This window comes from Lynx canadensis, chromosome X (assembly GCF_007474595.2).
Source record: "Lynx canadensis isolate LIC74 chromosome X, mLynCan4.pri.v2, whole genome shotgun sequence".
Taxonomy (NCBI): domain Eukaryota; kingdom Metazoa; phylum Chordata; class Mammalia; order Carnivora; family Felidae; genus Lynx; species Lynx canadensis.
In genome coordinates this window covers 79,621,065-79,693,153 of record NC_044321.2, presented here as the reverse complement: position 1 = coordinate 79,693,153, position 72,089 = coordinate 79,621,065, and the positions used below count along the sequence as shown (strand labels likewise).

Genomic DNA, 72,089 nt, shown 5'->3' with positions numbered 1-72,089 from the left:
GTTTGAAGTCCTTTTTTCCCACCTTTTCTTCACTTGAGGATGTTTTCTATTGGGAGCAAAAAAGCATTTGAATTCAACTTTCCAGGAATAAGCAGTTCATGGATAGATTTTTCTCAACGCCCACTATGCTTTTATTGCTGGGATAAATCCTTTGTGATCATATTTCTTTTTTTTAAGCAAAACAATTTTTTAAATTTAAATTCAAGGAAGTTAACATACCATGTAGTATTGGTGTCAGGAGTAGATCCCAGTGAATCATCATTTAACATATAACAGCCAGGGCTCATCCCCAAAAGTGGTCTCCTTAGTGCCCATCACCCATTTAGCCTATCCCCTCATCCACCTCCCCTCCAGCAACCCTGTTTGTTCTCTGTATTTGAGAATCTCTTCTGGTTTACCTCCCTTTCTGTTTTTATCTTATTTTATTTTTCCTTCCCTTTCTCTATGTTAATCTGCTTTTTTTTTCCTTTTTGTGCAATGTTTTTTATTTTTTTTATTTTTTTGCAATATATGAAATTTATTGTCAAATTGGTTTCCATACAACACCCAGTGCTCATCCCAAAAGGTGCCCTCCTCAATACCCATCACCCACCCTCCCCTCCCTCCCACCCCCCATCAACCCTCAGTTTGTTCTCAGTTTTTAACAGTCTCTTATGCTTTGGCTCTCTCCCACTCTAACCTCTTTTTTTTTTTTATCTGCTTTGTTTTTTAAATTCTACATATGAGTGAAATCATATGGTATGTCTTTCTCTGACTGACTTATTGCACTTAGCATATTACTCTCTAGCTCCATCCATATTGTTGCAAATGGCAAGGTTTTATTCTTTTGATGGCCAAGTAATAGTCTAGTGTGTGTGTGTGTGTGTGTGTGTGTGTGTATACACACATACATGCCACATCTTCTTTATCCATTCAGTTGATAGACATTTGGGCTCGAGAAACAAATTTCGGTTGCTAAACCACCTAGTGTGTGGCATTTTTGTTATGTCCACCTGACAGTCTAAAATAAGCATTATGAACAGGTTGCAGAGTTTTGCAAGTTATAAAGCAGGCACAATAGCCTGTCATAGAAAGGATGAAAATAAAGTGATGATCAAAACTATCAATGACCTGTGAAACCAAGAGAAACATGGTTTATTTGTATTAGTGTCAGGCAAAACAGAGATCAAGCATTATTTGAAATAAAGAAGGCTACTATATAATCATAAAAAGAAAATTTATTGGGGTGTCTGGGTGGCTCAGTCAGCTATGCGTCCAACTTCAGCTCAGGTCATCATCTCATGATTTGTGAGTTTGGGGCCTGCATAGGGCTCTATGCTGACAGCTCAGAGTCTGGAACCTGCTTCACATTCTGTGTCTCTCTCTCTGCCCCTCCTGCGCTTGTGCAATCTCTCTCTCTCTCTCTCTCTCTCTCTCTCGCTCTCTCTCTCTCTCTCTCCCTCTCTCTCAAAAAAAAAAAAAAGAATTAGTGAATGGGTAGTTACAAAGCACTAAAGCTCTCACTCATGCAGCATAAATTTTGGAAGAATCTCAAAGACATCCAGTGTGGACAAGCTTAAATCTCATTTTCTTTCTCAAGTTTTTAGCAGGGCCTTTTCTTCACTATTGTACTTAGATATTATTGTGTCAGGATAGTTTTACTATAAGGGAATGAATTCTTCATCTTTATTGTTTTATCAAGTTTTACCATTCTGTAAACATATAACACAAATTTCATAAAGATATAAAAGACAGGAACAAAGAACATTGTTACCATTCATAGTCATCAACAAATTTCTTTAAAGGGCATTATTAGGGGCGCCTGGGTGGCCCAGTTGGTTAACCATCCAACTCTTGATTTCAGCTTAAGTCATGATTTCACAGTTTGTGGGATCTCTCTCTCCTCTCTCTGCCCCTTCCCCAATCACACTGTCTCTCTCTCTCTCAAAATAAATAAATAAATAAATAAATAAACTTAAAAAAAGCATCATTGAATTTTAATATGGAATATCTTTAAAAGCTCTGGGCTTTTAGAAGAAAGTCAGCCTCATATAAATGTACTAAAATCAAACAATATCTTCCACTAGCACATGTACTTGTAAATACTAACACACCTCAAACATTGCAGGATTGCTTCCAGAACACAATAAAGTGAATATCTCAATAAAGTGAGTCAAATGAATTTTTTGGTTTCACAATGGATATAAAAGGTATGTTTATACTAAACTAAAGTCTAGTAAGTGTGCAATAGCATTATGTAAAAAAAATTTGCACATCTTCATTTAAAAGTACTTCATTGCTGGGGCACCTGGGTGGCTCAGTCAGTTAAGCGTCCTAGTCTTGATTTTGGCTCAGGTCATGATCTCACGATTGTAAGATCAATTCCCACATCAGGCTTTACTCTGGGCATGGAGCCTGCTTGAGATTCTCTCTCCCTCTCCCTCTGCCCCTCCCCCACTTGCGGTCTCCCTCTCTCTCAAAAAAAAATTAAAAATAATTTATTGCTAAAAAATGTTAACCACCATCTGAGCACTGAGTCATAATCACTGATCACAAATCACCATAATAAAATAATACTGAAAAAGTTATAACATTGTGAGAATTATCATAATGGAACACAGAGTCCTGAAGTGAGAAAGTAATGTTGGAAAACTGCCAAAATGTGACACAAGTTGCCACAAATATTCAATTTGTAAAAATCACAGTGTATGTGAAGCACAATAAAGCAAAATGCAATAAAACGAGGTATGCCTGTAGGTTAATAGGAATATTTGTCTTAAACACAAAATATGCATGTAAAAGAAAATTTAAAATAAGATAACAATCCAATCTGAAAATATACAGATATGAAAACCAAACACCAAGAGATAAAAATGTAAACTTTTAATAAACATGCTTTATATCATTTAGATAAATTGTGTGGTGTATTTTGTTTGTGTTTTTTTGCTCACATTTTGTCTCAGGCTGCATCTACACAGTCAAACTAGTTTAATCATGTTTACTCTTTAGTTTGTTCTTTGTTATAGTTCTTTGAGATGTAGAGTTAGGTTGCTTAGTTAAGATCTTTTTTTTAATGTAGACATTTTCACTATAAATTTTCCTGTAGTACTGCTTTTGCTATATTCTATAAGTTTTAATATGTTGTGATTTTGTTTTCATTTTTTTCAGATACTTTTATATTTCATTTTTAATGTTTTCTTTGGCTAATTGGTTGTGCAAAACTGTGTTGTTTAATTTCTACCTATTTATGAATTTTGTAATTTTCTTTGTGCTATTTTTTATTTTTATTTTTTAATTAAGAAAATTTTCATTATGTACACTTTGAGCATTTCTGCAATTGATTTCTAGTTTCATTACATTGTGGTCAGAAAAGATAATTGGTATGATTTCAGTGTTCTTAAATTCATTAAGACTTGCTTTGTAACCTAACATGTGATCTATTCTGGATAATGTTCCATGGATGCTTGAGAAGACTGTAAAATCTGTTGTTGAGTTAAAAATTCTGGGTATGTCTCCAGATGGCCAACCGACACATGAAAAAATGCTTAACATCACTCATCATCAGGGAAATACAAATCAAAACCACAATGAGATACCACCTTACACCTGTCAGAATGGCTAACATTAACAACTCAGGCAACAGATGTTGGTGAGGATGTGGCGAAAGAGGATCTCTTTTGCATTGTTGGTAGGAATGCAAGCTGGTGCAGCCACTCTGGAAAACAGTATGGAGTTTTCTCAAAAAACTAAAAATAGAACTACCTTACGACCCAGCAATTGCACTACAAGGCATTTATCCACAGGATACAGGTATGCTATTTCAAAGGGACACATGCACCCCCATGTTTATAGCAGCACTATCAACAATAACCAAAGTATGGAAAGAGCCAAAATGTCCATCAATGGATGAACGGATAAAGAAGATGTGGTATATATATACAATGGAGTATTACTCTGCAATCAAAAAGAATGAAATTCTGCCATTTGCAACTACGTGGATGGAACTGGAGGGTATTATGCTAAGTGAAATTAGTCAGAGAAAGACAAAAATCATATGACTTCACTCATATGAGGACTTTAAGAGACAAAACAGATGAACATAAGGGAAAGGAAGCAAAAATAATATAAAAACAGGGAGGGGAACAAACCAGAAAAGACTCATAAATATGGAGAACAAACTGAGGGTTACTGGAGGGGTTGTTGGAGGGGAGAGGGGCTAAATGGGTAAGGGGCATTAAGGAATCTACTCCTGAAATCATTGCTTCACTATATGCTAACTAACTTGGACGTAAATTTTAAAAAATAAAACGTAAAGTTAAAAAAAAATTCTGTGTATGTCTGTTTGTCCATGGTGTTATTCAAATCTACTACTTTTTAAAAATTCTCTGTTTGATCTATCCAGTATTAAAAGTTGGGTATTGAAGTCTCCTACTATGAGTGTTTTGCTCTCAATTTATCCTTTCTGCCAAGGTCTGTTTTATATATTTAAGTGCTCTGGTGTGGTATGCATATATAATTGTTATATCTTCCTGGTGAATTGATCCTTTTATCATTATATAATATTCTTTTTTCCTGATGGCTATTGACTGACTTAAAATCTATTTTGTCTGATATAATTATAGCCATTTTGCTCTCTTTTCATTACCATTTGCATGGAATATTATTTTCCGTGCCTTTACTTCCACCTATGTGGGTCCTTAAATCTAAAGTGAGTCCCTTACTATTAAATACAAAGAACAATCTGAAGGTTGATGGGGTGGTGGGGAAGAGGGGAAAATGGGTGATGGGCATTGAAGAGGGCACTTGTTGGGATGAGCACTGGGTGTTGTATGTAAGCAATGAACCACGGGAATCTACCCCAAAAAACAAGAGCACACTTTACACATTGTATGTTAGGCAATTTGACAATAAATTATATTAAAAAATTAATAAAGTGAGTCACTTATAGACAGAATATAGTTGGATCTTGTAATTTATTCATTCAACGACTTTATGTCTTTTCAGTTTAATTCATTTATATTTAAAGTAATTATTTATAGGGAAGGATTTACTATTGCCATTTGAAAAACTGTTTTGTTTGTCTTATAGTTCTTTTATCCTTATTTTTCTCTTTTGCTATCTTTCTTTGTGTTAAAAACTTGAGTAAACATTTCTCCTAAGAAAACACAAATGGCCAACAGGTATCTGAAAAGATGCTCAATGTCACTAATCATCAGAGAAATGCAAATTAAAACCACAATGAGATCACACCAAATATATTATAATGGCTATGATCAAAAAAAAACAAAAAACAAAAGACAAATGCTAATGAGTATGTGAAAAGACTGGAACCCTTGTACACTGTTGCGGGGAATGCAAAATAATTCAGTCTCTATGGCAAACAGTATGGAGGTTGCTCAAAAATTAAAAACAAGACAACCATCAAAGGAATCTACCCCAAAAACCAAAAGCACCCTTTACACACTGTATGTTAGCCAATTTGACAATAAATTATATATATAATAAATATGTAATAAATATATATGTATATTATATATGTATATATATAATACATTACATATACACATATATAATGTACATATATATAATCAGTCCAATGTATTGTATATAATATGATCAATATAAGAAAAATGCAATCTGTTTAAATTACAATCAAGGTAAATAAATTTTTAATGGGAAAAAACTTTTAAATATAAAAAAAGGACAACCATGTGATACAGAGATCTCACTTCTGAATATTTATTGAAAATAATTAAAATCAGGATCTTGAAGAGATATTAGCAGTCCATGTTCATTGCAGTATTATTCGCAATAGCCAAGATGTGGAAACAACCAAAAGGTGCATAGAAAGATAAATGAATAAAGAAATGTGATATATACAAACAATGGAATATTATGAAACTTTAGGGAAGAAGAAAATCCTGCCATATGCAACAACATGGAGGAAACCTGAGGACATTTTGATAAGTGAGATAAACCAGTCACAGAAAGATAAATATTGCATGATGACCCTTATATGTGGCATCTAAAATAATCAATCTCATATATTCAAAGAAGAGAATGGTGGTTATCAGGGGCTAGGGAAGAGGAGGGAGAAATGGGGAGTTACTGCTAATCAACATGTATAAATTTCAATTATGTGAGATGAATAAACTCTAGAGAGCTGATGTACAACATTGTGCCTCCAGATAACCATATTGTGTTGGTACATGATCTGTTCAGAAGATAGATCTCATGTTAAGTGTTATTTCCAAAATAAATAAATAAAAATAATCATGTTGGTTGTTTCGTTTGTTACTGATCTCATGATTGACTAAGCCAACTGAGAAACCTGGCCAACCAGTCATTTTATACAGTCAACATACTTTTTGATGTTTTTAATAAAAGAAATGGCAGCTGGGAAGATGGCAGCGTAGAAGGACGCTGGGCTCACCTCGTGTCCTGCTGATCACTTAGATTCCACCCACACCTGCCTAAATAACCCAGAAAACCGCCAGAAGACTAGCAGAATGGAGTCTCCAGAGCCAAGCGCAGACAAGAGGCCCATGGAAGAGGGTAGGAAGGGCGGTGAGGCGGTGCATGCTACACGGACTGACGGGAGGGAGCCAGGGTGGAGGGGCAGCCCGCCGGCCAAGTAGAGCCCCCGAGTCTGGCTTGCAAAAATGGAGGGGCTGGACAGAGTGTATTCTGACAGCAAGCAAGACTTGGCATCTGGAAGGTTATAAGCTAACAGCTCTGCTTGGAGAACGGGAGGGCTGGAGGACAATGGGAGGGAGAGTTGTTGAGACCCTTGGCGGGAACAAAGGTGCTCGCCAGCGCCATCTCCTTCACACATCCCCCAGCCAAAGTCCCAAAGGGAACCCGTTCCTGCCAGGGAACTTGATTGCACCGCACAAACACCCAACTCTGTGCTTCTGAAGATCCATCCCTCCGGCGGGTCTGACTCCCTCCCGGAGCAACAGGGCCCCTCCAAAGCGGATCTCCGAAGGAAAAGCGAGCTGAGCCTGCCCCTCCTGCCCCTGTGCACCTTGCTGATCCACCCCAGCTAATACACCAGATCCTCAGCACCAAAAGCCTGGCAGTGTGCAAGTAGCCCAGACGGGCGACACCACCCCACAGTGAATCCTGCCCCTAGGAGAGGGAAAGAGAAGGCACACACCAGTCTTACTGTGGCCCCAGTGGTGGGCTGGGGGCAGACATCAGGTCTGACTGTGACCCTGCCCACCAACGTAAGTTATTCAAGACAGCAGAGGGGAACTGCCCTGCAGTTCCGCACCACTCCAGGGACTATCCAAAATGACCGAACGGAACAATTCCCCTCAAAAAAAATCCAGGAAATAACAACAGCTAACGAACTGATCAAAAAATGATTTAAACAATATAACAGAAAGTGAATTTAGAATAATAGTCATAAAATTAATCGCTGGGCTGGAAAACAGTATAAAGGACAGCAGAGAATCTATTGCTACAGAGATCAAGGGACAAAGGAACAGTCAGGAGGAGCTAAAAATGCTATAAATGAACTGCAAAATAAAATGGAGACGACCACAGCTCGGACTGAAGAGGCAGAGGAGAGAATAGGTGAACTAGAAGATAAAATTATGGATAAAGAATAAGCTGAGAAAAAGAGAGATAAAAAAATCCAGGAGAATGAGGAGAATATTAGAGAACTAAGTGATGCACTAAAGAGAAATAATATACACATAATTCATATTCCAGAGGAGGAAGAAAGAGGGAAAGGTGCTGAAGGGGTACTTGAAGAAATAATAGCTGAGAACTTCTCTGATCTGGGGAAGGAAAAAGGCATTGAAATCCAAGAGGCACAGAAAACTCCCTTCAGACGTAACTTGAATCAATCTTCTGCATGACATATCATAGTGAAACTGGCAAAATACAAGGATAAAGAGAAAATTCTGAAAGCAGCTAGGGATAAATATGCTCTAACATATAAAGGGAGACCTATAAGACTTGTGACTGATCTCTCTTTTGAAACTTGGCAGGCCAGAAAGAATTGGCACGAGATCTTCAATGTGTTGAACAGAAAAAATATGCAGCCGAGAATCCTTTATCCAGCAAATCTGTCATTTAGAATAGAAGGAGAGATAAAGGTCTTCCCAAACAAACAAAAACTGAAGGAATTTGTCACCACTAAACCAGCCCTACAAGAGATCCTAAGGGGGATCCTGTGAGACAAAGTACCAGAGACATCACTACAAGCATGAAACCTATGGACATCACAATGACTCTAAACCCATATCTTTCTATAACACTGAATGTAAATGGAATAAATGCACCAACCAAAAGACATAGGGTATCAGAATGGATAAAAAAACAAGACCCATCTATTTCCTGTATACAAGAGACTCATTTTAGACCTGAGGACACCTTCAGATTGAGAGTGAGGGGATGGAGAACTATTTATCATGCCACTGGAAGTCAAAAGAAACCTGGAGTAGCCATACTTATATCAGAAAACTAGACTTTAATTTAAAAGCTGTAACAAGAGATGAAGAAGGGCATTATATAATAATCACAGGGTCTATCCATCAGGAAGAGCTAACAATTATAAATGTCTATGTGCCAAATACAGAAGCCCCCAAATATATAAAACAATTACTCATAAACAGAAGCAACCTTATTGATAAGAATGTGGTAACTGCAGGAGACTTTAACACCCTACTTACAGAAATGGATAGATCATCTAGACACAGATTCAATAAAGAAACAAGGACCCTGAATGATACATTGGATCAGATGGACGTAACACATATATTTAGAACTCTGCATCCCAAGGCAACAGAATATACTTTCTTCTCGAGTGCACATGGAACATCATCCAAGATAGATCACATACTGGGTCACAAAACAGCCCTTCATAAGTTTACAAGAATTGAAATTACACCAGGCATACTTTCAGACCACAATGCTATGAAGCTTGAAATCAACCACAGGAAAAAGTCTGGAAAACTTCCAAAAGCATGGTGGTTAAAGAACACCCTACTAAAAAATGAATGGGTCAACCAGGCAATTAGAGAAGAAATTAAAAAATATATGGAAACAAACGAAAATGAAAATACAACAATTCAAACGCTTTGGGACGCAGCGAAGGCAGTCCTGAGAGGAAAATACATTGCAATCCAGGCCTATCTCAAGAAACAAGAAAAATCCCAAATACAAAATCTCACAGCACACCTAAAGGAACTAGAAGCAGAACAGCAAAGGCAGCCTAAACCCAGCAGAAGAAGAGAAATAATAAAGATCAGAGCAGAAATAAACAATATAGAATCTAAAAAAACTGTAGAGCAGATCAACGAAACCAAGAGTTGGTATTTTGAAAAAATAAACAAAATTGACAAACCTCTAGCCAGGCTTCTCAAAAAGAAAAGGGAGAGGACCCAAATAGATAAAATCATGAATGAAAATGGAATTATGACAACGAATCCCTCAGAGATACAAACCATTATCAGGGAATACTATGAAAAATTATATGCCAACAAACTGGACAACCTGGAAGAAATGGACAAATTCCTGAACACACACAGTCTTCCAAAACTCAATCAGGAGGAAATAGAAAGCTTGAACAGACCCATAACCAGCGAAGAAATTGAATCAGTCATCAAAAATCTCCCAACAAATAAGAGTCCAGGACCAGATGGCTTCCCAGGGGAGTTCTACCAGACGTTTAAAGCAGAGATAATACCTATCCTTCTCAAGCTGTTCCAAAAAATAGAAAGGGAAGGAAACTTCCAGGCTCATTCTATGAAGCCAGTGTTACTTTGATTCCTAAACCAGACAGAGACCCAGTAAAAAAAAAGAGAACTACAGACCAATATCCCTGATGAATATGGATGCAAAAATTCTCAATAAGATACTAGCAAATCGAATTCAACGGCATATAAAAAGAATTATTCACCATGACCAAGTGGGATTCATTCCTGGGATGCAGGGCTGGTTCAACATTCGCAAATCAATCAACGTGATACATTACATTAACAAAAAAAAGAGAAGAACCATATGATCCTGTCAATCGATGCAGAAAAGGCCTTTGACAAAATCCAGCACCCTTTCTTAATAAAAACCCTTGAGAACGTCGGGAGAGAAGGAACATACTTAAAGATCATAAAAGCCATTTATGAAAAGCCCACAGCTAACATCATCCTCAACGGGGAAAAACTGAGAGCTTTTTCCCTGAGATCAGGAACACGACAGGGATGTCCACTCTCACTGCTGTTGTTTAATATAGTGCTGGAAGTTCTAGCATCAGCAATCAGACAACAAAAGGAAATCAAAGGCATCAAAATGGGCAAAGATGAAGTCAAGCTTTCGCTTTTTGCAGATGACATGATATTATCCATGGAAAATCCGATAGACTCCACCAAAAGTCTGCTAGAACTGATACATGAATTCAGCAAAGTTGCAGGATACAAAATCACTGTACAGAAATCAGTTGCATTCTTATACACTAACAATGAAGCAACAGAAAGACAAATAAAGAAACTGATCCCATTCACAATTGCACCAAGAAGCATAAAATACCTAGGAATAAATCTAACCAAAGATGTAAAAGATCTGTATGCTGAAAACTATAGAAAGCTTATGAAGGAAATTGAAGAAGATATAAAGAAATGGAAACACATTCCATGCTCCTGGATTGGAAGAATAAATATTGTCAAAATGTCAATACTACCCAAAGCTATCTACACATTCAATGCAATCCCAATCAAAATTGCACCAGCATTCTTCTCGAAACTAGAACAAGCAATCCTAAAATTCATATGGAACCACAAAAGGCCCCGAATAGCCAAAGGAATTTTGAAGAAGACCAAAGCAGGAGGCATCACAATCCCAGACTTTAGCCTCTACTACAAAGCTGTCATCATCAAGACAGAATGGTATTGGCACAAAAACAGACTCATAGACCAATAGAATAGAACAGAAACCCCAGAACCAGACCCACAAACGTATGTCCAACTCATCTTTGACAAAGCAGGAAAGAACATCCAATGGAAAAAAGACAGCCTCTTTAACAAATGGTGCTGGGAGAACTGGACAGCAACATGCAGAAGGTTGAAACTAGACCACTTTCTCACACCACTCACAAAAATAAACTCAAAATGGATAAAGGACCTGAATGTGAGACAGGAAACCATCAAAACCCTAGAGAAGAAAGCAGAAAAAGACCTCTCTGACCTCAGCCATAGCAATTTCTTACTTGACACATCCCCAAAGGCAAGGGAATTAAAAGCAAAAATGAACTACTGGGACCTTATGAAGATAAAAAGCTTCTGCACAGCAAAGGAAACAACCAACAAAACTAAAAGGCAACCAACGGAATGGAAAAAGATATTTGCAAATGACATATCAGACAAAGGGCTAGTATCCAAAATCTATAAAGAACTCACCAAACTCCACACCCAAAAAATAAATAACCCAGTGAAGAAATGGGCAGAAAACATGAATAGACACTTCTCTAAAGAAGACATCCAGATGGTCAACAGGGATGAAAAGATGCTCAACGTCGCTCCTCATCAGGGAAATACAAATCAAAACCACACTCAGATATCACTTCACACCAGTCAGAGTGGCCAAAATGAACAAATCAGGAGACTATAGATGCTGGCAAGGATGTGGAGAAACGGGAACCCTCTTGCACTGTTGGTGGGAATGCAAATTGGTGCAGCCGCTCTGGAAAACCGTGTGGCACTTCCTTAAAAAATTAAAAATAGACCTACCCTATGACCCAGCAATAGCACTGCTAGGAATTTATCCAAGGGATACAGGAGTACTGATGCATAGGGGCACTTGTACCCCAATGTTTATAGCAGCGCTCTCAACAATAGCCAAATTATGGAAAGAGCCTAAATGTCCATCAACTGATGAATGGATAAAGAAATTGTGGTTTATATACACAATGGAGTACTACGTGGCAATGAGAAAGAATGTAATATGGCCTTTTGTAGCAACATGGATGGAACTGGAGAGTGTAATGCTAAGTGAAATGAGCCATACAGAGAAAGACAGATACCATATGGTTTCACTCTTATGTGGATCCTGAGAAACTTAACAGGAACCCATGGGGGAGGGGAAGGAACAAAAAAAAAGAGGTTAGAGTGGGAGAGAGCTAAAGCATAAGAGACTGTTAAAAACTGAGAACAAACTGAGGGTTGATGGGGGGTGGGAGGGAGGGGAGGGTGGGTGATGGGTATTGAGGAGGGCACCTTTTGGGATGAGCACTGGGTGTTGTATGGAAACCAATTTGACAATAAACTTCATATATTGAAAAAAAAAGAAGTTTTAATTGTGGGTGTAATTTTTTCTATTTGTGTTTTCAATGTATATATAATTTTTTCTATTTCCATGCTGTGGAAGTCCTCAGGAATAAGCTCATTATCTGTAGCTTTTGAATTATACATTAATGTTGGGGGAGGGGAGCATATTGAGCACTTTGACACTGAGCATTATCTACAACTGGTTCTCTTCTTTCCCATTGCTTGACACTGACAGTAAAGTTAGTTCAAGTTAAATAATAAATTTCTTAAAGGAACAAAGAAAACATGTTTTGATATCAATTTCTATAAAGATATTTCCACATCTCTTTAATTCCCTTGCATAATGTTATCAGGTAGTCAATTTTACTTTCTGAAATTAAATTCACATGGGACTTCTAGTTCATTTTTACCTATTTGTTTTGAACCAAAAGCATTTGAGTATTTATGTTTAATTTAACTGATCACAACTCTTATTCCCCTTTCCCATCTTTCTGTGTTAGGTAAAGCCACTCCTCCAAAAGCCACTAGCACTAACCTCCAAAATGTTCACCACAAAACAGAAATATAAAAGAAGTAAGAGTTGTTCCCAGTAAATCTTGCCAAATAATGTTCAAAAAGAATAGTTTATCAATCTGCTTCACCTAAATAAATTCAGCACCTGATAAATGCAGTGCATAAACTGCCTAGCACATGTAAGCTGTGTTCATATAGATGTTTATCCACAGGCTTAGCCCCCTCCCCAGTGTATATTTTAGAGAGTGCTGACAGGCACCCATTGATGTAACTAATTTTTTTAATCCTAAAAATTCCTGGTAGTAATTTCAGAGAAAAAAATAAATGATATGGCTATCAGGTCTGACAGGAGAAAATCTGATTCTTCTGAGGAAAAGCTATAATTAGAACTATAGTGTTTGTCTTTGGAAGACAACTGATCTGAACAACTTTCATTGAAAGGTGAAAGAAGCTGATCTCAATCACCATCAACATGTGTAATTCTCATTTGAGCATAAATAGGCTAGATTTAATTCTTCTGTGTCTTAGACTGTGATTCATCTATCTATAGATAATTATAGAAACTAAGGTTGGGACAAGCATCAGGTCTTGATGTCAGATTCCATCCTGTGACTGTATATAGATGCTTCCTATATCCAATTTGAAGTGTTATAATAGGTTCTATTGTAAATACATGGCTCCATTTTCATAACCTGCATTTACATGTGTCCCATAAATAATTTTTCAAAATTATCTACAGTGCACCAATTTGCACAAGTATAGTCACTCAAAAAAATCACAACTTCCTTCAGTAATCTTAGAACTACAAACACACAGTCTGTTGTCCTTTCTAAAATATTCAAATTTACCCATGCTGCAAAATTTGGTCTGTTAAATTTTCTTCAGTTTATTTATGTAACTATGCTACATTACAAGGACCCAGCAAAATAATTCCATTGCTTTCAGAGCATTAAGTTTGCCTAATTCAGCAAACTGGAAAGATCACATTAAATTGTGGATATACATACAAAGCTTCAGTTTTACACAAATCAGCAAAAATGGTATTCATAAAACTGCAAAAAAAACTACATTGTATATTCTTCTTCCCCTCTGTCTGTTCTTTCTCGGAAAGCTAAAAGTATAAATGCAGTAATACCTAATTCAGATTCCACTCATTGTTAATTTTTGTAATTCAGGCAAGAGCCAGGCATGATTTTTAAACTCTGCAATATTTCTCTTTTGGGTTTTATTTAAAAGATGTTTTCAACTAGCATGTATCATTTTATACCACCTATTATATAAACAAATATTTCATATATTAATACATTTTTATTTCTGTATTAAAATAAATCTAAAGGTCTTAATTAGCTTCAACTTTCTTTGATTAGTTCTAGTAACTGGTAGTACTTGAAATTATTTCAATGGAATTTCCTCCATTATCTCGACTTTTGACAAACTGTGGATGGCTTTCCAGATAGTCTGAATAAGGAAGATTGAATTAATATTAACTTTCTTTTGAGAATCTGGTGGGTGATCAGAATACAAACTCTGGATGGAGAGTTCCTGGGAGCAATCCGTGTCTTGACACATATAAATTCTGATTTTTTTTAATGTTTATCTATTTTTGAAAGAGAGAGAGCGCACACCAACAGGGAAGGGGCAGAGAGAGAGGGGGAGACACAATATCTGAAGCAGGCTCCAGGCTCTGAGCTATCATCACAAAGCCTGACATGGGGCTTGAACTCATGAATTGGGAGAGCATGACCTGAGCCGAAATCGGATGCTTAACTGACTGAGCCAGCTAGGTGCCCCTAAATTCTGATTTCTTAAGCAAGTGACTTAACACATCTGTGCTTCAACTTCCTCATCAATGAAAACTGGAATAATATAGTACCTACTCCATAGAATTACCACTATTAAATGAGTTAACATTTAAGTCCTTGACATATAGTAATTATTATGCCTTTTTATCAAATTCACAGCTAAAACTCACCTATTTGGTTTGCTCTCATTTCCTTTACACTTGAATAAAATTGTCACCAATGCTTACCTGTAACCACTCCTTACGCTTTTGAAGTAATCTGTACAATATGACAATTGTTATGGCTTTGTGGAGGACCTATTTCATTGTTATGTATTAACTTATGTGTTAAATTTCATATATTAGTAAAATAACATAGAATTAGCATATTAAAGAAGGATGAGGCAGGTAAAAGCCCAAGCTTGTGTGCTGAGGAAGGTCACTTGTCATCACCACCATCACTAGGGAGCCGAAGAATGTGGGCAATCAGATCTCCAGGTCTCATGAAGAGCATGTTCTCCTGAAACATGCAGATTGGGAGACGCTTACTGTCATTGTGCCCAACTGTCACAAAGCAGTGATCATCGTGGGTTCCTGGGGCTGTGGTCAGGTGAATGTTGTCATCATGTGGACACTACAATTATGTGGCAAGCCCAAACCTACTGGTAATGTCAATACCATGGGCTTCTAAACCCTGAGTTTACCTGGTCTCTCTGGACCAGTTGCCACTATGATCATGTGGTAGATTCAGCTCTTCAAGTCACTACAGCATCATGGACTCCTAAATCCTGCCCATCACGTGTATTCTTACTGTCATGTGACCCTGAGTAGCTAACGGCATGTGGAAGCCTAAGCTCTGGAAGTCATGTGGGTATCCTGCTTCCGATGATCATATGGAATGCTATGGTCACATGTCAGGTTTAGTTGTCTCTATCACACAAGTTCATGGACTGCCAAACTCTTCAGATCTATGAGTCAGCAGCCATGTTGCTCCTACCATCACATCAGGCAAACCCTTGCAGTCACGTGAACACTGCAGCTATCCAATCACTGTTGGTCGCTTATATCCAATGGTCACGTGAGGCTCAGCGTTCTCAGTCACGCGAAAATCGAGGGCTCCTGAACCTGAGGTAGCTTAGATTTTTCCGCCAAACGGACCCTGCCAGTCAAGGCCCTGGAAGTCAGGTAGACCCCAACAGCTGTGGGTTACAGGGATCCTGCAGTCATGTGATCCCCCTACGGTCGTGTGCGAGTGTCTGTCTGTGCTTTTAAGTGTGTGGAAAATCTCCTGAAGTGTTATTCAACTTAGCTTTCTGAGGAGTCAGACCTATACACGCAGAAGTCTTTTAAAATTGTGGTTTGCACCCTGACAAATGGGAAACTTTTCGGGAGACTCTGGTTCAGGTCCCAGTGTTTCCACCAACTTGTATACCATGCCGTGGCAAAAAGTACTCGGGTAGGTGGGGCAGCAGCAAGTACTAGATGTTTACTGGGAGAATTGAAACGAAAGGAAGCGGCAGGGGTTCATGGACTGCTCTCAATGGCTAGTCTCTAGAAACGCGGTGGGACCTCCTTCACATTCCTCTTCCCCACCCCCACACCAAAGCCATACTCTTGATTATTGCCCTGCATATTAACTGTGTGTGCAGTGTAATGGATTCATCTGCCATCATCTGACAATATTGTTATCAAGGACCCTGGAGACCTCCTAGATGCTAATTTGTATAGACAATTCCAAATCTGATTTTAATTTCTGTCTGTTACTTGATTCTCTAGAAAAGAGGGAAGGAGACTTCTTTTAAGAATTGGACATTTTTTGAATAAAAGTGTGAAAGATCAAGTATAATAAAAAATATTTTTAAGTGTGAAAGTAGCCACTATATGAAGTTTTAAAATATATTTCTTATATTATTTTGTAGTTCAGCAGTTTTTCAAAGTACATATTGGGCACATATATTTTTGTGCTAGGACTTTCTAAATGGCTTAAACTAATCTAACCAGACACTATTAACTTCTGATATTCCTCCTGATTTTCTATCCATTGCTTGTTAGACTCCTTGAAAACCCTCTCCCTCCCTCGTTTTCTTCATGTGGAAACAGCAATTTATTTTAGAAAAGCATATTAAGTAAAATTACAGGTGAGACATTTCATAAAGACAATGTAGGTGTTAGTTAATGAGTTGAATTCAGCAAATAAAGGATTGCGTTTACATTTATGGTGTTTTTAAGTATTGTTTGATAGATAGTTAAAGAATATCTTCACGTGTAATGTTTTTATTATAGTATATCCACTTTATTTTTTCTCTCATTTCAGCACTTCCAAGTTTGATCTACAAAACACTATGTCTGAAAGACAGCAACAACAAAAATGTGTTCTTCCATTAAAGAAATGTGAGACATACAGAAATGAAGGTAAAAAGATTTTTATATTGTCATATTTTTAGGATAACTATGCTAATATGCAATTTGAATATCAAAGAGAGAGGTAGTGTTAGCCCATTCAGGCTGCTATAATAGAACATCATGGAGTTTACAAGTGGAAGGGTTGCAAAGTGAGCCAATTCATACTATATTTTACAGAACCAAATCTTTTTGCTATTGTAAATGATATATTCACAATGAAATATTATTTTCTGTTTGTTATAATTCTTTTGTGTGTATTAGTATTACATCCAATAACATGGTTAATCTCTATTCTTATAATTTTCTGTAGATTCTCTTCAGTCTTTTATGAAGATGGTTTTGTTTCTTCACTATTAAACATTTAATAATTTATGTATACATGTGTGTATGTATTTATTTTGGTTACTGCACTCACTCACTGCCTAGGAGACTCAGTAAAATGTTGAACAGAACTGATTATATGAGTGGTCTTTGCCTCTTGATTTAATATGGAACGCTTCTAATGTTTCACTATCATGTATGGTGTTTGTTCTAGTTTAAAAAAAAAAACCTTTTATCTGTTTAAAGAAATATCTCTCTATTCCTGGCTAGCTGAGAATTGTTGTTGCTTAATCTTGATTGGTTATTGGATTTTATGGTATGCCTTTTTTCCTGAAATCTTTGTGATGATTATCCTTTTCCTGCTCCTTTATCTTATTAATGTATTGGATTATATTATGGATCTCCTAATGTTAATCTGACATTGCAAGCTTGGGAAAACACAACTTTATAATGTTGTATTATCTGTTTTAGCCATTGCTGGATTTGGTTTGCTATTATTTCTAATTTTTTGCATTTCTATAGCTAATTAGGATTGAAGAGTAATTTTGCCTTTTCGTGCATTTTTGTCAAGAATCTGCTTTCTATTAAAAAAGAATACTCTTTAGGGATGCCTGGGTGGCTCAGTCAGTTGTGTGTCTGACTTTGGCTCAGGTCATGATCTCCCATTCATGGATTTGAGCCCTGTGGCAGGCTCTGTGCTGACAACTCAGAGCCTAGAGCCTGCTTTGGATTCTGTGTCTCCCTCTTTGTCTGCCCCTCCCCTGCTTGTCCTCTGTCTTTCTCTGTCTCTCAAAAAAATAAGATAAAACGTTAAAGAAATTTAAAAAAGAATACTCTTTATATTATTATTTTCTATTTATTCAATTTAAAATAATATTTTATTACATGTGAAAATTATTTGAAATTCTACATGTCCATGGCATACATAAAGTTATATTAGAACACAGCTTTTGGCCAACAGCAACAGATTTAACTAGCTCCATCAAAGAGTGAAAAGTCTGCAGAGGCTCAATATTTATGAACTGATCCTTTCCAGGAAAAGTTTCTTGAACTCTGGCTTGGAGCAAGTGTTCTTTTTTTTTTTTATATGAAATTGATTGACAAATTGTTTTCCATACAACACCCAGTGCTCATCCCAAAAGGTGCCCTCCTCAATACCCATCACCCACCCTCCCCTCCCTCCCACCCCCCATCAACCCTCAGTTTGTTCTCAGTTTTTAACAGTCTCTTATGCTTTAGCTCTCTCCCACTCTAACCTCTTTTTTTTTGTTCCTTCCCCTCCCCCATGGGTTCCTGTTAAGTTTCTCAGGATCCACATAAGACTGAAACCATATGGTATCTGTCTTTCTCTGTATGGCTCATTTCACTTAGCCTAACACTCTCCAGTTCCATCCATGTTGCTACAAAGGGCCATATTACATTCTTTCTCATTGCCACGTAGTACTCCATTGTGTATATAAACCACAATTTCTTTATCCATTCATCAGTTGATGGACATTTAGGCTCTTTCCATAATTTGGCTATTGTTGAGAGTGCTGCTATGAACATTGGGGTACAAGTGCCCCTATGCATCACCACTCCTGTATCCCTTGGATAAATTCCTAGCAGTGCTATTGCTGGGTCATAGGGTAGGTCTATTTTTAATTTTCTGAGGAACCTCCACACTGCTTTCCAGAGCGGCTGCACCAATTTGCATTCCCACCAACAGTGCAAGAGGGTTCCCGTTTCTCCACATCCTCTCCAGCATCTATAGTCTCCTGATTTGTTCATTTTGGCCACTCTGACTGGCGTGAGGTGATACCTGAGTGTGGTTTTGATTTGTATTTCCCTGATAAGAGGCGACGCTGAACATCTTTTCATGTGCCTGTTGGCCATCTGGATGTCCTCTTTAGAGAAGTGTCTATTCATGTTTTCTGCCCATTTCTTCACTGGGTTATTTGTTTTTCGGGTGTGGAGTTTGGTGAGCTCTTTATAGATTTTAGATACTAGCCCTTTGTCCGATATGTCATTTGCAAATATCTTTTCCCATTCCGTTGGTTGCCTTTTAGTTTTGTTGGTTGTTTCCTTTGCTGTGCAGAAGCTTTTTATCTTCATAAGGTCCCAGTAATTCACTTTTGCTTTTAATTCCCTTGCCTTTGGGGATGTGTCGAGTAAGAGATTGCTACGGCTGAGGTCAGAGAGGTCTTTTCCTGCTTTCTCCTCTAAGGTTCTGATGGTTTCCTGTCTCACATTTAGGTCCTTTATCCATTTTGAGTTTATTTTTGTAAATGGTGTGAGAAAGTGGTGTAGTTTCAACCTTCTGCATGTTGCTGTCCAGTTCTCCCAGCACCATTTGTTAAAGAGGCTGTCTTTTTTCCATTGGATGTTCTTTCCTGCTTTGTCAAAGATGAGTTGGCCATACGTTTGTGGGTCTAGTTCTGGGGTTTCTATTCTATTCCATTGGTCTGTGTGTCTGTTTTTGTGCCAATACCATGCTGTCTTGATGATGACAGCTTTGTAGTAGAGGCTAAAGTCTGGGATTGTGATGCCTCCTGCTTTGGTCTTCTTCTTCAAAATTCCTTTGGCTATTCGGGGCCTTTTGTGGTTCCATATGAATTTTAGGATTGCTTGTTCTAGTTTCGAGAAGAATGCTGGTGCAATTTTGATTGGGATTGCATTGAATGTGTAGATAGCTTTGGGTAGTATTGACATTTTGACAATATTTATTCTTCTAATCCAGGAGCAGGGAATGTCTTTCCATTTCTTTAAATCTTCTTCAATTTCCTTCATAAGTTTTCTATAGTTTTCAGCATACAGATCCTTTACATCTTTGGTTAGATTTATTCCTAGGTATTTTATGCTTCTTGGTGCAATTGTGAATGGGATCAGTTTCTTTATTTGTCTTTCTGTTGCTTCGTTGTTAGTGTATAAGAATGCAACTGATTTCTGTACATTGATTTTGTATCCTGCAACTTTGCTGAATTCATGTATCAGTTCTAGCAGGCTTTTGGTGGAGTCTATCGGATTTTCCATGGATAATATCATGTCATCTGCAAAAAGCGAAAGCTTGACTTCATCTTTGCCAATTTTGATGCCTTTGATTTCCTTTTGTTGTCTGATTGCTGATGCTAGAACTTCCAGCACTATGTTAAACAACAGCGGTGAGAGTGGGCATCCCTGTCGTGTTCCTGATCTCAGGGAAAAAGCTCTCAGTTTTTCCCCGTTGAGGATGATGTTAGCTGTGGGCTTTTCATAAATGGCTTTGATGATGTTTAAGTATGTTCCTTCTATCCCGACTTTCTCAAGGGTTTTTATTAAGAAGGGGTGCTGGATTTTGTCAAAGGCCTTTTCTGCATCGATTGACAGGATCATATGGTTCTTCTCTTTTCTTTTGTTAATGTGATTATCACGTTGGTTGATTTGCGAATGTTGAACAAGCCCTGCATCCCAGGAATGAATCCCACTTGATCATGGTGAATAATTCTTTTTATATGCCGTTGAATTCGATTTTCTAGTATCTTATTGAGAATTTTTGCATCCATATTCATCAGGGATATTGGCCTGTAGTTCTCTTTTTTTTTACTGGGTCTCTGTCTGGTTTAGGAATCAAAGTAATACTGGCTTCATAGAATGAGTCTGGAAGGTTTCCTTCCCTTTCTATTTCTTGGAATAGCTTGAGAAGGATAGGTATTATCTCTGCTTTAAACGTCTGGTAGAACTCCCCTGGGAAGCCATCTGGGAAGAGTCCTGGACTCTTATTTGTTGGGAGATTTTTGATAACCGATTCAATTTCTTCGCTGGTTATGGGTCTGTTCAAGCTTTCTATTTCCTCCTGATTGAGTTTTGGAAGACTGTGGGTGTTTAGGAATTTGTCCATTTCTTCCAGGTTGTCCAATTTGTTGGCATATAATTTTTTATAGTATTCCCTGATAATTGTTTGTATCTCTGAGGGATTGTTTGTAATAATTCCATTTTCATTCATGATTTTATCTATTTGGGTCATCTCCCTTTTCTTTTTGAGAAGCCTGGCTAGCGGTTTGTCAATTTTGTTTATTTTTTCAAAAAACCAACTCTTGGTTTCATTGATCTGCTCTACAGTTGTTTTAGATTCTATGTTGTTTATTTCTGCTCTGATCTTTATTATTTCTCTTCTTCTGCTGGGATTAGGCTGCCTTTGCTGTTCTGCTTCTAGTTCCTTTAGGTGTGCTGTTAGATTTTGTATTTGGGATTTTTCTTGTTTCTTGAGATAGGCCTGGATTGCAATGTATTTTCCTCTCAGGACTGCCTTCGCTGCGTCCCAAAGCGTTTGGATTGTTGTATTTTCATTTTCGATTGTTTCCATATATTTTTTAATTTCTTCTCTAATTGCCTGGTTGACCCATTCATTCGTTAGTAGGGTGTTCTTTAACCACCATGCTTTTGGAGGTTTTCCAGACTTTTTCCTGTGGTTGATTTCAAGCTTCATAGCATTGTGGTCTGAAAGTATGCATGGTATAATTTCAATTCTTGTAAACTTATGAAGGGCTGTTTTGTGACCCAGTATGTGATCTATCTTGGAGAATGTTCCATGTGCACTCGAGAAGAAAGTATATTCTGTTGCTTTGGGATGCAGAGTTCTAAATATATCTGTCAAGTCCATCTGATCCAATGTCTCATTCAGGGCCCTTGTTTCTTTATTGACCGTGTGTCTAGATGATCTATCCATTTCTGTAAGTAGGGTGTTAAAGTCCCCTGCAATTACCACATTCTTATCAATAAGGTTGCTTCTGTTTATGAGTAATTGTTTTATATATTTGGGGGCTCCGGTATTCGGCGCATAAACATTTATAATTGTTAGCTCTTCCTGATGGATAGACCCTGTAATTATTATATAATGTCCTTCTTCATCTCTTGTTACAGCCTTTAATTTAAAGTCTAGTTTGTCTGATATAAGTATGGCTACTCCAGCTTTCTTTTGGCTTCCAGTAGCATGATAAATAGTTCTCCATCCCCTCACTCTCAATCTAAAGGTGTCCTCAGGTCTAAAATGAGTCTCTTGTAGACAGCAAATAGATGGGTCTTGTTTTTTTATCCATTCTGGTACCCTATGTCTTTTGGTTGGCGCATTTAATCCATTTACATTCAGTGTTATTATAGAAAGATATGGGTTTAGAGTCATTGTGATGTCTGCATGTTTTATGCTTGTAGTGATGCCTCTGGTACTTTGTCTCACAGGGTCCCCCTTAGGATCTCTTGTAGGGCTGGTTTAGTGGTGACAAATTCCTTCAGTTTTTGTTTGTTTGGGAAGACCTTTATCTCTCCTTCTATTCTAAATGACAGACTTGCTGGATAAAGGATTCTCGGCTGCATATGTTTTCTGTCTAGCACACTGAAAATCTCGTGCCAATTCTTTCTGGCCTGCCAAGTTTCAAAAGAGAGATCAGTCACAAGTCTTATAGGTCTCCCTTTATATGTGAGGGCACGTTTACCCCTTGCTGCTTTCAGAATTTTCTCTTTATCCTTGTATTTTGTCAGTTTCACTATGATATGTCGTGCAGAAGATCGATTCAAGTTACGTCTGAAGGGAGTTTTCTGTGCCTCTTGGATTTCAATGCCTTTTTCCTTCCCCAGTTCAGGGAAGTTCTCAGCTATTATTTCTTCAAGTACCCCTTCAGCACCTTTCCCTCTCTCTTCCTCCTCTGGGATACCAATTATGCGTATATTCTTTCTTTTTAGTGTATCACTTAGTTCTCTAATTTTCCACTCATACTCCTGGATTTTTTTTATCTCTCTTTCTCTCAGCTTCCTCTTTTTCCATAACTTTATCTTCTAGTTCACCTATTCTCTCCTCTGCCTCTTCCATCCGAGCCGTGGTGCTTTGCATTTTGTTTTGCATTTCATTTAAAGTGTTTTTCAGCTCCTCGTGACTGTTCCTTAGTCCCTTGATCTCTGTAGCAAGAGATTCTCTGCTGTCCTGTATACTGTTTTCCAGCCCAGCGATTAATTTTATGACTATTGTTCTAAATTCACTTTCTGTTATATTATTTAAATCCTTTTTGATCAGTTCATTAGCTGTTGTTATTTCCTGGAGATTCTTCTGAGGGGAATTCTTCCGCTTGGTCATTTTGGATAGTCCCTGGTGTGGTGAGGACCTGCAGGGCACTTCCCCTGTGCTGTGGTGTATAACTGAAGCTGGTGGGCGGGGCCGCAGTCAGTCCTGATGTCTGCCCCCAGCCCACCGCTGGGGCCACAGTCAGACTGGTGTGTGCCTTCTCTTCCCTTCTCCTAGGGGCGGGATTCACTGTGGGGTGGCGTGGCCCGTCTGGGCTACTTGCACACTGCCAGGCTTGTGATGCTGGGGATCTGGTGTATTAGCTGGGGTGGGTAGGCAAGGTGCACGGTGGCAGGGGGGGGCAGGCTTAGCTCGCTTCTCCTTAGGTGATCCACTTCAGGAGGGGCCCTGTGGCAGCCGGAGGGAGTCAGATCCGCTGCCGGAGGTTTGGCTCAGCAGAAGCACAGAGTTGGATGTTTGCGCGGAGCGAGCAATTTCCCTGGCAGGAACCGGTTTCCTTTGGGATTTTGGCTGGGGGATGGGCGGGGGAGATGGCGTTGGTGAGCGCCTTTGTTCCCCACCAAACTGAGCTCTGTCTTCCGGGGGCTCCGCAGCTCTCCCTCCCTTTGTCCTCCAGCCTTCCCGCTTTCCGAGCAGAGCTGTTAACTTATGACCTCCCAGACCCTAAGTCGCGCTTGCTGTCGGAACACAGTCTGTCAGGCCCCTCCGCTTTTGCAAGCCGGACTCGGGGGCTCTGCTTGGCTGGCGAGCCCCCCCTCCGCCCCGGCTCCCTCCCGCCAGTCCGTGGAGCGCGCACCGCCTCGCCGCCCTACCTACCCTCTTCCGTGGGCCTCTCGTCTGCACTTGGGTCTCGTGACTCCGTTCTGCTAATCCTCTGGCGGTTTTCTGGGTTATTTAGGCAGGTGTAGGTGGAATCTAAGTGATCAGCAGGACGCGCGTTGAGCCCAGCGTCCTCCTACACCGCCATCTTCCCTTCACTCTCAGAGCAAGTGTTCTTAAAGCTAGTGCACAGTAACTGGTAAGTGGTTGGAAGTGCCTTTGGCTAAGACCAGGAAGATTGTAGGGTTTTTTTTTTCCCAGGAATCCATTTGTTTATGGTGTGGCTTAGTTGTGGGAACTGATTTTTCAACCATTGAAATATGTAAAAGCCATTATTACCTTACAGGGCCCACAGAAACAGGCAACAGGATAGGTTTGGTCCATGGACCAGTTTGCCAATTCCCTGCTCTATGTTAATGGAACCACTAGGTCTCCAAAACATCACTGAGTGAAAGATCAGCAAATGAGATGGAAGTCATTCTTAGGATCTTCTGGCAAGCCTAAACCAAAAAACTGATACTTTAACACAGTGGTTTTCAATCTTGGTTGCACACTGCAGTCATGTGGAGAGTTTTAAAAATGTAGTTGCCTAGTCTGATTCCAATTCTGCTTTAAGTGTTATAGGTGTAGCCTGGTGCTAGTAAGATTTTTCAATCTCCCCTAGTGGCTTTAGCATGTGAACAAGGTTCAGAACTATCTGAATGATTTAAATGATGAGAGTGCAAGTATTTAAAAATATTTAATTTGAAAATATATACTTGTGGTTTTGGAACAATAATATTACAATAATAAATACATATATCATGGAAACAGTAATAAATACATAGTTATTCTGGAGATATGAAGTAAAAATTCCCATGTAAGAAAGAGAGAAGAATCTCTTTTTTAAAAAAAGAAAGGAAATGGGAAAATACAGTGGGAAATCAGGGATCACCAGTGGTGGGTCAGGAAGGAAGCTAAACCAGTGGCAAGGCCAGAACAAGGTATAGGTGAAAGCCAAGCACCCACAAGCACAATGAAGAATGGCAGTGAAGCTTTCTTTGCAGGAGACAGTCACAATCCAAGGTAAAGGTGGAAGAGAAAGAACAAATTCAGTAAATTAAATTATTTTCACTAAGGGAATAAAAAAAATAGAAAAGGCTGAACAGGACCTGAAGATAATATTTTTAGGGAGATAAAGGAGTGGTAAAGGAAGAAATTATATCATTATAAAATAATAGAAAACTGATCAAGAAAAATTGCTAATTTAATATAAATAGTTTGACTTCTTCCTGATATCTCTTTAAAACAATATCAAAGGTAAACAGGTACATACAATGGGATATTACTCAGCAATTAAAAAGACAAAAACATGGGTGAATCTCAAAAATATTATGCTGACTTGAAGAAGCCAGAGACAAAGGCATACAGGATGTATGATTCCATTTACATGAGATTCTAGAGCAGGCAAAACTAATATATAGTGACAGAATGCAGGTCAAGGTTTACATGGAGCTAAGAGATGCAGAGACGAATTGGGAACCTCTTAAAGTGTGGAATATGCTTTATATCTTGATCAAGGTGGTGGCTAACTCTAATCGCTGATTTTTACATATAAGTAGTTTGGGATCAGGATAAATTGGGTGAATCATCCAAAGTGTTGCAGCTTGTTAATCACAGAGAAGGAAGGGGGATCCGATTATAAATAATAAATTGTTTCTATTGTGCTGTGTAATGAGTCAACAGGAGGAGTGTTTCTCCCCAAGCACCTGACAAAACCCAAACCGAGCCTTATGTACAAGTATAGCATGGACATGAAAGCATAAATATTCCACATTCCAACCACCCATTTATAAACACAGTTGACATTCTTTTTTTTTTTAATATACGAAATTTATTGTCAAACTGGTTTCCATACAACACCCAGTGCTCATCCCAAAAGGTGCCCTCCTCAATACCCATAACCCACCCTCCCTCCCTCCCACCCCCCATCAACCCTCAGTTTGTTCTCAGTTTTTAACAGTCTCTTATGCTTTGGCTCTCTCCCACTCTAACCTCTTTTTTTTTTCTTCCCCTCCCCCATGGGTTCCTGTTAAGTTTCTCAGGATCCACATAAGACTGAAACCATATGGTATCTGTCTTTCTCTGTATGGCTTATTTCACTTAGCATCACACTCTCCAGTTCCATCCACGTTGCTACAAAAGGCCATATTTCATTTTTTCTCATTGCCACGTAGTATTCCATTGTGTATATAAACCACAATTTCTTTATCCATTCATCAGTTGATGGACATTTAGGCTCTTTCCATAATTTGGCTATTGTTGAGAGTGCTGCTATGAACATTGGGGTACAAGTGCCCCTATGCATCACCACTCCTGTATCCCTTGGATAAATTCCTAGCAGTGCTATTGCTGGGTCATAGGGTAGGTCTATTTTTAATTTTCTGAGGAACCTCCACACTGCTTTCCAGAGTGGCTGCACCAATTTGCATTCCCACCAACAGTGCAAGAGGGTTCCCGTTTCTCCACATCCTCTCCAGCATCTATAGTCTCCTGATTTGTTCATTTTGGCCACTCTGACTAGCGTGAGGTGATATATGAGTGTGGTTTTGATTTGTATTTCCCTGATGAGGAGCGATGCTGAACATCTTTTCATGTGCCTGTTGGCCATCTGGATGTCTTCTTTAGAGAAGTGTCTATTCATGTTTTCTGCCCATTTCTTCACTGGGTTATTTGTTTTTCGGGTGTGGAATTTGGTGAGCTCTTTATAGATTTTGGATACTAGCCCTTTGTCCGATATGTCATTTGCAAATATCTTTTCCCATTCCGTTGGTTGCCTTTTAGTTTTGTTGGTTGTTTCCTTTGCTGTGCAGAAGCTTTTTATCTTCATAAGGTCCCAGTAATTCACTTTTGCTTTTAATTCCCTTGCCTTTGGGGATGTGTCGAGTAAGAGATTGCTACGGCTGAGGTCAGAGAGGTCTTTTCCTGCTTTCTCCTCTAAGGTTCTGATGGTTTCCTGTCTCACATTCAGGTCCTTTATCCATTTTGAGTATATTTTTGTGAATGGTGTGAGAAAGTGGTCTAGTTTCAACCTTCTGCATGTTGCTGTCCAGTTCTCCCAGCACCATTTGTTAAAGAGACTGTCTTTTTTCCATTGGATGTTCTTTCCTGCTTTGTCAAAGATGAGTTGGCCATACGTTTGTGGGTCTGGTTCTGGGGTTTCTATTCTATTCCATTGGTCTGTGTGTCTGTTTTTGTGCCAATACCATGCTGTCTTGATGATGACAGCTTTGTAGTAGAGGCTAAAGTCTGGGATTGTGATGCCTCCTGCTTTGGTCTTCTTCTTCAAAATTCCTTTGGCTATTCAGGGCCTTTTGTGGTTCCATATGAATTTTAGGATTGCTTGTTCTAGTTTCGAGAAGAATGCTGGTGCAATTTTGATTGGGATTGCATTGAATGTGTAGATAGCTTTGGGTAGTATTGACATTTTGACAATATTTATTCTTCCAATCCATGAGCAGGGAATGTCTTTCCATTTCTTTAAATCTTCTTCAATTTCCTTCATAAGTTTTCTATAGTTTTCAGCATACAGATCTTTTACATCTTTGGTTAGATTTATCCCTAGGTATTTTACGCTTCTTGGTGCAATTGTGAATGGGATCAGTTTCTGTATTTGTCTTTCTGTTGCTTCATTGTTAGTGTATAAGAATGCAACTGATTTCTGTACATTGATTTTGTATCCTGCAACTTTGCTGAATTCATGTATCAGTTCTAGCAGGCTTTTGGTGGAGTCTATCGGATTTTCCATGGATAATATCATGTCATCTGCAAAAAGCGAAAGCTTGACTTCATCTTTGCCAGTTTTGATGCCTTTGATTTCCTTTTGTTGTCTGATTGCTGATGCTGGAACTTCCAACACTATGTTAAACAACAGCGGTGAGAGTGGGCATCCCTGTCGTGTTCCTGATCTCAGGGAAAAAGCTCTCAGTTTTTCCCCGTTGAGGATGATGTTAGCTGTGGGCTTTTCATAAATGGCTTTGATGATCTTTAAGTATGTTCCTTCTATCCCGACTTTCTCAAGGGTTTTTATTAAGAAAGGGTGCTGGATTTTGTCAAAGGCCTTTTCTGCATCGATTGACAGGATCATATGGTTCTTCTCTTTTTTTTTGTTAATGTGATGTATCATGTTGATTGATTTACGAATGTTGAACCAGCCCTGCATCCCAGGAATGAATCCCACTTGGTCATGGTGAATAATTCTTTTTATATGCCGTTGAATTCGATTTGCTAGTATCTTATTGAGAATTTTTGCATCCATATTCATCAGGGATATTGGCCTGTAGTTCTCTTTTTTTACTGGGTCTCTGTCTGGTTTAGGAATCAAAGTAATACTGGCTTCCTAGAATGAGTCTGGAAGGTTTCCTTCCCCTTCTATTTCCTGGAATAGCTTGAGAAGGATAGGTATTATCTCTGCTTTAAACGTCTGGTAGAACTCCCCTGGGAAGCCATCTGGTCCTGGACTCTTATTTGTTGGGAGATTTTTGATAACCGATTCAATATCTTCGCTGGTTATGGGTCTGTTCAAGCTTTCTATTTCCTCCTGATTGAGTTTTGGAAGAGTGTGGGTGTTTAGGAATTTGTCCATTTCTTCCAGGTTGTCCAGTTTGTTGCCATATAATTTTTCATAATATTCCCTGATAATTGTTTGTATCTCTGAGGGATTGGTTTTAATAATTCCATTTTCATTCATGATTTTATCTATTTGGGTCATCTCCCTTTTCTTTTTGAGAAGCCTGGCTAGCGGTTTGTCAATTTTGTTTATTTTTTCAAAAAACCAACTCTTGGTTTCGTTGATCTGCTCTACATTTTTTTAGATTCTATATTATTTATTTCTGCTCTGATCTTTATTATTTCTCTTCTTCTGCTGGGTTTAGGCTGCCTTTGCTGTTCTGCTTCTAGTTCCTTTAGGTGTGCTGTGAGATTTTGTATTTGGGATTTTTCTTGTTTCTTGAGATAGGCCTGGATTGCAACGTATTTTCCTCTCAGGACTGCCTTCGCTGCGTCCCAAAGCGTTTGAATTGTTGTATTTTCATTTTCGTTTGTTTCCATATATTTTTTAATTTCTTCTCTAATTGCCTGGTTGACCCATTCATTCTTTAGTAGGGTGTTCTTTAACCACCATGCTTTTGGAAGTTTTCCAGACTTTTTCCTGTGGTTGATTTCAAGCTTCATAGCATTGTGGTCTGAAAGTATGCATGGTGTGATTTGAATTCTTGTATACTTATGAAGGGCTGTTTTGTGACCCAGTATGTGATCTCTCTTGGATAATGTTCCAATTGCACTCGAGAAGAAAGTATATTCTGTTGCTTTGGGATGCAGAGTTCTAAATATATCTGTCAAGTCCATCTGATCCAATGTCTCATTCAGGGCCCTTGTTTCTTTATTGACCGTGTGTCTAGATGATCTATCCATTTCTGTAAGTAGGGTGTTAAAGTCCCCTGCAATTACCACATTCTTATCAATAAGGTTGCTTCTGTTTATGAGTAATTGTTTTATATATTTGGGGGCTCCGGTATTCGGCGCATACACATTTATAATTGTTAGCTCTTCCTGATGGATAGACCCTGTAATTATTATATAATGCCCTTCTTCATCTCTTGTTACAGCCTTTAATTTAAAGTCTAGTTTGTCTGATATAAGTATGGCTACTCCAGCTTTCTTTTGGCTTCCAGTAGCATGATAAATAGTTCTCCATCCCCTCACTCTCAATCTAAAGGTGTCCTCAGGTCTAAAATGAGTCTCTTGTAGATAGCAAATAGATGGGTCTTGTTTTTTTATCCATTCTGGTACCCTATGTCTTTTGGTTGGCGCATTTAATCCATTTACATTCAGTGTTATTATAGAAAGATACGGGTTTAGAGTCATTGTGATGTCTGCATGTTTTATGCTTGTAGTGATGCCTCTGGTACTTTGTCTCACAGGGTCCCCCTTAGGATCTCTTGTAGGGCTGGTTTAGTGGTGACAAATTCCTTCAGTTTTTGTTTGTTTGGGAAGACCTTTATCTCTCCTTCTATTCTAAATGACAGACTTGCTGGATAAAGGATTCTCGGCTACATATGTTTTCTGTCTAGCACACTGAAAATCTCGTGCCAATTCTTTCTGGCCTGCCAAGTTTCAAAAGAGAGATCAGTCACAAGTCTTATAGGTCTCCCTTTATATGTGAGGGCTCATTTATCCCTTGCTGCTTTCAGAATTTTCTCTTTATGCTTGTATTTTGCCAGTTTCACTATGATATGTCGTGCAGAAGATCGATTCAAGTTCCGTCTGAAGGGAGTTCTCTGTGCCTCTTGGATTTCAATGCCTTTTTCCTTCCCCAGTTCAGGGAAGTTCTCAGCTATGATTTCTTCAAGTACCCCTTCAGCACCTTTCCCTCTCTCTTCCTCCTCTGGGATACCAATTATGCGTATATTATTTCTTTTTAGTGTATCACTTAGTTCTCTAATTTTCCCCTCATACTCCTGGATTTTTTTATCTCTCTTTCTCTCAGCTTCCTCTTTTTCCATAACTTTATCTTCTAGTTCACCTATTCTCTCCTCTGCCTCTTCAATCCGAGCTGTCGTCGTTTCCATTTTGTTTTGCATTTCGTTTAAAGCGCTTTTCAGCTCCTCGTGACTGTTCCTTAGTCCCTTGATCTCTGTAGCAAGAGATTCTCTGCTGTCCTGTATACTGTTTGCCAGCCCAGCGATTAATTTTATGACTATTATTCTACATTCACTTTCTGTTATATTATTTAAATCCTTTTTGATCAGTTCATTAGCTGTTGTTATTTCCTGGAGATTCTTCTGAGGGGAATTCTTCCGCTTGGTCATTTTGGATAGTCCCTGGAGTGGTGAGAACCTGCAGGGCACTTCCCCTGTGCTGTGGTGTATAACTGGAGTTGGTGGGCGGGGCCGCAGTTCGACCTGATGTCTGCCCCCGGCCCACCGCTGGGGCCACAGTCAGACTGGTCTGTGCCTTCTCTTCCCCTCTCCTAGGGGCGGGATTCACTGTGGGGTGGTGTGGCCCATCTGGGCTACTTGCACACTGCCAGGCTTTTGGTGCTGGGGATCTGGTGTATTAGCTGGGGTGGGTAGGCAAGTTGCAGGGGGGCAGGAGGGGCAGGCTTAGCTCGCTTCTCCTTAGGTGATCCACTTTAGGAGGGGCCCTGTGGCAGCAGGAGAGAGTCAGATCTGCTGCTGGAGGTTTGGCTCCGCAGAAGCACAGATTTGGGTGTTTGCGGGGTGCAAGCAAGTTCCCTGGCAGGAACTGGTTCCCTTTGGGATTTTGGCTGGGGGATGGGCGGGGGAGATGGCGTTGGCGAGCGCCTTTGTTCCCCACCAAACTGAGCTCTGTCATTCGGGGGCTCAGCAGCTCTCCGTCCCTTTGTCCTCCAGCCTTCCCACTTTCTAAGCAGAGCTGTTAACTTATGACCTCCCAGAGGCTAAGTCGCGCTTGCTGTCAGAACACACTCCGTCCGTCTGGCCCCTCCACTTTTGCAAGCCAGACTCGGGGGCTCTGCTTGGCTGGCGAGCCGCCCCTCTGCCCTGGCTCCCTCCCGCCAGTCCGTGGAGCGCGCACCGCCTTGCCCTCCTTCCTACCCTCTTCCGTGGGCCTCTCATCTGCGCTTGGCTCCAGAGACTCCGTTCTGCTAATCCTCTGGCGGTTTTCTGGGTTATTTAGGCAGGTGTAGGTGGAATCTAAGTGATCAGCAGGATGCGCGGTGAGCCCAGCGTCCTCCTACGCCGCCATCTTTCCTCTCGCCAAAATAATTTCTGCAGAGTAATTAACAGGCGTTATCTACCCAAGGAATGGAACAAATAGGAAGTTCAGGTCACAGTTGACATTCTTATGTTCTTTTACCTTGACTTCTTTATGTTTTTATTTATAAATCAGAAAATAAATTTCCGCTAATATTTACTTCTGAGTAATATGATGTACATTTTTTAAATTTTGGTTAGAAAAACACATAACATAAAATTTACCATCATAACCATTTCTAAGTGTATAGTTCAGTACTGTTAAGTGTACTCACATTGTTGTGAAACCGATCTCCAGAACTTTTTCATCTTGAAAAACTGAAACTCTTTGCCCTCTTCCCCCAGCCCCTGGTAACTACCATTCTACTATCCATTTCTATGAATTTGACTAGATATCTCATAAGAGTGGAATCCTACAGTATTTGTCTTATTGTGACCAGCTTATTTAATTTAGCATAATGTTGTCAAGTTTCATCCATCTTGTAGCATGTGACAGGATTTCCTTCCTTTTTAAGTCTGAATAATATTCTACTGTATGTATACAGCAGAATTTGTTTACAGCAGAATTTGTTTACCTATTGATCCATCAATGAACAGTTTACCATCTACTTCTTGGCTTTTTCTGAATAATGCTCTGAACATGGGTGTGCAAATATCTCTTTGAGACTCTGCTTTCAATTCTGTGAATATATACACCCAGAATTGGGATTGCTGAGTCATATTGTAGTTCTATTTTTAATTTTTTGAGGAATCTCCATACTATTTTCCATAGAGGCTGTACTGTTTTTACACTCCCACCAATAGTGCATAAGGGTTCCTATTTCTTCACATACTTTGCTAACACTTTATGTGTGTGGTTTTTTTTTGTAGCCATCCTAATGGGTATGGGTCATATTTCACTGTGTTTTTTATTTACATCCCTCTGCTGATTAATGATGTTTCCTTCTATTCCTAGTTTGTCAAATGTGTTTTTTTTATTTTTACTTTTTTAAACATTTTTTAAATGTTTATTTTTGAGAGAGAAAGAGAGACACAGAGTGTGAGCAGGGGAGGAGCAGAGAGGGAGGGAGACACAGAATCCGAAGCAGTCTCCAGGCTCCGAGATGTCAGCACAGAGCCTGATGCAGGGCTTGCACCCACCCACGAGCTGTGAGATCATGACCTGAGCCGAAGTCGGATGCCCAACCGACTGAGCCACCCAGGTGCCCCCCCCTTTTTTTTACTTTTTTTTTTTAACATTTATTCAGATTTTGAAGGACAGAGCATGAATGGGAAAGGGGCAGAGAGAGAAGGAGACACAGAATCTGAAATAGGCTCCAGGCTCTGAGCTGTCAGCACAGAGTCTGATTCAGGGCTCAAACCCATGAACCACGAGATCATGACCTGAGCCAAAGTCAGATGCTAAACCGACTGAACCACCCAGGGACCCCAATGTATAAACCTTTTAATGTGCTGTTGAATTTGGTTTGTTCATATTTTTTTGAAGAATTTGCACCAGTATTCACCAGGGGTTATTGGTCTATAATTTTCTTATAGTGTCAGTCTGGCTTTATTATAAGGGTAATGCTGGTCTTACAGAGTACACTTAGAAGTGTTCCTTCATCAATATTTTTGAAAAGTTTCATTTGGCATTCATTCTTTAAATATTTGAGAGAATTCTCTAGTGAAGGCCTCTGGTCCTGGGCTTTACCTTATTGGGAATTTTTTGATAATTGAATCACTCTCTGTCCTCATTATTGATCTGTTCAGATTTTCTTTTTATAAATTTAAATTCAAGTTAACATACAGTGTAGTACTGGTCCCAGGAGTAGAACCCAGTGATCCATCATTTCCTCCAACATCCAGTGCTCATTTCAAGTGGCGTCCTTAGTACCCATCACCATTTAGCCCATCCTTCCACCCACCTCCCAAGCAAACTGCTTGTTTGTTCTCTGTAAGAGTCTATTATGGTTTGCTTCCCCCTCTGTTTTTATCTTATTTTTCCTTCCTTTCCCCTATGTTCATCTCTTGTTTCTTAAATTCCACAAATGAGTGAAACTATATGATATTTGTCTTTGTCTGGCTGATTATTTCACTTAGCATAATACACTCTATTTCCATCCATATTGCTGCAAATAGCAAGATTTCATTCTTTTTGATCACCACTTAGTATTCCATTGTGTATATAGATATAGATACAGATATACATATAGATATAGATGATCGTTAAAATTCAGTCTTGGTATTTTGTGTTTTTCTAGGGATACATTTCTTCTAAGCTTTCCAATTCACTGGCATGCAATTGTTCATAGTATATTGTTATAATTCTTTTCATTTCTGTAGTATCAGTTGTAACGTCCACCTTTCCTTTTTTTATTTTAGTTATTGGAATCTTTATTTTTTTAGTGAGTCTTATCTAAAGGTTTGTCAATTTTATCTTTTCAAAAAACAACTTAGTTTCATTGATTTTTTTCTATTGTTTTTCTCAAGAAAGGATCATGGTGAATAATTCTTTTAATGTACTGTTGAATTCAATTTGCTAGTATCTTGTTGAGAATTTTTGTTGCCATGTTGATCAGGGATATTGGCCTATAATTCTCCTTTTTAGTGGGGTCTTTGGTTTGAGAATCAAGGTAATGCTGGCTTCATAGAATGAGTTTGGAAGCTTTCCTTCCATTTCTATTTTTTGGAACAGTTTGAGAACAATAGGTATTTAGTATCCTTTAAATGTCTCGTGGAATTCCCCTGGGAAGCCATCTGGCCCAGGACTCTTGTTTGTTGGGAGATTTTTGATTACTGATTCAATTTCTTTGGTGGTTATGGACGTGTTCAAATTTTCTATTTCTTCCTGTTTGAGTTTTGGTAGTGTGTGAGTTTCTAGGACTCTGTCCATTTCTTCCACATTGTCCAGTTTGTTGGCATATAATTCTTCATAGTATTCTCTTATAATTGTATTTCTGTAGTGTTGGTTGCGATCTCCCCTCTTTCATTTGTAACTTTATCTATTTGGGTTCTTTCTTTTATTTTTGAGAAGTATGGCAAGAAGTTATCAATTTTTTTGTTTTCTTTTTTTTTATTATTTAAAAGAATAATACATTAACTTTATTTTTTTGGTGTACAGTTCTACAAATTTTAACCCATGTGTAGATTTTATAACCATCTCCACTGGATACAAAACAATTCTGTCACTCCAAAACCTCCCTCATGCTGTAAGTCTATAGTCATGCCGTCCCAAACCCCAATGCCTGGCAACCACTGATTCTTTATCATTATAATTTTCTTTGAGAATGTTATTTAAATGGAATTATATAGCATTTAACCTTTTGAGACTGGCTTCTTTCACTTAGCAAAATGCCTTTGAGATTTATACAAATTGTTACATGTATCAATAGTTTTTTCCCCCACTTATCATGTATTATATAAAGTAACCATAGTTTATCTATTTACTCATTGGAGGACATTTATGTTTTAGTGATTATGAGTAGCTCCTTTTAATTTGTACCTAAGTTTTTTTCTCTCTGAGGTAAACACTCAGGAGTGGGATTGCTGTGTCATATGGTAAGTGTATGTGTAACTTCCTAGGAAACTGCTAAACTGTTTTCCATGGTGACTGTACCATTTTGCATTTCACGAACAGTGTAGGAGAGTTCTGGTTGCTCTGGAACTTCTGAGCACATGGTATTTTTTATTATCACCATTTTAATAGGTGTATACAAATATCTCATTGTGGGGCTTTTTTAAATTTAAATTAAAGTTAGTTAACCTACAGTGTAGTCTTTGCTTCAGGAGTAGAACCCAGTGATTCATCTCTTATGTATCACACCCAGTGCTCATCCCAACAAGTGTCCTCCTTAATGCCCATCACTCATTAGCCTATCCCTCCACCTGCCTCCCATCCAGAAACCTTCAGTTTGTTCTCTGTATTTAAGAGTCTCTTATGGTTTGCCTCCCCCTCTGTTTTTCTCTTATTTTTCTTTCCCTTCCTCTATGTTCATCTATTCTGTTTCTTAAATTCCACATATGAATGAAAACATATATTTGTCTTTCTCTGACTGATTTATTTCACTTAGCGTAATAATTCTGGTTTTCCATCCACATTGTTGCAAATGGCAATATTTGTTCTTTTTCATCAAGTAGTATTCCATTGTGTGTGATTATATATACATATAATCTCCACAGACATCCATGACATCCATGTCATCAGTTGATGGACATTTGGACTCTTTCTATAGTTTCCTATTTATTGTTGATAATGCTGCTATAAACATTGGGGTGCATGTGCTCCTATGAGTCAGCATTTTTGTATCCTTTAGATAAATACCTAGTCGAGCAATTGCTGGATTGTAAGGTAGCTCTATTTTTAATTTTTTGAGGAACCTCCATACTGTTTTCCACAGTGGCTGCACCAGTCTGTATTCCCACCAACAGTGCAAAAGTGTTCCCCTTTCTCTGCATCCACCAACATCTGTTGTTTCCTGAGTTGTTAATTTTAGCCATTCTGACAGATATGAGGTGGTATGTCATTGTGGTTTTGATTTGTATTTCCTTGATGATGAGTGATTTTGAGCATCTTTTCATGTGTCTGTTAAGCCATCTGGATGTCTTCTTTGGAAGAATGTTCATTTCTTCTGCCCATTTCTTCACTGGATTATTTGTTTTTTTGGGTGTATCAATTTTGTTTGTTTTTTCAAAAGACCAGCTTTTAGGTTCATTAATCTGTTCTACTGGGGTTTTTAATTTTGTTCTGGTATTGTTTATTTCTGCCATAATCTTTATTATTTCCCTTCTTCTGCTGGATTTGGGCTTTATTTGCTGGTCCTTTTCTAGCTCCTTTAGGGGTAAGGTTAAATTTTGTATTTGGGACCTTTCTTGCTTCTTGAGATAGGTCTGAATTGCAATGTACTTTCCTCTTAGGACTGCCTTTGCAACACCCTAAAGGGTTTGGACTGTCATGTTTTCATTTTCATTTGCTTCCATGCATTTTTTAATTTCTCCTTTAATTTTCTGGTTAATCCCTTCATTCTTCAGTAGGATGTTCTTTAACCTGCATGTATTTGAGGGCTTTCCAGATTTTTTCTTGTGGTTGATTTCAAGTTTCATACCGTTGTGATCTGAAAATGTGCGTGGTATGATTTCAATTCTTTTATATTTATTGAGGGCTGTTTTGTGACTCAGTATGTGATCTATCTTGGAGAATGTTCCATGTGCACTCGAGAAGAATGTGTATTCTTCTGTTTTAGGATGAAAAGTTCTGAATATATCTGTCAAGTCCATCTGGTCCAGTGTATCATTCAGGGCCATTGTTTCTTTATTTATTTTCTGCTTAGATGATCTGTCCATTGTTGTAAGTGGAATATTAAAGTCACCTGCAATTGCCGTATTCTTATCAATAATATTGCTTATGTTTGTGATTGTTTTATATATTTGGGTGCTTTCAAATTGGATGCATAAACATTTATAATTGTTAGCTCTTCTTGATGGATAGACCCTGTAATTATGATATAATACCCTTCTTCATCTCTTATTACAACATTTAGTTTAAAATATAGTTTGTCTGATAAAAGTATGGCTATTCCAGCTTTCTTTTGACTTCCAGTAGCATACCCTAACTTTCAATCTGAAGGTGTCCTCAGGTCTAAAATGGGTGTCTTGTAGGCAGCAAATAAATAGATGGATCTTGGTTTTTATCCATTCTGATACCCTATATCTTTTGATGGGAGCATTTAGTACATTTACACTCAGCGTTATTATTGAAAGATATGGATTTAGTGGTATTGTGTTATCTGTACGTTTCATGCTTGTGGTGATGTCTCTGCTCCTTTGTAGTCTTTACAACATTCCACTCACAGATACACCCTTAGGATCTCTTGTAGGGCTGGTTTAGTGGTGATGAACTCCTTCAGTTTTTATTTGTCTGAGAAAACTTTTATCTCTCCTTCTATTCTGAATAACAACCTTGCTGGATAAAGGATTCTTGGCTGCATATTTTTCCTATTCAGCACATTGAATATTTCTTGCCACTTCCTTCTGGCTTGCCAAATTTCAGTAGATGGGTCTGCTACGACCCTTATGTGTCTACCCTTGTAGGTTAAGTCCCATTTGTCCCTAGCTGCTTTCAGAATTCTCTCTTTATCTTTGTATTTTGCCGGTTTCATTATGATATGTCATGCTGAAGATTGATTCCTGTTACATCTGAAGGGAGTTCTCTGTGCCTCCTGGATTTCCCTGTCTGTTTCCTTACCCAGATTGTGGAAGTTCTTAGCTATAATTTGCTGCTTTCTTTCTCTTCTTCTGGAACTCCTATGAGATGGATATTATTATGTCTCATTGAATCACTAAGTTCTCTAATTCTTCCCTTGTGGTCTGGAATTTTTTTCTCTCTTTTTCTCAGCTCCATCTTTTTCCATAATTTTATCTTCTATTTCACTTAATTTCCCCTCTGCTTCTTCAATCGTCACTGTCACCACATCTAGTTTATTTTGTACCTCGTTTATGGAATTTCTTAATTCATCATAACTATTGTTTAGTTCCTTGATATCTGCAGCAATAGATTCTCTGCTCTACTCTATGCTTTTTATCAAGCCCAGTGATTAATCTTATGAGTATTATTCTAAATTTTGATCAAATATATTGTTTATATCTGTTTTGAGAAATTCCTTAGCTGTCATTTCTTCCTGGAATTTCTTTTGAGGAGAATTTTTCCATTTCATCATCTTGGCTAGTTTTCTGTCCCTTATGTGTTTTAAAAGCTTGTTATGTGTCCTGCACCTGTGAGCACTGCTGTATTAAAGAGAGATCATATGCTGTCCAGGGCCTGGCCCTTCAGGAGCTGTGTTTTGGAGTGTGTTGCATGCTGTCTATTGTTGTGACTCTGATTGCTTTATCTCCCTACTCGTAGTGATGTTTTGGACCCTCCACCAGGTGCTCTTTGATTTGTTCATTGAAGTATCCTTGGAAAAAATATTTTCTTACAAAAGAAAAAAGGTGGAGGCCGTGGTGGAAAAGGCCATATCCCATACAAAGAGAGAAATGACAGAGGAAGGAAAAAGAAAAGAAAAATGATCAGGCAGAGAAACTATACAGCTTAATCCAGAGAGAGAGAGGAAAATAAAGAAGGAGATAGAGAACAGGTATAAAGAGAATAGATTAAATATGTCTGCTGAAACAAACCAACAGCCGGAATGACCCAACTAGAGAAGGGAAGAAATAAGAAGGAGAAAAGGAAGATATATATTAATATATACATATATATATTAATATTAATATTATATTTATATTATATTATATTATATTATATTAATATTATATTATTATATATAATATATATAATATATAATATTATATATATTAATATTAATATTAATATATTGTATATAAAATAAGAATTGCCCAAGAGTTAAATCAGAAAATGCAAAACCGCTGGGTGCCTTGGAACCCGTGGTAGCACTGATCTGGAGGAGGGGTTGTCTGGATGGTCAGCATCAATCTCATTCATGTAGATACACAGTTACCAGGTGTGGAGGGGCGCGGTTTGGTGTAGGCAGGTCCTGCCTCCACTATGGACATGTTTTCCTTTCCCTGAAGCCCCACCTTGTTGGTGATGGGGAGAAAAATGGCAACAATCCAGTCTCTCCTCAGGGGTGAGAGCGGGCTCTTTTTTTTCCCCACCCACAGTCTCCAGGGCTCTTTTTTTTCCCCACCCACAGTCTCCGGTGCCTCCCTGGAGTTCATCTGGGATTCAAACCCAGATGTCTTAACAGGTTCTGCTCTGCACGCACCCGGTTCCAGGGAAGTGCCGCTAGCCCAGCCGATAAATGGCCTCTGGCTAGAGGGCGCAGGTAGGGTCCTTTGTCCTTTGAACCTGCATACCTTCTTCCCACAGCACTCAAGGGAGGGGATTGCTTTCTCCCACTGCGGACTGTGCCTCTGGACTAGTAACTGGGGCGAGGACTGGCTCCCCTCCTCCCCAGGTGCTCGCACAGAACAGCTGTCCCCAGTCTGAAGAAAGCCCTGCAGTTAGAGATTGGATCTTTCTCCGTTTTTTTTCTGATCCCCTCTCCGTGGTTTTTCTCTTGTCCAAATACAGTCCTACACTTCCACACCCTTTCTCTTCCCTTTGTCTCTTCACAGAAGGGGATCCCTCCCCTCCATGCCTATGCAGCCCGTTTTATCTATCCCAATTTGCAAACACCTATAGCCTGCCAGGTTGTCCCCGTGGGTCCCTGGAGACGTCTCTGTCACTCTGCAGCCGGACTTTTGGAATTCAAAGTCCTCTGGCCTTAACACTGCTGTGTTTGAGGGACGACTTCTCCGTCATGTTGGTGCATCTCCTACTCTGGCTTTCTTTTGACCTCCAGTTCTCCATCCCCTCTCTTGCAATCTGCAGGTATCATTAGGTCTAAAATGAGTCTCTTGTAGGCAGCAGATAGATGGGTCTTGTTTTCTTATCCATTCTGATACCCTATATCTTTTTTTTAATGTTTATTTATTCCCTGAGAGACAGAGAGCATTGAGCAAGGAAGAGGCAGAGAGAGGGAGACAGAATCCGAAGCAGGTTCCAGGCTCCAAGCTGTCAGCACAGAGCCCGACACAGAGCTCAAACCCACAAACTGCGAGATTATGACCTGAGCCAAAGTCAGACGCTCAACCAACTGAACCACCCAGGTGCCCCTACCCTATATCTTTTGATTGGAGCATTTAGTCCATTTACATTCAGAGTTATTATTAAAATATAGGAATTTAGTGCCATTGTGTTATCTCTAGTTGGCATTTCTGATGATGTTCTCTGATATTTTGTAGTCTTTGTTGCTGTGGTCTTCTTTTTTTCCCCACTCAGACAGTCCCCCTTAGAATTTCTTGCAGGGCTGGTTTAGTGGTCACAAACTCCTATAGTTTTTGTTTGTCTGGGAAACTCTTTATCTCTACTTCTATTCTGAATGGCAGCTTTGCTGGATAAAGAATTCTTGGCTGCATATATTTCCCATTCAGCATGTTGAATATTTCCTACCACTCCTTTCTGGCCTGCCAAGTTTCAGTGGACAGGTCTGTGGCTAACCTTATGTGTCTACTCTTGTAGATTTAGAACATTCTCTCCATAGCTGCTTTCAGAATTCTCTTTATCTTTGTATTTTGCAAGTGTCACTATTGTATGTTGCAGTGTTGACCTTTATTTGTTGATTTTAAAGGGAGATCTCTGTACCTCTTGGACTTGGAGGCCTGTGTCCCTCCCCAGACTAGGGAAGTTCTGAGCTATAATTTCTTTAAATAAACCTTCTGCCCCTTTTTCTCACTCTTCCTCTTCTGATACTGCTATGATATGGATATTGTTTCATTTCATGGAATCAGTTCTCTAAGTCTCCCCTCATGCTCTTGTAATTTCTTTTTTCTCTTATTTCACCTTCATTATTTTCCATAATTTTATATTCTATTTCACCTATTCTCTCCTCTGCTTCTGCAATCCTCACTGTCACTGTATCCAGTTTATTTTGCATCTCACTTATATCATTTTGTAATTCATGCTGAATAGTCCTTAGGTCTTTGATCTCTGCAGCAAGGGTTTCTCTGGTGTCTTCTATGCTTTTTTCAAGCCTAGCTAGTAGTCTTATGACTGCTGTTCTAAATTCTTGTTCAGATATATTTCTTATATCTGTTTTGAGCAAGTCCCTGGCTGTGAATTCTTCTTGACCTTTCTTTTGGGGATAATTCCTCTGTCTTGTCATTTTGGCTAAGTTTCCGTCTTTTCATATTTTAAAAACTTGTTATGTTTCCCGTACCTGAATGCACAACTATATTAAAAAATGGTCATATGTTCTCCAGGGCCTGGCATTTCAGGAAGTGTTTCTTTTTTATGCTGTGTGCCCTCTGCTGTTGCATTTTGGTTGCTCTTTACCATGAGTCAGTTCTCTGCAGAGCTACTCCTTGCTTCCAGTGGTGGATTATTTGGCTAGTTAAATAACTAGGTGTGCTTTGATTCATTTGTTGATTTAAACCTGGAAAAAAAGGAGTCAGGAAGCCTGATTCCATAAAAAGAGAAAAATAAAGGGAACAAAAAAAACCCAGATAATCAAAAAACTATAAGGCTGATTCCAAAGGAAAAAAAAGGCAACAAAAAAAAAAAAAAAAAAAAAAAAAAAAAAAGCAGAAAAGAAAGAAAAAGAAAAGAATAAAAAAAGCCTGGTCCAAAAACAAGAGAAAAGTAAATGACAAAGAAAAGTAAATGACAAGGAAAAGAAGAAAAGAAAAGAAAAAAGAAAAGAAAAGAAAAGAAAAGAAAAGAAAAGAAAAGAAAAGAAAAAGAAATGAACTATGCACCTGATTCCAAAAGAAAAAAAAAAGGAGGATAAAAAGAAAAAAAAGAGTTGTCTGTTGGTGCCTGGGAGGTGCTGGCTTTGCTGGTCTAGAGGAGAGGCTAGCTGCATTGGCTCAGTCTGTCTTGCACTAGTAAATAAGCAGTTGCCAGACATGGAGGAGCAAGGTTTGGTGTAAGTGGGTTCCGCCTACATTAGAGGCTGCTGTGTTGCTCTCTGAAGTCCCACTGTGCTGGTATTGGGGGGAAAATGGTGCCACCCCAATCTCTCCCCTGACTGGGGATCTCAACCCCTGCTGTTCAGGCAGTCCTCACAGAATGGCAAGGACAGTTAGCTTGCCCTGTGCCACAACTCTCCTGTTCTTTTACTTTGGCACTCAGCCTGGATTCAAAACCCAAAGTCTTAAAGGACTTGGCATGGCATAGATCTGCTCCCCTCCCCTGGAGTAGAGCCTCGCCACCCTTCTGATGAAAGGCCTTTGACTGGCACCTGCAGGCTCTTTTGTCCTTGAGAAGGCAATAAACCCCCTTCCAAAAAGTACTCTGGGAAGGGGACTGTTCTTTCCCAGTCCACCTGGAGATCTCTACACCATGCTATGCACTCCAGAGCCAGCTCCCTGCTCTCCAGGGGCATGCACCACAGCTCTGCTCTGGAGAAAGTCACATGATTCCCAAACCTCATTGTTTGAGCTCCAGATGCTGTTTGCAAAAAAGAACTGGGACCCTCAGTACTTCAGTACTTCTTGCTCCCCATTTCGTGGTCCCAGGAGGTTTTCCTGTTATGCTAACTCGATGCAGCACTATCTCAACACCTCCCTTCTTCTCTCCCTTTTGTCCCTCTACAGAAAGGGTTCCCTCCACTCCACAGCAGCACTGTTTTCCTCTCCCCCAATTTACATCCACATACCTCACACTTGCCAAGCTGTCTCCCTCCCACTGTGGAGATCCTTCTGCCACTCCATAGATCAATTTCCTGGGTGTTTCAAGTAATCTGACCTCAATACAGCTTTGTTTGAGGAAGGAGGCAAGTCTAGGGTCCCCCTACATCTCCACCATCTTAACTCCTCCTCCCTCTATTGTTTTTGTTTTCTCTATTTCATTATTACTTGCTTTTATTTAATTATTTACTTTTTTCTGCTAGTTTTGGGTTCAGCTTATCCTTTTTCTAATTTCTTGAACTATAAAAGTATGTTGTTGATTTGGGATCATTCATCTTTTTAATGTACACATTTAAAGCTATAAACTTTCCTTTTAGCACTGCTCATGCTGCATCCCATAAGCTTTGAAATGTTGTATTTTCATTTTAATTTGTCTCAAAGTACTTTCTAATTTCCTTTGTGACTTCTTATTTGACCCATTGGTTATTTATGGATGTGTTAATTTCAATACAATCATGTATTTTCCAGTTCTCTTCATACTATTGATCTCTAGTTTCATTCCATTGTGTTTGAAAGAGATGCTTTGTATTATTTCAGTCTTCTTGAATTTGCTAAGACTTATTTTATGGCCTTACATGCGGTCTATCCTGGAGAATGTTCCATGTGCACTTGTGAAGAACGTATGCTGTTGGGGGAGCATTTTGTATACGTTTGGCCCAATTAATCTATACTGTTGCTCAAGTCCTCTATTTCCTTATTGATCTTTTCTCTGACTGTTGTATCCATCATTGAAAGGTAGGTAGTAAGGTTTCCTACTATTGTGTTGCTATTTCCCTCTTCAATTCTATCAGTTTGCTTCATGTATTTAGAGAGTCTGTAGTTTAGTATTTATAACTGTTATAGTTTCTTGGTGAATTAATCCTTTTATTATTACATAATGTTTTCTTGTCTCTTCTGACAGTTTTTGACTTAATGTATATTTTTTCTGGTATTAGAATAGTCATTGCTGCTCTCTTTTTGTTACCATTTTCATGGAATATCTTTTTCCATCCTTTTGCTTTCAACTTATGTATGTCCTTAGATCCAAAGTGAGTCTCTTGTAGACACCATATAGTTGGATCATGTTTTTTTCAATCCATTCAGCCTATCTGTGTCTTATGATTGGGGAAATAAATACATTTAAATTTAAAGTGATAACTTATGGGGAAGGGCTTACTACTGCCATTTTCTTCATTGTTTTCTGTATGCCTTGTAGCTTTTTTGTCCCTACTTTCATTTCTCACTGTCTTCCTCTGTATTTAATTGATGTTTTGTAGTGATATTCTTTGATTACCTTCTCATTTGCTTTTGTGTATATTCTGTAGGTATTTTCCTTGTGGTTATCATTGTAATTACATAAGACATCTTAAAATTATAGCATTTGTTTTGAGTTGGTAACAGTTTAACTTCAATTACATACAAAAATTTTACTGCTTTACACCTCCACCTTCCCTACTTTATGCTATTGAGATTGCACATCATATCTTTATATATTGTATATTAATTAACATAGATTTGTACGTTTTTAAAAATATTTTTGTCATGTAAATTCTTATTGTCATGAAATGCACCAAAGTTACAATAGTACAGGTTACTATATTTGTGCATGTATTAAACTTTACTGCAGAACATATTATTTTCATACAGCTTACTATTTTCTTTCTACTATTTTTTTCATTTTAAATTGGACTCCCTTTAGCATTTCTTATACAGCAATTCTAGTGATAATGAACTCCCTCAGCTTTCATTTATCTGGAAAGTCTTAATTTCTCCTTCACTTGTGAAGGACAATTTTTCCAGGTACAGTATTCTTGGTTGACAGTTCCTTTCTTATTTACCTCAGTACTTATAATGTATCATCTCATTCCCTTCTAGCTTACAAAGTTTTGGCTGACAAATCAACTGATAATATTATAAAAAGTTCACTTGCACATGATGAACTGCTTTTCTCTTGATGCTTACAAGATTCTCTCATTGTCTTTGACTTTAGACAATTTGATAATATATCTTAGTGTAATTCTTTTTGAATTCATCCTAATTTGAGTTTCTTCAGCTTCTTGAATCTTCATGTCCCTTTCTCTCCTCAGATTTGAGAAGTTTGGGGCCATTATTTTTGCAAGTGAGATCTCTGTCCCTTTCTTTTCTTTCTTGGATTCCCCTCCTACACATATTGCTCTTCTTTATAATGTATCATAAGTCCCATGTTTTCTCCTTACTTTTCTTTATTCTTTTTTCGTCTTGCTATTCTGACTCACTGATTTCAAACGACCTGTCTTCATATTCACTAATTATCTCATCTGCCTGACCAATTCTACTGTTGAACTCCTCTTACAAAGTTTTCAGGTGTTCTTCTATTTTTCAGCTTTAGAATTTCTGCTTTTTTAAGTTTTTATCACTTTATTGATGATCTCATTTTGTTCAGATATTGTTTTCCTGTTTCATCAAATTGTCTATCTGTTTTCACTGTTAGTTCATTGAGGATCTTTCTTACAGTTATTTTATAAGTCTTTGTCAGACAGCTCATGGATCTGCTTTTTGTTTTAGAGTCAGTTTCTGGAGTTTTGTTCTTTTTTTTTTTTAATTTTTTTTTCAACGTTTATTTATTTTTGGGACAGAGAGAGACAGAGCATGAACGGGGGAGGGGCAGAGAGAGAGGGAGACACAGAATCGGAAACAGGCTCCAGGCTCTGAGCCATCAGCCCAGAGCCCGACGCGGGGCTCGAACTCCCGGACCGCGAGATTGTGACCTGGCTGAAGTCGGATGCTTAACCGACTGCGCCACCCAGGCGCCCCTGGAGTTTTGTTCTTTTAATTGGGCCATGTTTCCCTGTTTCTTTGTAGGCCTTGTAATTTTTCCTGAGACTTGATCATTAGAAAAAACAACTATCTCTGCCAGTTGTTGTATACAGGCTTCATCCAGGGGATGACCTTCACTAAAGTCAACCTTGCTGAAAGTTCTAACACCTTTCATAACTTTTCTGATCTCTTTTACTCTCCCTATCATCTGCCTGTGAAACTGAACCTCTAACTTACTGCTCACCTCTGTTTTCAGCACTTTCTAAATTCTGATGCAAGTCAAGTAAGTTTTCTAATCTAAACAAAGCAGAAATTAGTCCTGGATCATCCCCCTAACAAGCCAGAATGTTGGATACATGGTCTACTTTTGTTTCCATACTGATGAAGGAAAGGGAATAAGGGGGAGTTTCTCCCAGTCGTTTCATGGTATGTCACATAGGCAGATGGGCATGAACAGTACTGCAAAACAACATGAATTTTCCTACCCCTTTAGCAAAAATCCTTGTTGGTTTTATAATGGCCTGAGTGCCGTATCTTCTCAGTTGATCTCCAGAGTTCTTACAGAGGTATTCTGGTTCGTATATTGCTGTTAACTCAATGTCTGTGTGGCAGAAGGAAGACCTGTAGCTTCCTGGTCAGCCATGTTTCTTACATCACTCTGTAATATACAGTTTTATATCCTGATATTTTTTCTTTCGTATAGTGTCATATAAGGTTCCAGAAGTATTCTATCTTACTTACTTAGCCTAACACTTAAAGCTGAACCATTTTTTGAATAATAATACATTTTTAGCAAAAATGCAGCAACTGGGAATGTAAATCCCCCTTCAAAACTTTTTGTATGCCTGTTTCAGAGTCTAAGCTTTTTACTTTGGTTCTCTTAATCAGTATGTCAGATCACTTCTCACCAGGGCTATCCCGTTTTACTGTTGCTACTTGGTAAAATACATTAATAGATGGCACCACAATCTTTTCCCATACACCCTTCCATTTTCTTTCTCATTTCCCAGAAGACTAATAACAATAAATACAAATAACGCACATTCATCCTTTACTAAATACCAGATTTTGTACTAAGTAATGACATAGTAGTAGCTAACTTACTTACCATGCTTATTGGGCCACAGGCATTTCTCCAGGTGTTTTATATGTATTTTCATATATTAACTCAATTGTCACAATTATCTTATGAGGCAAAACTGTGACTATTTTGAATGTAAGAGGAAAAAAAAATAAGGTGAGTCACCATGAAGTCAGTTACTTTCCCTGGGCCATAGAATTTAGCACCACAATTCAAATCTTGATTAATCTGACCTCAGATCCTATGCTCCAAACCAATAATGTGTGACTCCATGTTAGGGCTGAAATGAGCACTGGGACAGGACTCAAAAAGTCCAGTGGGCAATGATGGGTGTTGTGTCTGGGAACAACATGCCCTGAGCTCCAGCCTTCTGTCCAAGAGACTCATCACTGCATGCTGTTCCCCTGTACCATCTCTCCTTTCTCTGTCTGTGTGGGAACTATTTCTCTGTGTGGGAACTGTTTGGCTTGAAGATGAAGTAACAGACAAGTTATACATGGAGAGAAAGGAAGGTTTCCAGAGAAGTGCATATTGCCAGGATGAATTCAGGTCCTCAGAGGCTTTTTCCAGTTGTGTTTCATTTTCTTACCAATGATCACCCTCACCTTTCTGGCCCATACATCCATCCCTTGGCATTTTTGCTCTGCATGTAGGGTATCCATGTCCCTTACTTCCCATCTGCCCTTGATTCCAGGGACAATCATTTCTACCCCCTCTTCTGTCAATATCAACCACTCTCTGGTCCCATTGTTTTTCTGTGTCAAAGAGCCTGTAAAGCGCAGCCATATAATTATAAGCATATATTCCAGCAGAGAAGATTTTGTATGATAAAGTTTAAAAGTGAAATGTCTGGGTCAAAGTGTAAGAATGACTTTTGAATGGTTGAGCATACTCTAGGAAATCAGACTCTCCTGCACTATTAGTGGAGAAGTATATTGGTGTAAATATCTGTAGGAAATTGTCTCTTATAATTTAAGATATTTATGTGCTTCTTCTAGGAAGCTGTAGAACATGGACTCAAATCTTGGAACCACCCTAAATCCCAAGCCATGCTACACTGGGTTATTTGGCCTCCACCATTAGGAATATCTTGTATACAGAAATCTAAGACTTTAAATTTGAAAATCAATTCAAATGTTAAAATGACAAGATTTAAAAAAAAACAAGAAGGAAAAATTGGCCATATATAATGCATAATACATGAAAAGAAAATGTACATTAGGGTCCAGTTTTCTGTGGCAATGCATTTTCCAACATGATATGAAATATATGTATGTGTAATCTAATTATGCAAATTTAAAACAGATAATATTAACACATGCCCATGCACATGTGCGCACACACACACACACACACTCTTACTTTTCTCTGAGAAAAGGACGATAATGGTACCAAAAGGCTTAACACACACAGACATGCATGTAGGTCCAGAACAATCATACTACACATACCACATACTCAGGAAGCTATCTGTGCTGGATTTAAGGGAAACGTCTCCTCATTTCTGTCACCAGTTACAAAACCCTCCCTTCCTAAGAAAATCAGTAGTTTTAGCATTAATCAAGAGGGGGGTAATTAGCTCTATTTCTAACTGTACACTAATGAAAAAATACTAATTCTTCATAAGAAAAGTTCAAAAGATGTTAGTTATACAAACAGGTTATGAAACAGTTCTGCAGCCCATTTTTTTTTCTTTTTTTTTTATATATATATGAAATTTATTGACAAATTGGTTTCCATACAACACCCAGTGCTCATCCCAAAAGGTGCCCTCCTCAATACCCATCACCCACCCTCCCCTCCCTCCCACCCCCCATCAACCCTCAGTTTGTTCTCAGTTTTTAACAGTCTCTTATGCTTTGGCTCTCTCCCACTCTAACCTCTTTTTTTTTTTTCCTTCCCCTCCCCCATGGGTTCCTGTTAAGTTTCTCAGGATCCACATAAGAGTGAAACCATATGGTATCTGTCTTTCTCTGTATGGCTTATTTCACTTAGCATTACACTCTCCAGTTCCATCCACGTTGCTACAAAATGCAGCCCATTTTTTATGGAATAAATAGATGTGGGTAGAAATGGTTGAGATGTATGGATTCTCCAAAGTGGCTTTGTTAATCCCAAATCTACATTGTTGTCTACATTCATTTAACAAATACTAATTAAGCCCCATTATATACCAGACACTGACAGCTCAAAGTGACTTCTAATCTGTAAAAACTGTGATCTAAAAAAGATTTGTCCATTTAGTTCAAGACAGATATCTCCACTTGTTCCAAGGCACCTGGACACTCCCCCTCCCAACCCCCAAGCAAGAGTTACTAGATCCTATTCACAAAACATCATCCCTTGTCTGCTCAAAGAAATCTATCCTTGAGGCCCAAAAGTTCACCATTAAATTAGAACCAGCATAGTAGCTAGAGGAATACTTAGGATGCCGACCAAATACTTAGGAGGCAGACCAAAATGTGAGGATACAATCTCTGTTCTGACACTAACTTGACTGAGAAATCCTGGGAAATGGACTTAACCCCTGTGAGCCTAACATTTGTGGTCTGAGAAGGAATTGTAGATACAGTCATCATGGGGTTTCTGTGAGGAGGTCAAAGAAATCTAATGAGTCTGCCCAACACTGAGCAAATGTTGGCTGCCTCGGGGCAAGTTTTGACTTACTTCTCATCCTGTTCTTTACATACTATAGCAGGGATGCCATTGCCATGTGCTCAGAGGCCTAGCAATGATGTAGGCAGAATTCCAAACTGACACAGGAAGTAGCCATGTGAATACATATGATGTCATAAATGATACTCGCGACCATTTCTCCATGGGAGGGAGGATCAGTTGGTGCTTGGTGGAGCTTGAGGGGTAACTCAGGCAGCCTGGGTGAGAGCTACCAGGTGATTTGTGATACTCCTGTTATTGCCTTTGATTCTCACAGAGCGACGGCAAGACAGGGATCGTGTTGAGATGAAAACCTTCAGTAAGTGGATATGCGCGTGCACACATGTGTGTGTACACGTGGTCCCTCTGGCTTTTTAATCACGTGCCCACTCTCCTGTGAGATTCCCAAAACAAGGCTATGCCTGAGATTGCTCTGGTCTGAGTCACCTTGATGAGGGAGGCCTCTGTCCCTGTTTAGGCACCCAACTTAGCTGGTCGGTCTGGGGATTGCTGTAGCTGTTAGCTAGCTCACTTTTACACTTTCCCATTGTCGATGTTATTTCTGAAGTAATGTCACTTCTCAAAAATGACTCTGATGCCCCCATACACCATACGTTGACCACAGGCCCTTATTCCTCCTTTTAATATTTAAGTTTTTCCTTTAATTGGTGGATTTTCAGGAAAACCGGTTGGTTTCCTGCCATTCTCCAAGTGTCATTAATAAGGTTCCTCTTTGTTGTTGTTATTGTTTAGTATCATTATGAACTCATGGTCTTTTAACATGTTGATGACATCAAACCATTGTTACATTGTTTTGAGCACAGGAGTCAAATGATTTGACTTATGCTCTGCTGCTGGTGACCTGGACCTGGAAGGCACCAGGAGATAGATAGATTTTGGTGTCTTGGCCAGGGTGGTGGTAATAATGGTGGTGGTAAGAAGTGGCTAGATTCTGGATGTACTGGAGAGAGGGGGTGAAAGAATTTCCTGATCTGTTAGATATGGAGTGTGAGAGAGAGAGAGCACTCCAGGCTGCTTTCAAGTTTTGAGGACTGAGCCATTGGCATTTCTGGGTCAAATGCTCTATCCATGTTTAATTCCACTTCCAGTGCCACACAGGAAAAGTCCCAAAGGTTGTGAGTAGCAGGATTGTCTTGACAGCAAGGCCACAGAGTGAAAGCAATGACTTTCCAGAGGAGTAAATCTGAGGCCTGGTCGTAATCACTACATCAGGGAGCAATCAGCAGTGAACAGATTTTTACTCATAATCGTGCCCTGAGACAGCATGGAGTAATTGAGGTACAAAATGTACAACACACAAACCAAGAGAGCCTTAAATATTAGAATCCAAAAGGAAGCTGGTTTCTACCAGTCTGGTTACCTTAATCCTCCCCCTGCTGCCCACCCAAACCACTAGTATTATTATCTGCTGGTACAGTGTTTGAGTTTAACATGGTACAAATAAAATACCTTTAGTGAATCCACTGTGGGAGAGGGAATTGGGACTGATATTTCTGTAGATGCCAGAAAACTCCCAAATCTATAATTTACATGGTGAATGATATATGTTGGCAGGGAGTATTTGTGGGAGGAGGGGTGAACATCAATACAACAACTAGGGGTGAATACAGGGTGAAATACCACCAAAACATAGTCTAAGTATACCTGTGGCTACAATGTCCAATAAAGTAGGCATCAGAGCAAAGAAAATTGATAAGAGACAGAAAGAGGCGTTACATAATGATAAAAGGATCAATCCACTGGGGAGTCATGATCCTAAAAGTGTACTAACCAAACAACAGAGCCTCAAAGTACATGAAGCAATGCCTGATAGAGCTGAAAGAAGAAATAACCACATACATAATTATAGTTGGGGCCTCAACAACCGCCACTCAGCAAGGTATAAAATTACTAGAGACAAAACCAGCAAGGAATAGGACATCTGAATAACATAATAAATTAACAGGATCTATATGACATAAATAGAGCACTCCACCCAATGACAGCAGAGTGCATTTTCCCCCCAATGTCGATGTAACATTCATCAATCTAGATCATCTCCTAGACCATCAAACAAACCTCCACAAATTTTATAAGAATTGAAATCACACAGAATACATTATCTGACTATAATGGACCTAAATTAGAAATCAATAATAGAAAAAAAAAGAATCCCTACACACTTGGAAATGGTAGTTGACTTATTCCACGTTGTCATTCAGATCCTTGTTATAGAGGAGCTGAGTTTACAAAGAGTTGTCTTCTCAGCTGAAAGGCATTTCATGCTGGGCAAAAAGAAAGCTCACTCTGGATGTTTCAAACTAAGTATTGTTGACAGCAAGCTGGAGGGAGAGGGACAACTTAGGAGGCTGTTTACATCAGTCTTTCTTGACGTTAAAGCTTGTACTACACCAGCAAAGGAAACAGCTTGCTGATTGTTAGCGGGATCAGTTTGGTGGCTGATTATATTTGGGAAGCATGAGAGAGATTGCCTCTGTGGTATTGGTGTGGTTGTTAAGCTTGAGAGAAGGCACAATTCAGATGCCTTCCTGGTGTATGGCTGGTTTGCAATCTAACCCATGGATCACACATTGTTTTTATTTGTTTGTTTTTATAAATCCTGTTTCATTCTTTAAAGGGTTCAGTATAGTTTCCTCTTCTCCTGCTCCTACTCAGTCACCTCCTTCTCCTCCCCCAAGATTCCTCCCCTGATAGTGCCATCTGTAAAATAAGGTTCTCCTGTCTGGACAAACAGAGGAGTTTCTTTTCTGGGGGTTGTGGGATTGGACCCTTAGGGCAGGTTGGCATTTTGCTTGCCCTACTATGGTGTGAGCCTAAGACATAGTACATGGTAAGTGGACCACTGGTGTATCTTCAAACTTGTATTTCTGTCCCTGTTTTAGAATCCAACGATGGTGGTAACTCACCTCAAGGCAGACAGAGAGTTTGGAGTTCTTTGCGAGGTAATTTTGGCAAGAGTAACCCCCAATATGAACATGGTGGATATGAGCCTCAGCTTTCACACCACCAGGAGGATGATGGAAATGTGATGATGAGGAATGTCCAGGAGTACCCCCAAGTAAGACAGTAAGTGACCATACAGCCTGGTTTGCATGTAGCAACCCCTGGGATTATGCAACTCTTTCACTCTACTTGCTCTTCTTTTCCTTCTCTCACTGGAAAATTGAAGAATGCTCAAAGTGGAATAATGGTTGAGCAATCCTACTTGTAGTCCTGGTGGCAGAGAGGTAAGGGTGTATAAATGAAGACTTTCTTAGCATTTATGGCCACCATCCTCCTCTCCACTTCCCTTCTGCAGCACTTTCTATAGCAACCAACAGAACAAGAGGAGAGTGAAATGGCATAATGAAGGCCATATCCATGTTACTGTGTGGAGAGATAGAAAACCTCTGAAGAGAGAAATGAGGGAGAACACACAAGATGGAACCCCAGGGAGCTGGTTCAAGATCACTGTGAGTGTCCTGGCAAGATCTTCATTAGAATATCCTGGAACTTTATCAAAGGAATACCACTTTAAACAACTTTACATCGATTATTTGTAGGAGAGTTTTCCAATGGAAAGAAAGAGGGTTTAGAAAATCCGTATTTTGCACAAAAATAAGAAATAATGCTAGTGGTCCCTTCTTTAGAAGCCCTGTACAGCTCAGTAGAGAGTTGGAAAAGAACACTGTTGGGTCTGTTTTCCAGCTTTAATTCCGTGTTGTCTCTCCTCACTCCCATCCCTTCTTTTCATCTTTAGATTCCCTATGGGGGAAAGTATGAGAAGACATGGCTAGTGAATTCAATCCAGGACCATTGCAGTGTCCCTTTCACTCCAGTGGATGTAAGAGAGGATGGTCAAGACATATGAGTAGACACAGGGAAAGAGGTGCTGGGGCGGGGGGAGCCCACTGAGCAGGTAGACTCTATCCTTCAAAATTATTGTTGCCTCCCTCTTCTGTAGTTTCACTATGTGAAAAACCAAGCTCGGTTCTTTGTCCAGGATGCTGGCATTGCCTCTGCATTGAAAGATGTCAGCTACAAGATATGTGATGAGGAGAGCCAAAAGGTATGTGTTGAGGGCATTACCTGTACCTAGTCCCGGGGTGGGAGGACAGGCCAGGGTCTGGTGGTCTTCTTTGGAAGCAGAGTTATTGGTGCTTACCCGAGCACCTCACTTTCCTGCAGATATCGATCTTTGTCAATCCCTCTAATGTACCCTACTCTGTGCGGTATAAGTTGAAGCCAGAAGAAATGAAGCAGCTAAAGGTAATGCAGACTCAAGGCCCGTTGCATGCCCACACCCAGACCCACCTCCTCTTCCTCCAGCCCCCGATTTCCCTATCCCTACCAGAGCCTCAGAGTGGATTTCTCTGCCTTTCTCTGCAGCTGACCATGCACAAACGCTATGATGTCTCCCATGAAGCTCTTGACCTCCAGAGTCTCCGCTTTGACCCAGGTACAGTTGATAGCAGTAATGCTAGGGCAGGTGAGGGCACAGGGATCTGCCTGGGAGGGAGACTGAGGAATGGTAACGTGGGGAGGGGTTGATGCTGGCCCTGGACCCCTCTCAGCCTTCTGTTTGCCTCCTCTTGGCTTCCTGAAGACTTGGTGGGCCATGATATTGATATAATCCTGAATCGAAGAAACTGCATGGCTGCCACCCTGCAGATCATTGAAGAGAATTTCCCTGAGGTAAAGCCTTAGTCCCAGTGCTGTTATCAATAGTAGGGGGTGGAACTCATGGGGTGGAGGACAGATTTGTCTCTGAGGCCCTAGATAGTAACTGTCACTCTAACTCTTCTTCACCAAAAGCTGTTGTCCTTGAACTTGAGCAACAACAAACTGTACCAGCTGGATGGCCTGTCTGACATTATACAGATGGTCCCCACAGTCAAGATCCTGAACCTCTCCAAAAATGAGGTGGGAAGAGGGAGCCAGATCAAAGTTGGGGGTGACGGTGGGTGGTAGTGCTCATCCGAGTGATGACAGTAGGCAAGAGAAGGTACCTATGTAGAAGAGTGGGGGCTGGGGGTGCAAGGGCCCGCGTGTCTCTTTCCCTGGGACTCCTTCCCAGCTTCCTCCCCATATTTCTCAGCTGACCTTGGTGTGGGAGTTAAACAAGATGAAAGGGCTGAAGCTTGAAGAGCTTTGGCTAGAAGGGAACCCTTTGTGCGACACCTTCCCAGACCAGTCCACCTACATAAGGTCAGTATGAACCTCTGTCACCCTTCTTGGATAACTTCATGCATGGGGTCCTGAACTATCCCTGACAGTGCCCCTCTGCTGGTGGTGGCATCCTTAGTCCTCTGGGAGTATCACAAGCCTTGCTTTCTCTGTTTGTGTCCCTCACCTTCACTTAAAGATCTTTTATCCCTCTGACCTGCTCACCTCTTTACATGCTCTGGCATCTGTTTCTGACTTTGCACTTAGCTTTCTCTGATACCCACCTATGATGTGCTCCAAGAAGCAGGTCTCCCCCTCCTCACCAGGACCAGGGGTAAGCAGCCTTGAAACAGATGCTGGTGACCTGGACCAAGTAGGGTCCTCCAGCCCTGAGCCTCATGCTGAGACAGGCCTCCCTGCCTCTGTGGTGGTATGGGGCTTTCTTCAACTGTTCTGAGAAGGGCTTTCCTTCTCTTAAACGAAATGTCCCCCCATCTGTCCCAAGTTTCCATGGTGGCTTTGTGCCTCAAGGCCCTGGATGGCTTCTCTCGTTACATCTATTTCTATGGCCATATGCCAGGAGCTGAACCTTCTTTGGGAGAAACTAGGGTTCCCTGAGTCAAGGGGCAAGAACTGGACCACTGCCAGTGAACAGAGGGCTTCCCAAGGTGGGAATGGAAGGCAGAGGGCAGAAGTGCTTGAGAAGACAGAAGGACAGACCTCTCAGAGGCACTGCCCCCTATCCACCTCCCACATATGTCACATCATCCCATCTGGTCATTCAGAAGAGCCCTGGGTAGCCTGACATGGGTATAATTCCACAGGCAAGGAATCTATTATGACAGGCACAGGTGCACAGGGGCCATCAGGAGGGAAGGCAGTGACAATTAGAAGGGGACATGGACCCTCAGGCCCATGGTGAGCTGGGGCTTGACCCTCTGCTCCTTCTGGGGAAGGCCTCCTTCCCCTGTATCTGCCTCGTTTCCCATACCCAGCTCCAGCTGAGCTCACACAGGTGACAAAGTTTCAACCAGCATCCAATGGGCCCCCAGCCTAACACCTGCATGTTTTCCATTCCTACGTCAGGTGCCAGGGCCAGCCAGGGCAGATGAAGGAGAGGGCTGCAGCTACAGAGCCATTCCCCCCTTCTTCTCTCTTCCTCCCTGGCCCCCACCAACATAATGGAGCTTTTTTTCCTTTCACTTTGCTTTGCTTTCTCTTCCTCCTTTGTCACTACTCCCCTATGTCTCTCTCACCTTTCCCCTCCTCCCCTTACTCCCTCTTCTTTCTTGAACCCCACCCCCTCCCCCTCCTTCCCTGCCTCCTGGGTCTCGCCTCACTCACCTCTCTGCCCTGGCATTCTGGGACATCCCTGGGAGGTGTCATGGTCCTGCAGAATGCTGGGCCCCTAGTGAGGTAGCAGAGCCATGGGTTCCCACCTCATTCCCTCTTCTGTCTGGAGTCTTCAGTGGAGACCTGGAGGAAGGAAGGGAGGCAGGGAGGGGAAGGGAGCCCCAGAAGCTGGGCTCCAAATGTTGCTCCTGGTGGCACTGGAGATGGGAGTCAGGACAGTGTAGGTGGGAGATACCCAGCAGGTAGGTAAGAGAGGAGAGAGAGGGAGAGAGAGAGCAAGAGAGAGAGAGAGAGAAAGTGATGGAGGGAAGAAGAGCAGTAGGGAATATGAATGTGAAGCTGTGGAGAGGGATAAGGAGGCTATACCTTCAGAGAGTCCATATGGAAGATGTTTAGTGCTCAGCAGAGTAGTGGACCTAAACCCCTTGAAATCAGAGGCTGAAATGGGAAAAGGGGCTTCTGGATGGGCAGAACATATTGGTCTTTGTTTATGGCATCAGTGTTTTAACACAAATGAAGAATTGCAACCCCAGCCTATCAACCACTTCTTTCTATTTTTGGTCTTGGACAGTGCCATCAGGGAATGTTTCCCCAAGTTGTTACATCTGGTAAGTGCCTACACTCATCATTGTCTCTTACTAACATTGATCATCTCCATATCTGCCCTCAAACTCATTGGTCTTGTCTAGATTGCATGTATCCATGAGACCTTTATGCACTAGGAAACATGGACTCCTGAAAAAGATAAGGATATTCTTCCTGGAAAAAATGTACACACACACACACACACACACACACACACATTGTTGCATATAATAGTAGAGACTTCCAGGACCCCATGATGAAGACACCCATTGTAATCTTGCCCCTGGTAAGAAAGGACATTTCTAGTGCCCTTTCACACCTGTCTTCTGACCCTCATCCTCTCCTGGGCTCATCCTTTTCCCTAAGTATCCAGGGCCACCTCCCTGGTCTCCACTGCTGACTTCCTCTTCCCTTCTCCAGGATGGCCAGACGTTACCCCCTGCAATTATCATTGACACTGATGCCCCATACTTAATAAAGTCCAGCAAGGTGAGGAAGTAGGATCAAACAACATTTGGGGTATTACAAGGGAGGCTTTATCAGCTACATAGTCTCAAATGTCTTTTAATTACAGGAAAGCTCCAGAGGATCTGAGAAACTAAAGAGTCTAATCCTGCAATTTCTTCAGCAGTAAGTACCTTAGAGACCACAAGAAATGGGGACTGGATGCTGAGAAAGGTCTGTTCATGGGGGTTCTCAAGTCTCATTTGAGGTCCAGACCCCAGAGATATACTATCCTCATTGCTTCCCCACAGGTACTATTTGATCTATGACTCTGAAGACCGCCAAGGTCTCCTCTGTGCTTACCACTACAAGGCCTGCTTCTCCCTGACCATTCCCTTCAACCCCAAAGACCCAGCCCCGTGAGTAGAAAAGCTCAGACTCTGATCCTGGGTTGTGTGACTCCCCAGTGAATGAAGGACAGCTCCTGGAAACACCCACACTGGCCAGACTATCACCTCCTCTTCCTCTTTGTCTCCCTAGAAGCAGCTTATGCAAGTACTTCAAGGAAAGCAGGAATATGAAGAAGATCAAGGACCCCTGTGCGTGTTTGATGGGGAAGATTGTGCAGAGAAAGGGGGGGGGGTGAGGGGGTAATCATAGGGCACAAGGTGTGGCAGCCCCTGACCTTCACTTGTTTCTCTTCCCCCCTATAGATCTGCGTGTTCAGCTGCTGAAGCATACAAAACATGACATTGTGTGCTCCCTCAGTACACTGCCCAAAACTCAGCATGACATCAGCTCCTTCGTGGTGGACATGTGGTTCCATACGGTGAGCACCTGCTTCCTCCCAAGGGCAGCCCTAGAAAGCCACAGGTGGGTAGGAAGTTTAGGTGACTTAGCACCTGGGTTATTCCTTTTTAGGAGATGATGCTCTGCTTCTCTGTCAATGGGGTGTTCAAGGAAGGTGAGTATATGTTGGACCCCCTCTGCAGATTCCCCACTGCTCCCTTCCCTCTGGTTGGGCTCCCTCTCAACTTTCTTTCCCCTTCTCTTCATATTGCAGTGTTCTCTTGCCTCCACTCAGCTCCCAAACCATCCTGATCTGACATGGGTCCATGCCCATCTGCCCTGCAGATCTCAGGCGTTAGGGACACAGGCTATGTAGCTTGATGGCTCTCATCCCAGATCCTCACTCGGAGAAGGAGGGCCCATTAATTAAGCTTCCGAGTTTCCTCATTTTCAAAATGGGGCTAATAACACCCATCTTTTGTGTGCCTGTGAAAATGCATCAAATGAATTCATAAAGTTATTTACACAGGGACTAGCACATAAAAAGGTCTGTGTCACTGGGAGCAGACTGTTCCTATTGCCCTCCCCATTCCCGGCATCCTGACTTTCATAGAACAATTGTACCCTTCAACATGAATATCAAGTTAAACTCTGACTGGGGAATGCTATGTAAGCATGTGAAGCATGTTCAGTTCTAATGAACTGAACAGTTGCTTGTTATTTGTTGTTGAAGTGGAAGGAAGGTCTCAGGATTCTGTTCGCGCCTTCACCCGGACCTTTATTGCTACACCTACCGACAATTCCAGGTGAGTGCTGTGTTGTGTGTAGAAACACCCCATTCAGCTGAGATTCAGGGGTTTGGGAATGTAGCACTGTATGTCCTTGAGGTTTTGTCAGTATTGTGGAAAGTATTATTCTTGCCTAGTGGTTAAGAGCGTGGGCTCTGGAGTCAAAGCATTGTGTTATTTTCCTGACCCCAACATTCACTAGGTGAGTGACCTTGGCCAAATCACATAATCCTTCAGTGAAACAGCATCTTCCTCTGAAAATGATATTAGACTATCCTGCCCCTTGGACTGTTTTTGCATAATAAATACATTGGGTTTAAACTTACAAATCTAGTGAAGCTAGTAGACAAACTCTCCACAGGTGCATCTGTGGGAGGGCTAGAGTTACCACCCAGGGAAGCTATGGGACAGGCACAGTTAGGGGTATGGAAGGAATCTGGTTGCTGAGAGACAGTGGCAGCAGGGTCATTGTTAGGGGTGTGGGATTGTCCATTTGTCAGTTGTCTGAGGGTCCATTTTTCCTCCAGTCTATGCATCGTGAATGACGAGCTGTTTGTGAGAGATGTCAGCCCAAATGAGACTCAGAGTATGTCCTCCATCCCAGTGTCCTCATCCACCTCCAGCTCTGTGTTCATCCTCTCCAAGGAGCAGCAGGAAATGGTGCAAGCTTTCTCCACTCAGTCTGGGATGAAACTCGAGTGGTCTCAGAAGTGAGATTGGGTATACAGGGGAATAAGAGGGAGCTGGGAGAATAAATAATAGGAATGCATAGGCAATTTGAAAAATAAGTGTTTGGATATTTTGCGTCCCCAAAAAAGAAGGCCTATGAATAAAGTATCCTAATTTTATGATGATATATATTAAAAACTTTTAAAACATTATAATGTTCCTATGACAAGACCTTGCATATGGAAAATCCTAGGTAATTCACTAAGAAACTATTAGAATATCGATACACAAGTTCATTCAAATATGTTGGAATAAACTGAAGACCTAAAAAATGAATAGACATGCTATGTTCATGAATTGAAAACCTTTTTAAGATAGAAATACTACTTAAAGTGGTGTACATATTCAACATAATTTGTATCAAAATCCCAGTTTGCTGCTTTCCAGAAATTGATAAAGTGACCCTAAAATTCATATTAAAATGCAATGAATTCAGAATAGCCAAAACAATATTTAAAGTGAAGAATAAAGTTGGAGGACTCAGAATTCCCAATCCTCACAATTTTGAAATTCATTGGTAAGGTATTATAATCAAGATTGCATGGTACTAAAATTTGGGTAGACATATAGGTCAATGTAATAGAATTAAGACTCCAGAAATAAACCCTGACATTTATAGTCAATTGATTTCCAGCTAAGTGCCAAAAAAAATTAATGAAGAAAAAAAAATCTTCCCAACAAATAATGCTGAGACACCTGGATATCCACATGCCAAAAAAAATAAAAAATAAAAAAAAATAGATTTGACCCATGCCACGCATATCAACTCAAATTGATTAAAGATCTAATGTAAGATCTGTAACTATAAAAACTCTTAGAATAAAATATAAGTGTATAACCTTCATGAACTTAAAATAGATAGTGGTTTCATATATGACACGAAAACACAAGCAACCAAATAAAAAACAGACAAATAAATTAGACTTTATCAAAATTAAAAGCCTTCATGCATCAAAGGACACTGCTGAGAAAATATAAATACAACCTACAGAATGGTAGAAAATATTTGCAAATCTCATATGTGATAAGGTCTACTATCGAGCATACCTGAAAGACTAATAATTCAATGATAGGAAGACAACCCAATTTAAAAATGGGGAAATTGTTTGATGAACATTTATCTTAAGATATACAAATAAATGGGCAACAAGTACATGAAAACATGCCTAACATCATTAGTCATTAGGGAATGCAAATCAAAAACAATGAGATACCACTTCACAGTCATGAAGATGGCTTTAGTCACTGAAATGGAAGATCAGCATAGGTGAGGATGTGAGTAAATTAGAACTTTCATATATTACAAGTATGAGTGTAAAATGGAGCAGTGGTTAGGGAAAACGTCTTGGCAGTTCCTTAAAATGTTAAATGAAGTTACCATATAAACCAGGAATCCCACTGTTAAGTATACACCAAGAGAAATAAAGATATGTTCACTCTAAAACTTGTACAGGAACGTTAATAGCAGCATTATCTATAATAGCCAAAAAGTGGAAACAACCCAAATGCCCTTTAGCTGATAAATGGATAAACGAAACTGGTACATTCATATGGTAGAATATCATTCAGTCATAGAAAAGAATACAGTTCTGATGTATGCCATGACATGGATGAACCTTGAAAACATTATGCTAAGAGAAAGAAGCCAGCCTCAAAAAGTGACATAGTGTATGATTCCATCTCTATGAAATGTCCAGCATAGGCAAATCCACAGGGACCAAAAGCAGATTAGTGGTTTCCAGGGCCTGGGGAAAGGGGAGGAATAGGGAGCCATGTCTAATGTCTAGGGAGTTTCTTTTTGAGGTGATAAAATTATTTGGGAATTAAATAGTGGTGATGGTTGAGCAATCTTGTGGATATACTAAGAAAACAATTGTACACTTTAAAATGGTATGTACACGAAAATAATAACACAATGGTATGTACATTATATCTCAATAAAAAATGATTGGAAACTTGTACTTTAAATAAATTTCCATTTATCTACTTGAATGTTTTTCTTTATCAACATGTATTAAACTCCCTTGTTCTTTGGAGAGCTCTAATTTTCTGGTTTGAAGTCTAGTGGGCATGGCATTTTGTGTCAATGTGATAGACATTTTCACTAGGTCTTTCTTCACCATTACACATAGTGCTCATACTGGTGGTACATGAATACCAGCAAAAAGGTGGCATATATTTAGCGTCGCATGGTCAGCGTCTCTGTACTGTGGTACTAATGGAGGTCATCTGTCCTCCCACTCCAGGTGCCTTCAGGACAATGAGTGGAACTACACCAGAGCTGGTCAGGTCTTCACTATGCTCAAGGTGAGGTCTGGGATCCATTAGGATGGTTATAGATGGGTGCTTCTGGGCCTTCAGGAAGGCCAAGAAGGTGGAGGCTGGGTAGCCTGGGAATGAAACTCTGGGATCTGGCTCTTCTGACGTCCCAAATCCTTCCCTTCAGAATGAGGGAAAGATCCCAGAGGACTCCTTCAAGCAAATCGCCTAGAAGAAGCCTTGGATGTCCACATCATCTTGGTTGTCTTTACTCCAGCCTAAGGTCATGTTCATGGCTGGGGATGGAGGCCAGGCTAACCATGAAACCAAAGTTATCTTTAACTAGCAGGCCAGGTGACATAACCACCTGAAGTATTAGTTGTTCTGTGTATTTCCCCCACTCGTGATTTCTGTTTATCTTCATAATAAAGAGTGATGCTGCATGTTGTATAATGTGTGTCCTAGATTGCTCTTCCCCTACCCCAAGCATGAGGCAATGGGTCCAGGACTGAAAAGCCCTGCCCTCTCCTCCACATTATTCACACTGGCGGCCCCTTGCAGGTACACCAGGCTTGACTTCATAGGTAGTGTGTCAATAAATCCTGATGAGAAGGGACACACACTGCTTTCAGGGATTCGTCTTTGGAAACAGTGTGGCTCAATCAGATGCTCTACCTGGAGGCATGCAGAAGCAGCTATGTGATCTGGAACAACAGGGGCTTTACAAGGGTTGCCTACTGGCTAGTGAGGGCTGTGGAAGGAAGGAAGATGAGGACTCACCTATTTTACTTCTTATTCCTGATCATTTGAATGCATTCAAAGGCACACCATCAACAGTTTTATGATTTGCACACAGGTGAATGGGAAATGGGCCTTTTCACACCTCTCACCATGCTTGCATTTGTCTTCTCATCCATCCACTCTACTGCCCCCTCATCCTTTCTGAAAGTGCACTGTAGGAGGGATCTCACTTCAGCACCTGAGAGTGAGGGAGAGTCAGACTGTCTCCCCAGTTAATTTCTCAGACAGCTGACAAGGGTGCTCCATATCCATGTACTTGGGGTGGGGAGGGGGTTCAGACATTTTGCTTCATTCCAGACAGACAACAGTAGCATAGAATCTCACCTTATGGCCAGTTCTGTAGGACCTTTCTCAACGACTGGCAATTAGAAGTTCAGAATTGCAGGCAAGAGTTGAAAGGGACACTTGTACAATTTATTTTCCATGCTTCTGTAACATTTGGACTTTAGACACCAGCAGGCATTTTTGAAATTTTTGAAATTAAAATAATAACAGTAACAAATTTCAAGTTGCCATCTTATAAGTGATGACACAGGTGAGGTACCACCAGTTTACAAATTATGCCTCTATTATCAGGTCTCACACAAGTTATTCCCTACCACTTGCCACTTTACAGTTCTTTATGTACATTTACAGGAAGAACCCATATAGTGGTGTGTGAATTTCTTGGAAATGTGAACTAAGGGAATAATTGCTATTACATAAGGAGTAATTCCATGTTATTCCATGTAGTGTCTCAGTGATCAAAGACAAGAAGTGCAAAGACAGAGACTGCAGTGCACACCTTCCAGCCACATTGTGAGGAACAGAGGCAGCCTCACATGTTAGCAAGAAATTTCAGTATCTGGCTCAAATTAGGCTCTCCAAGTTGTCTGAGTTCCCTCATGGGCAGGGACCATGGTACCTATCTCATGGCCCCTTTACTTATTCTCTCCACATCATTACATATACATCATTAGGTTTCCACACCCTTGGCCTCATCCCCTAGCTAACTCAGATGCCATGGTCCTCCAGTCACTCACTCTTCTGCCAATCCTCCCAATTCCTTTGGTCCCTTGGTACAAAGGCATCAAGTTTATGGACAACTCCAAGATGCACTTATCACAAAGGCTGCTGCTGGAGATGGCTGGTGGACCCCTCACTGTACGCTATCATGACCTAGAAGCCTCTGTGGGAAAGGAACCCCAGAAGCAGCTGCAGGAACTCCAGGAAGAGCAGCCTTGATGATGACTTTTTCTATCTCCAAGTAACTTCTGTGCCTTCACTAAAAATCCTTCTGATGCCAGTTTGTTACTCTGCTTCCAACACTTTGTCCCAGATCTTGCTTTGAACTAATACCCTCATCTCTAGGATCCATGCTTGGGAAGTCCACCCCTAGCTCTAGTGTATAACTTCTGCTTAATCATCCTAAATATAGATTCTATTTGCCTCCGTATAAGGCCTTAATGTTACCATTTTTTAATCACAAAATTTATCTTCAGGCACTGCTCCTTATTTCTATCACCCTATAACCTTTGTGCTGGATAAAGTCAGTCATTGGATGTGATCACATCACCCCTTCAGTGACTATATCCAAGAGCAGAAGTCTTAGACCTAGATCATGCAAAATTAGACACTGTCCCACACCCTAGCAGTATAAAATAAAGCAGGGAGAGGTGCTGTGTGTAGCACCCTAACTTGCATCAAAGAAAGGTAGTAATGGTAAGATGGCATGATTTGCGGGGGTGGGGGGGGTTAGGAAAGGCAAGTGTCTGTGTCAGGGTCTGAAATTTTGCAGTTTTAACAGGATCCCAGCTGTGATGGCTAATTTTATGTGTCAACTTACCTAGACTGTGGTACCCACATATTTGGTCAAACATTATTCTGAATTTTTCTGTGAGGATAGGTATTAGATTAATATTTAAATCAGTAGGCTTTGAGAAAAGCAGGTTACTCTTCATTATGTGGGTAGGTCACATCGAATCATTTGAAAGCCTTGAGAAAAGACTGACCTTCTTGAAGGAAGAGGGAATTCTGCCAAGAAACCACCTTCAAACTTGAACTGCAGCTCTTCCCTAGGTCTCCAGGCTTCCAGCCTCTCCTGCAGTTTTGGGGCTTGTCAGGTTCCACAATACCATCAGCGAACTCCTTAACTAAAAACAAAGAATGAACAACTGTACACCAACAAACTGGACAACCCAGAAGAAATGGAAAAATTCTTGGAAACATACAACCTACTAAGATGGAATTAGGAAGAAATTTAAAAAAAATTTGAACAGACCAATTACTAGTAAGAAGATTGAATGAGCATGAAAAAAAATCTCCCAATGAAGAAAAGTTCAGGACCAGATGGCTTCACTGGTGAATTTTACCAGTTATGGAAAAAATAATGTCAATCCTTCTCAAACCCTTCCAAAAAATTGAAGATGAAAGAACACTCCCAAATTCATTTTATGAGGCCAGCATTACTTTTATATCAAAACTAGAAAAGGACACTACCAGAAGAGAAAACTGCAGGCCAATATCCTTGATGAATTTGGATGCAAAAAATATCAACAAAATATCAGCAAACCAATTCCAGCAACACATTAAGGGATAATTCACCATAATCAAATGGGATTTATCGCTGAGATGCAAAGATGGTTCAACATATGTAAATCAGTAAATGTGATACATCACATCAGTAGAACAAAAGAAAAAATTATGTGATAATTTAATAGATGCAGAAAAAGCATTTAACAAAATCCAACATCTATTCATGATAAAAACTCACAACAAATTAGTTATAGAATGAACTTAACATAACAAAGGCCATATATGACAAGCCCACAGCTAACATAATTCTCAAAGGTGAAGGGTTAAAACCTTTTTCTCAAAGATTAAGAATAACACAAAAGTGACCACTTTGACCACTTCTACTCAACATAGCACAGAAGTCCTTGCCCGAGAAAGTAGGTGTTAAAAAGAAATAAAAGTCATAAAATGGAAAGAAATAAGTGAATTTGTCTCTATTTGAAGATATTATTTTATACAGAGATAATCTTAAAGATTTCACCCAAAGCTGTTAGATCTAATCAATGAATTCAGTAGTGGTAGTATACAAAATTAACATACAAAATTCAGTAGCATTTCTATACACCAACAGTGAATTCTCTGAAAAAGATATAAAACAATCCCATTTACAGTAGCACCAAAAGCAATTAAACTTAGGAATAAATTTAACCAAGGAGGGGAAAGATCATTACACTGAAAACTACAAAACACTGATTTAAGAAATCAAAGAAAGCACAAATAATTGTAAAGGTATCCTGTTTCATGGATGGAAAGAATATTGTAAAAATGTCCATACTACCCAAAGCCATATATTCAATGCAATCCCTATCAAGATTCTAATGGCATTTTTTGTGAGGGAAATGGAAAAAACAATCCTCAACTTTATATGGAACCACAAAAGATGCTAAATAACCAAAGCAATCCTAAGAAAGAAGAACAAACTGGGAGATATACATTTCCTGATTTTAAGCTATAGCACAAAGCTATAGCAATAAAAACTACATGGTATTTGGCATAAAAACAGACACATAGACCAATAGAACAGAATTGAGAGCCCAGAAATAAACCAAGTATATACAGTCAACCAATATTTGACAAGCAAACCAAGAATACACAATGGAGAATCAGCTATCTCTTCAATAAATGGTGCTGGGAAAATTAGATATTCACATATAAAAGAATAAAACTAGACTTCTCTCTTTTACTATAGGTTTTGTAAGACCTAAAACCATAAAACTCCTAGAAGTAAACATAGGGAGAAAAGCTCCTTGACATGAGTCTTGGCCATGATTTCTTGGGTATAACACCTTAAGGGCAAGCAACAATATAAAAAATAAGCAAGTGGAACTACGTCAAACTAAGAAGCTTCTGCACACACACACACACACACACACACACATAAATAACAAAACAAAAAGTCAACCTATGCAATGGGAGAAAATTTTACAAATCATATATATGATAAGGGGTATCCAAAATACATAAAATAAATTTGCAACTCAATAACAACAAGCGATCCAATTAAAAAATGAGCAAAGGCCTAAATAGACATTTTCCCAAAGAAGATAGAAGTGGCCAGCAGATACATGAAAAGGAACTTAACTTAGAGAAATCCAAATCAAAACCACAATATGATATCACCTCATACATGTTAGAATAGCTATCATCAAAAAGACAAAGAAATATAAATGCTAATGTACACTTGTCTACTCTTGGTGGTGTGTATAACCATAAAAAAGAAGAAACTCTGCCATTTGAGACAACGTGGATATACCTTGAAGTCATTATTCTAAGTGAAATAAGTCAGAGAAAGACAAATACTGTATGACTTCAATTATATGTGAAAAAAACACACAAACTCATAGAAAAAAGATCAGATTTGTGGTTTCCAGAAGCCGGGAGTAGGGGTAAGGGGTGGGGAATTGGATGAAAGTGATCAAAAGGTACAAACTTCAAGTTATAACATTAAAAAGTAGTGGCCGTATAATGTACAACATGATGACTATAGTTAACACTGCTGTATGGTATATTTGGAAGTTGCTAAGAGAGCAAATCCTCAAAGTTTTCATTACAAGAAAAAAATCTTTTTTCTTTTTACAATATCTGTGTGACAGGATGGATGTTAAGTAAACTTATTGTAGTAATCATTTCACAATATATATGTCAAGTCATTATGCTGCATACCTTAAACTTTACAGTTCTGTATGTCAATAATGTCTCAAACTGAAAGAATAAAATCAAAAATGTATACTCATACACACATACATGCACACACATGCTATTGACTCTGCCTGAAAAACCCTAACTAATACACCACGTAATGCTGAAACTGCTACTGCATGGATCACATTTTGAGTAGTAAGAAACTAGAGAATATCTGGCAAGTGAGCACATGGCTTCATTTATAATAATGTTCATTTCAGCATTGTTTGTGAGAGAAAACTATAGGAAAAAAGAAAATGTCCATCAAAAGTGGTACAAAAAAATGCATTGTGATTCATTCTTACAGTGTAATATTGTAGAGTGGTAAAAATGAATGTCTTAGACCTATAGAAATCAAGCCATATATACATCTGAAAAATGTAATGTTATATCAAATTATCAAATGGAAGATTAATATATATGTATATGTATGTATGTGTATATAACATATTTATTTATTTATTTATTTATTTATTTTTGTTTTGTTTTTTTCAATATATGAAGTTTATTGTCAAATTGGTTTCCATACAACACCCAGTGCTCATCCCAAAAGGTGCTCTCCTGAATACCCATCACCCACCCTCCCCTCCCTCCCACCCTCAGTTCTCAGTTTTTAAGAGTCTCTTATGCTTTGGTTCTCTTCCACTCTAACCTCTTTTTTTTTTCCTTTCCCTCCCCCATGGGTTTCTGTTAAGTTTCTCAGGATCCACATAAGAGTGAAACCATATGGTATCTGTCTTTCTCTGTATGGCTCATTTAACTTAGCATCACACTCTCCAGTTCCATCCACGTTGCTACAAAGGGCCATATTACATTCTTTCTCATTGCCACGTAGTACTCCATTGTGTATATAAACCACAATTTCTTTATCCATTCATCAGTTGATGGACATTTAGACTCTTTCCATAATTTGGCTATTGTACATTTTTTAAAGATACTTTCATTCACAGCTAAAGTATAAACCAATTTATGGAGTGTACAAACACCTCATTCTGGTTATTAGTTACATCTGAGGGGAAAGAAGGATGGTTCAATCAAGGAGATGGACTCAAAGCATTTGTCTAGTTTATTGCTTAACCTGGGTTGTGGGTACACAAGTGGGTTTTTATAGCTCTTTGTAAAATTTAGTATACTTTATATTTTTGATAAGTAACAAAACTTATAAGGTCTGAATTTTTTATCAAAAATGTATATTCATTTTACCAAACAATTAAAATACAGTTAACTACAGAGATGAAAACATCAATAATCAACAATCCCACTATCACTGAAAAAGAGTCACACTTTGCTGTGTTCAATTTCCCTAACGTTAATTTTATTGCATATATGTAAATATATTGTATATACATTACATTGGCATTTCATAGAACTGTGATACCATATATGCAGTTTTTATGTTATTACCATCTTTTTGATTTTTGTAATTAACATTAAATCACTTGGGGGCGCCTGGGTGGTTCAGTCCATTTAGCGCCCAACTTCAGCTCAGGTCATGATCTCGCAGTCTGTGGATTCGAGTCCCGGGTTGGACTCTGTGCTGACAGCGCAGAGCCTGAAGCCTGCTTCAGATTCTCTCCCTCTCTCTCTGCCCCTCCCCCTCTCATGCTCTGTCTCTCTGTCAACAATAAATAAACATTAAAAAAGTCACTTGGGTATGAGGAAAGTATTTAACTCTGATTTTTTAAAGACTTTATTTATTGTTTTAGAGAGGTTTTAAGTTCACAACAAAATTGAGGGGAAGTTACCACCTGCTCCCAAACATGCATAACTTCCCTCATTATCAACATCCAGAGTGGTACTTTTATTCACACTGATGAACCTACAATGACAAGTCATAATCACCCAAAGTACATAGTTTACATTAGGGTTCACTGTTGGTGTACATTCTATGGGTTTGGACAAATGTATGATGACATGAATCCATTTTTTAAATTTCTATTTTTATTGAACCTTTACAACTGTACCTGTTCCAGTTCTTGAACAATGCACTTTAGTCCTTAGGCTTGGAAATGCCACACCTGTTTCATATTAAATAATGGAAATACCTTGTCCTGCTCATAAGGTTTCTAGTCTTCCTTAATCTGTATGTCAACCAGTCTGTTTCCCAGCAGTGATGAAATTACAGCACCACAGAACAATCACATTACCTGGCAATGTGAAGCCCATCCACACAATTATCCTTTTGAATGACTGGGAGTAGTGGTAATTAGAATGAATGACACAGAGATGTACTCAACACTAAAGGTGTTGATTGCTTTCATTGCTCATTGCTCTGATTGCTTTCAATGTAGTGATTCATTTAATCTTCACTACAACTACAACTCTAAGGGACAACTACCATCCCGATTCCGTTTAATACAAGAGAAAAGGTGGGACTCAAAGGAAACTGATCACTAAAGATCACACATCCTGGAGCACCTAGGTAGTCAGTTGGTTAATTGACCAACTCTTGATATAGGCTCAGGTCATTATCTCGTGGTTGGTGAGATCAAGCCCCACATTGGGTTCTATGCTGACAACATGAAGCCTCCTTGGGATTCTCCCCCTCTCTCTCTGCCCCTCCTGTGCTTGTGCTTTCTGTCTCTTTCTCTCTCTCTCTCTCTCTCTCTCTAAGAAATAAATAAACATCAGGAAAAAAATAATGCATCCTGCAACTAAAGGTGCCCATGGTCAAATCCATGCCCTGAACCACTGTTTTTATGTTATATTTCTTCTGTGTTAGGGCTGAGGCCAGCACAGGAGAAATAATTCACCCAAGGTCCTGTGGTTTGACACGGGCACAGGTCTCCTGAAGCTATTCTTCTGTCCAATAGACATTTTATTGCTTTGTTCCCCTATATGCTCTCTTTTTCTGAGGCTCAGTTGGAAACTGTTCCACCAGTAACAAACTACAAGGTAAAAGAAAGGGACAGAGAATCACCTGGAATAAAATAAACCTATTTTCTTACCTTTCTCAAAGTTTGTTGGTTAATTCATCCGACAGCACAGGAATGACATCAAAGCTCATACACCAGGAAAATGTCTGTACATTTATCTCCCTTGGCTACATTTCTGGATACTCTCTATGAGAGATATGCTCTTTGGCTTACTTAAAAGTCAGCCCTTTTAGCCCAGATGTCCATCAACAGATGAATGGATAAAGATGTGGTATATATATACAATGGAGTATTACTTGGCAATCAAAAAGAATGAAATCTTGCCATTTGCAGTAACATGGATGGAACTAGAGTTGATTATGCTAAGCAAAATTAGAGAAAGACAAATATATGACTTCACTCATATGTGGAATTTAAGATACAAAACAGATGAACATAAAGGAAGGGAAGAAAAATAATATAAAAACAGGGAGGAGGACAAAACATAAGAGAATCTCAAATATAGAGAACAAACTGAGGGTTGTTGGAGGGGGTGTGGGTGGGGGGTGGGCTAAATGGGCAAGGAGCATTAAGGAGGACACTTGCTGGGATGAGCACTGGGTGTTATATGTAGGGGATGAATCACTGGAATCTACTCTGAAATCATCATTGTACTATATGATAAATTGTATGTAAATTATAAATACATACATATGTACATAATTTTTTACAAAGTCAGCTCTTTTATGGGCAGAAAGAGGCAGGCTGGGCAGTACTAATGTTTGTCCAAGTCCTACAATGTGCCAGACGTTTCTATAGGTTTTTTCCATTTCTCCCCATTCTGTGAAGAATGTATTGTTATTCCCATTATACAGATGATGAAAGATAGGCTCACAGAGCACTATACATCTCCAGAGTTACACATCAAGTCAAGAACAAGAATGGGGTTCTCTCTCTCTCACTCCCCACAATATACCCATCAGCTTCCCTTTTTGCTGTTGGGCTTCCACAGCTTAAGAACTGATTGTTTTAAACTCTTCTGGAACTATGTCCATATGGGTAGTCAATGTGATACTTTAGAAATGGAACCTTGTGCCAGGAGGACCACGCGTAGAAACCACATGGATGAGCTGGTCTCTGAGGTGTTAAGCAAGGCTGTTGTGACAACAGAGCTGTTGCCTGTTTTGGAGGGTGACCTGAGAAAAGGTTGTTGACATTTACACAAGGACTTTAGTCAACAGGTACTTTATACATTAACTTAATCCTTATGGCTATTCAATTTGTGTTCATTGTTGACATTATTCAGATTACGGTTCAGGAGTTATAAGAAATTAGGTAACTTTACCCAGGGAAAATAACCTTATAAATTAATGCTCAGGAACTCAAAACCTGGAATTACACAAAGTGGCAGTGTTTTTCTGCTCTGCTATTTGGGTAAGGAGTCATTGAAGCTAAGTGTATCATTTAGAGTTTTGCTTTAAGAATGCATTACTACTTTTATATTTGAATATATATATATATTTGAATATATATATGGTGGCGGTATATGTCTGATGTATACTATATATATATGTATATATACACTGCATATACATATATCTATATATGCTATACAGATGGTTTTTAATAGCAAAATTTAAAAGTAGCATGTATATGAAAAGGTGGGAGAAAATATTTGGAAGATATATTGCAGATATGAGGTTAACATCTTCATTCTTCCAACCAACAAGAAAATGAACCAAAGATTACAACAGAGAATGTTCATTCAAAGCAACATAAATGCCCCATAAAATCATTTAAAAAACGGATGAAATGCTCTCATCCTAAGTGAAACAAGTAAATACCAACACAATATGTAGATAGTGATCACAAGTTTGTAAAAATATACACTTTATATCTGAATAAATATCTGTGCATTTTATTAGCATATATCCTGGAAAAAATTGACAGAACATGCATCAC

At 39.5% G+C, this 72,089-nt stretch overlaps 1 protein-coding gene across 2 annotated transcripts; it reads left to right on the top strand.

Annotated features, from left to right (window-relative positions):
* Positions 1 to 16,883: 16,883 nt before the first annotated feature.
* Positions 16,884 to 61,969, top strand: LOC115507328 (nuclear RNA export factor 2-like). Of its 2 annotated transcripts, none has more exons than XM_030305631.1 (21): positions 16,884 to 16,953; positions 52,528 to 52,711; positions 52,944 to 53,097; positions 53,385 to 53,468; positions 53,589 to 53,693; positions 53,813 to 53,893; positions 54,014 to 54,083; positions 54,231 to 54,319; positions 54,440 to 54,547; positions 54,723 to 54,832; positions 56,715 to 56,751; positions 57,149 to 57,217; positions 57,303 to 57,358; positions 57,484 to 57,591; positions 57,713 to 57,771; positions 57,886 to 58,001; positions 58,094 to 58,136; positions 58,695 to 58,767; positions 59,277 to 59,459; positions 61,725 to 61,785; positions 61,925 to 61,969. In XM_030305631.1, exons 1-21 carry the CDS (start codon positions 16,884 to 16,886, stop codon positions 61,967 to 61,969), a joined length of 1,905 nt encoding a protein of 634 aa, XP_030161491.1. The 2 variants fall into 2 exon arrangements, with proteins under 2 accessions (XP_030161491.1, XP_030161492.1); XM_030305632.1 differs by lacking the exon at positions 16,884 to 16,953 and adding an exon at positions 49,931 to 49,943.
* The last annotated feature ends 10,120 nt before the right edge of the window (positions 61,970 to 72,089 follow it).

Coding starts and splice junctions, on each gene's coding strand:
- LOC115507328 (XM_030305631.1), top strand. CDS start 16,884: ATGTCTGAAAGACAGCAACAACAAAAATGTGTTCTTCCATTAAAGAAA. Junction 53,694..53,812: donor GTGATGAGGAGAGCCAAAAG/GTATGTGTTGAG, acceptor ACTTTCCTGCAG/ATATCGATCTTTGTCAATCC. Junction 57,218..57,302: donor ACTTAATAAAGTCCAGCAAG/GTGAGGAAGTAG, acceptor TTTTAATTACAG/GAAAGCTCCAGAGGATCTGA.